Here is a 72,089-nt window from a genome sequence, read left to right on the forward strand (position 1 = left end):
AATACCTTCTGATGAAACAATGTGTCCTAGATATTCAATTTCTGTTTGAAAGAATTCACTCTTTTCTAAATTAGCATACAATTGATTATCTTTTAACAACTTGAAAACTAAAGACAGATGTTCATGATGCTCATTCTCATTTTTACTGAATACCAATATATCATCAAAGAATACTATAACACAATGCTGATATTTCAAAAATATGCGATTCATAATTCGACTAAATGTAGTAGGTGCATTAGTTAAACCAAAAGGCATCACTAGAAATTCATAGTGTCCAAATTGTGTTCTAAATGCAGTTTTGAATATATCAGATTTATCCAATCTCACTTTATGATAACCAAATTTAAGATCTATCTTACTGAATATGGCAGAACCTTGTAGTTTATCCATAAGATTATCTACCCTAGGAATTAGATATCTATTCTTAACAGTAATTTTATTTAGGGCACGATAATCAATGCACATGCGATAAGTATTATTATTCTTCTTTACTAATAAAACAAGTGCACCAAATGGAGAACTACTAGGTCTAATTAATCCTCTGTTAAGCAATTCTTCTATTTGATTTTGAATTTCTTTCTGTTCAATTTGGTTATGCCTATATGGTCCTTTACATGGTGGTTGTGTACCAGGAATTAAATCTATTTTGTGATCTTCAGGACGTGAAGGTAGTAGTCTAGGTGGTAAATCATCAGCAAAACAATCTTTAAATTGAGCAAGAAATTGTGTATGCCTAGGATGCATATGTTTTTCTTTAGCTTGAAGTTCATTCACCCAAATTAAATAAGAATTGCTACTTTTACATAATGCACGTTTAGCTTGGGTATGAGTCAGTAGTGGAAAATTATGAGAAGCGTACATACCATGCAATGTAATTTATTTTCCTTGAAAATAAATTTTAATTGAATGCGTGGAATAATCTATGTCAGGATTATACCAATGATGCCAAGGCATACCTGAGATAATATCACTAGACTACAAAGGTACAACTAGGAAATTTCTACGTTCAGTATATTCACCAATTTTAATTTCTAAATTATGCACTTCTTGTGTCCCATTATATCTCATGCCAAGAATGCTGCTTTAATGAGATAATGTGTAGAAACAATTTGTAATTTCAATTCTTTCACTAACTTTGCAGAAATAAAATCATGTGTGCTACCATCATCATGCAAAATAATATTTTCTTTACTATACACTAAACATTTCATTGTCAAGAAAGAATGTGGAGTTGTCATACCTGGCAAAGTATCCGAAGTAATACCAATGTCATTATCATCTTCTGTAAAGTCATGCATTTCCTCACGTTCTTCATCTTCCATTGCTCCAAGATAATTGATATGGACAGATGGCTTTTTCGATTGACAATTGGCTGCTAGATGTCCAGGTTGATGGCATTTGTAACAAACTATTGGTTTGGCTTTAGATACATTGTTGGTAATGGCAGGAAGTCTAGGAATATTAGGATTTGGCTGTGATGATGGCTTAGGGTTTGGATTGGTATTTGATGGCAAAGAAGGTGGTCGTGTCCAAGACTTACGGAATGAAGATGGAAGAAAACGACATTGATTGAATTTTGAATTGAATTGCTTGGAACCATAGTTACCATTAGCTTGAAATTGTTGTGGACGCTTGTCTCTTCCGCGAATCCTGTCTTCAGTATCATGAGCCAAGGAAATTGCATCTTCGAGGGTTGTTGGCTTGAACATATTGACTTCAGCATAGTAATGTCCAAGTAAGCCAGACATAAACTTGCGTTTGTGAGTCGCTTCAGGTACATCTTCGAGCATGCATAGTTGCAGTAGGGCATTCCAAAAATGTTTAGTGTATTGGGAAATAGGTTCACGATCTCTTTGCTGTAGAAGATCCCATTGCTTTATGGCTTTTTCATGGAATTGAGGAGGAAGGAAATTCTACAAAAACTTCTTTTGAAAAGTCTCCCAGGTAGTGGGACAATCAATGCTCTTGCGAACCACAGTCCACCATAGAGATACTCGATTGACTAAATGGTTAGTAACACATTTAATTTTGTCTTTCTCAGCATATGTCTCTTTATGAAAGTAATCATCAAACTGACTGATAAATGCAAGTATAGTCTTTCCATCTCAAGATCCATTGAAAGTACAAAATTTGAAGTTCCTTTTACTTATCTTTGTTTCTTTGCGGATGGATTGAGCTACAAGCATCGCATCGATGGTACGTCGTATAAGATCTTTGGGTTGCGGTCCATCTTTATCGGTGGTAGATCGTTGCAAATTGGCCAATTGAGCTTGCAAAGCTTGTCGGGCTCTTCGTTCTTCATCAAGCTGCATCATAATTAAATCCAATTTTTGTTCCATCGTTGGTTCGGGTAAATACAAATACAAAAATACAATGTCCAAATACAAATATCTAAATCATGCGTCCATGCGTATACAATAATAATAAATAAATATCAAACGCCTTGATAAATAGGCGCGACAAAATATAGCCACCATGCCTAAGGTATGCGCCCATCAAAATATTGACGATAATTTGAATACACACTATCCTCTAATGCTTTCCACTGCCACCACTGCTATCTCTACACATCAACTGAAGCATTCACAATCATTAGTAAAATAATACAATTAAACCGACAAAAGTGAATACCTAGCAATCTTCAGCTATATAAATAAATTGGTTAGAAATCAATCCTAACCTTAATTTATCACGAGTGCGCACTCTAAACTCATAAACGTTTATTAATTTAAACATGTATTTTGAGGAATGACCCGCTATGGAATTACCCATGTACACACTAAATTAACAAAACGCCCGAAAAGGATAGGCATCCCCATCGACTTCTCGCACAAAGAATCCACTTTGTGTATGAGCCTCGGTAATAAAAGTTTGCGGAATCCACCGTAAAACCTCACGAAATCCACCGTGAAATATGCCTCCTGGCATCAATGACATAGCATTAGGCTAGACAAGACTATCAAGTATTGCATGAGCATCTACCATGTTTATACAACTCCATGAGCATTAAGGAGAGTATTTGCAAGGGTTATGTTGATCTCATAACCTATAGATACAATATCCAAATGTAGTTTCTTACAAGACTCTAATTCTCCTACTTCACAATAGGCTTAGAGAACAATCACCAATGTAATTGAAAGGTGTTTTGACTGTTCGAGATCAAGAACACATTGATTGTAAGTTGAGAGAAGAGGCAATAAGGTCACTTGGTCTAGATCATAACTTACCAATTGCATTTCCTAGACCATGTGAAAACTAGCATTACACTTTCCTTGTTGCTCTTAGCCAACAATGCACACATTCTATGACACAACGTCAAGCTAGATGTCCATCAAATATTGTTTGAGCATCTACTGTGTTTGCACAACTCCCATGAACACTAAGTTGAATATTTGCAAGGGATACATTCATCTCATAACATGTAGATACGATATCAAAGTGTAGTTTCTTACAAGCCTCAATTTCTACTACTTCACAACAAGCTTGTAGAATAGTCATCACAACACAACATTATTCAAGGTCCACTTTTTTTTGCTTGTTGCAATACTTTAGGTGGCTTGACCTTAATTGTGAAGACAAGGTGCGACAATAGAAAAGCTCTCTCTCTCTCTCTCTCTCTCTCTCTCTCTCTCTCTCTCTCTCTCTCTCTTACTCTTAGTTAAGCTTCAAGAATAGAAAGGTTCAGTGTATCGGTGTGTACTTACTATAGTGTGTCTCCTTCTCTTAGTTCATCAACAATGTCCAAAAGACAATAAGCACTCACTATCATGAAAAATGCATAGACTTCCAAGTCAATCTGAAAATAACAATAACTTTTTGAGTGGGGTAGTCTCTATCATTCAAACAATGGCTCTATTATAGGGGACAACTATTTTAGCACCCAGCATGCATTTGAGCAAGGTAGAGAGAGAGAGAGAGAGAGAGAGAGAGAGAGAGAGAGAGAGAGTGTGTGTGTGTGTGTGTGTGCGTGCGTGTTTGCGCGTGTGAGTGCATGCAGCATGCATATGTCTTGCAAGGACAGTGTAGCCTGCAATAGACAAAAGCTTCTTTTGGTATCTCTTAAATATTACTTTTATGGCTAAAAGCAAGGTCTCCTTTTTCCTATATCAAGCTACTACATATCCCATAGAGAATCCACATCTCTTTTCCTGTTGCAAGACATCACGTGCTCAAAAAAAAGATCCACACCTCTTAACTCAAAATGTTGGGCCACTCAACTTAAGAGAATGAACCACTTAACTTGAGTAAACTATGGGTAATATTTTGGAGGCATGCACCATCTTGCCATCGCATCATCGTATAAGCATATGCCCTAAAGGCCAATGCTAACAAATAGAAAATAATAATGATAATTCATGAAATAAAGAAAGAACACCCCATTTTCATAATAATAAAAGAAATGCAATAACAACAATAATTTTTTCTTAAACTAATTATGAAATAGATTGACATTGCTTCCACTAACTCCAAGACAATATTATAAAGTAAGCAAGTAACATGGACATAATTCAGGTTCTTGTTGCTAATATGCATTTTTAGATATAATGTTGCTTTTACTATCTTCATAACAAATAATAGAATGTAAAGTAAATGCATGATCATAGGCCTAGTGGTTGCATAAATCATGTGTATTGATAAATTGAGGAATGCTAATTTAAAAAATGCTTGGAGAGAGAGAGAGAGAGAGAGAGAGAGAGAGAGAGAGAGAGAGAGAGAGAGAGAGAGAGAGAGAGAGAGAGAGAGAGAGAGAGAGAGAGAGAGAGAGAGAGAGAGAGAGAGAGAGAGAGAGCAAATGTGCCTCAATGAATGTAAGTGCACTTCATATAAAAAAAATTTGGTTATATTGTTTGGAAAAATATACAATATAATAGAGGTGGAGTTTGATTTCATTTAAAAAAATCATAAAATCCTTAGGAAAAAAGGGTCATTTTGTCATCTTATAACATGTAAGCAATTTGGTTTTTTAATACCATTTGAACACATCTAATATGGACGGTTTTTCATAGGTGCACCCTCTAGAGGGAGTCTCTCTTGAAAGAAGAAATCACATTCTCTTTTCTCTTTCTAGAAGGTAAATCAACGCAAGATAAGAGTAAAAAAAAGGACACACACATGCACACATGTATGCATGCACATAGTCACTTGCTCACAAACTCAGATTACATGCAAAATGTAAGAAACCACAATATGGCAAAAACTCTTAGTCAATGGGCACTCATTCTAAAATTATGTGATCTGCACCCTAGAATGCACCATTCACTATGCGTTGCATTATAATGATGCTAACAAAACAGTGTGGGGCTAGCTTTTCATTAAGGGCAAACAATGGAGAATATTGCTCGATTTTTGTAATGGATACTCTTCAAATCCTCATATAAATAAAGAATGCTTCAAATCCTCCATATAAATAAAGAAGGCTTCATCATTGCATCCATTCTTCAAATCACCATCTTGCATGTCCTCACTTGTAACCATGGCATTCTCTTGATCGACCGACTTGATAAGTTTGGGAAGTGTTCCTCTCGCACCAAATTTCAAAAACATTGGCGCCCCTCGATCAGATGGCCTTCTTCCACCTCCATCTTGGTTCACCCATGCGACAAACTTAACTAAAAGTTTTACAAATCTTCTGACATTTTAGAGCGATCTACTACTAGTTCGACTACGTTACCACTATTAGAACGAGTTTTTTTAAATGTGGCTTAGCGCCATATGGAACTTTTGTAAGAAGTTTTTTTTTTACAAATTTCTATGTGAGAGGAGACATGTGAAGATGTTGTAATTCACAATGTGGAAATATGTAGTGGGAATTTGTCTAGTATGGGTCTCTCTCGGGCAGGCAGAAAGGTTTTTATATGGCCTGTCCATTTGGGCACTGGAGGCTGGCAGTGAGAGGACCGGGGGGCACTAAAATTGGGCGGGAAATCTGCGTCATTCCTCTTCGTGTCCTGTTACCGCGACATAGCCCGTTGCACAGACCCTTCAATGCTCTCTCCATCCCTCTGCCTCTCTCTGTCTGTTTGTCTGTGGATTCGGCCTTCCGATTAGGGTATTCCCCTTTCGGACGCTCGATTAACCTCCCGTTTAGCTCCTCGCCCGAAGAGAATCGAGCGGTTTTATCATCTGCTTGCGTTTATCGCGTCTTTGTAACTTCTCGCTTGCGATCCATTTGATCAGGTACGTGCTCTCTTCGTGTATGCTCTCCATTTTCTCTTCGCTCGTGTGTAAAGCTTTGCTGCTCGAAGTTGCCTGCATTCTTCTTGCTTGCCCTAGGCTCATGCGCATATTGTAATCCCTTCCTCTTAAAGTTGCTGAATTTAGTGGATTAATGGCGGTGTCAGTGCAGCCATGGGGCGAGGCAAGCAAGCTGCATCCTACGAGGAGGAGGAGACATCTGCGAAGGAGGAAGAGACTAGTGCCGAAGACCAGCAAGAGCAGGAGGAGGAAGATGCTGAGGAGCTAGATGCAATAGAAGCAGCAGATGCCGATGAGGATGAGCAACCCGGTGCCGAGTCTCCTGCTAGTAATGATGACACACAGGATGACAAAGAGGATGAACTTGAGGACATGGAAACAGATGATGAGGTACTATTTCACCAATTGTTGTCGTAGCTGTGCTGCAATTTGGCAACTATCCACAGTTTGGCTATGGTATTGGGCGAGACATCAAAGTGGCAAATTTGATGCAATGCAGGCTCTTCTCAGTCCATCAAAGAAAGCAATAGCAATCAGAGAACGTGAACGCCTTAGGGAGATGAAGAAACGGAAAAAGGAGGAGCTGGAGAAGTTCTACCATCAGCAAAATGCTGCAGTTGATGCAGACATGGTGCTGAATCACTCGTTGCTTTCTTCTATGGGTTGCACCTGCTTTTTTGGCATATGATGATTCTATTTGGTTGCTAAGCAATTGTGATTGTGTTCAACAGAACAGTAAAGCAAAGGGGCGGATGAAGTTCCTTTTACAGCAGACTGAGGTGTTTGCTCACTTTGCCCAAGGTGCACAAGGTGCTTCGGGATCCAAAGGACAGAAAGGCAGGTGGGTGTATGATTATTTAACTGCCAACCCTATCAATGCATCATCATCTTCTTATGTTTATGATGTCAAGGCACCAAAATTTGTGGTTATCACTCAGCTTATTTTTTAAACCCACATTAGTTTTGTGTCATTATGTGCACATTGAAGCCATGTTCACTAGGTGGCATAGGTGCCATGATGGAAATAGCATTATTGAACAAAGAATGATGAGATATTTATTAATAATTTTAACAATATCACTGATTTTTAACACGCATGGGGAGGTGATTGTTCAACATAAAAGGAAAGGCAAGCTTAGCTCACGGTCAAGTCCCTTTATTGAGTGTTAGAAGTTTTTTCCTTTTAGGCTATTTTTTGGGATTATAATGGTTGAGGATACTATGCTTGATCTTCCAAGCTATATTACAAGTACTGGAATTGTTAAGAAAGATTTTCACCCTTCTTAGAAGGATTCTTGATGGTCAAAACGTTAGGCAACTAAGTTTTTTGCATGTGGATTGACCAATGTGAAAGGTTCTAAAAGAGTCTTATAATAGTGGCATCTATATGTGATTCTTAAGCTTGCTTAGTAGGTTGTCAATAAATATGTATGTAATGATTGTGAGTAGCTAACTAATGACTCATGAGGTCTTTTATAGTGTATGACTAGTTTATTGTCTTGGCTCACTACTAGTTGAGAAATTTCTCTCTAAAACTTGACTCAAAGCTTTCAAGCTTTGAAGTAAAAGTTTTTTAGTGAAGCTGGTAGAGGCAAGAGATACTTTTTAATAAAGTTAGAACTATAGAGTTTAAGATGGTATATCGGAGTAGTTGATGATAATCATATTACTTGGTGTGCAAATTAAGACTCTTTTGTGGTTGGCACATTGGGTGAGATGAGAGTAGTAACATCATAAGAGTGGTGGAGAAGAGTCAATAACCAATTGACAAGCTTTTTGGACTGTAGGTTCATGTAGAATGCAAATAATAGTTAGCCTAGGTAGCATTACTTAATCTTATTTATTTATAAATAAATTTTTTTGCTCCATTTTTCACTACTGTATATTTGTATGTTTTCAATGTTATACTCATGGTTCTGATTGGTGGCTTACTATTTAGACTTGGTTTCATTGCACTTTTTATTTTTAGCTCAATGAGTATATAAATTATACAATCTATCTACTATTGTAAGTTGAGATGATGGGATGAACAAACATAGTATATTATTGGTGTTATCTAGGCACTAGAGTCAAGATTAGATTAATAATGTCTTTCATGAGAATAAGAGTATAAGAGTTGAGAAATTGAATAGTACTTGTGTAGGTTTGAGCTATAAGGGCTTTAGATGTTAGGAATAAAATCCCTTGATAGGGCTAGAGTTGCATCGGGAGAGGTAGTTGTGAAATCTTAAATTTTGCAAAAAATTAGGATTTTGGTAGTAAATGCATTATTATTCATATCCAATCTTTTGAGTACTATTGAGAATCTAATAGAGGAGAGAGAATTTATTATCTTTTAAATGATAACTTTGACAGTAACTTTGATGTTGCTAGTAGCTTGAAAAGTAGAGCTCATGAACTCTCCTCTTCTATTGCTGTCTCTCATTGGGGCGAAGATTGAATTCGTTGTCCTTGTCTTGACAAGCACGTGCGATTTGTTGTTGCTCTGTCTCCAAGTTGATTCGACAAGTCGCAAAATGTATACAATAGCAGTTGCCTTGGTTGGAATATGCCTTTCATAGTTGGTTGGAAATTAATAGTTTTCTTGTCCTTGCCCATTAATTGGTCTTTTTAATCCACATTTAGAGTGTTAATCCCTTAAAACTTCAAAGTTATAGCTTTTATTAACCTTAGTATAAGTATTAAATGTTTATTTATCTAGTCTAAATGATACCGCTTAAGACTCATGTAATGAACTAGAGTAAGATGTAACTAGTTTTCCTCCTCGGATAGGGTGGTAAATAACTTGATTAAGCACTATTCACAACAATTAACAAATTCACAAAATTGAAATGTACACTTTATTATATAATCTTGGACATTGGACACCCTGTTGGCCCCAAAATTGGTGTCAAAGAAGTTGATGTACAATGGGATTCTCTCAATCTCTTTTGGTATTTCAACTCCCCTTGTTCAAAATGACAAGCAAATTCAATTAGATTTGCTTCTTGATTTGGGCAATCGATTTGTCTTTATCCACTTTGATAGAGATGGAAAATACCCCAAATTCAATGATTTGTTGGTCTCTCCACTTGAATAGGCTAAAAACAACTTTAGCCTTATTAAATCCAAGTCTTGAAGCTTTCAAATTCTGGTACGTTTTCAAGGTTGTTGTTAAATCCTCAATTTTGTTGTAAATTAGGGTTTACAGCAGAGAAATTTGAAATTTCTCAGTCTCTGGTGATTTGAATGTTGTAATCTTTGGAGCAAGGCTGTAGAAAAGTTGGGAGATAAGAGAGAATGTTAAGGAGCGAGAAAATTCAGACTCTTCTCGTGAAGAATTGAAGAAAATTTGTCATTTACTGTTGTTGCCCTGTCTCAACAGCTTGTAGATGCAAAGAATTGAAGAAAATCAGTCATTTACTGTTGTTGTCTTGTCTTAACAGCTTGTTGATGTTGTTACTTACTGTTGATTGTTGTTACTTACTGTTGATTGGTCTTCTTCTTCTACCCCTGGCTACCTCAGAAGGTCCTCTAATGGTTGCAAATCAGACGAGTAATACCTTTTCCCTCTCTTTTATAGGCTAAATGCACTAAAAATGTCTCTCTTCAGCCTTTAAAGACGTTTTTTGCTTGATGGGTATTTTTGACAAGTGGTAGCCTTTTCAAATGGTTTTCAGCATTATGCAAAATCAAATATTAATTTTCAGTTTTTAAATAGTGAAAATTAATCTAACAATTATTTTGGTGCTTTGAAAAATAATTTGATTGGCCAATAATTAAATTGACTAAAAAATTTTCATTCCCAAGTATCTTTGCGTTATCTTTGATCATTAGATTAGCATTAGGTATTATTAAACGCCACTTTCTTAGTGTCACCAACTAACACTTATGGCCAAATGAATGACTTAGACCAACAATTAGCACTAGATACCACAAGTACTTATGTAGTATAACCTATAACAGCTTTTGTCTTTAACATTCTATGATTTTTTGGAGTCTTGGGCTCGTAAATTTACTCTAATGCCAGTTACACCTCACATGTGCAACATTTACTTAACCATGTGATTAAAAATTAATCCACATATTAAGTGAGGTTTCAAAAATACACGTTCTCATGTCAAAGACTATTACTAAGCATCCACAAACACTTATCTAGCATAACTTATAATAACTTTTATCAATGTTTTCCAATGTCCATGTTATATCTTGTACTATCATTGTGTTAAATTTAACTTGTACTTTATATATACACATTGCATACACAACTTAAATCATGTCAAAAAAATACATGTTCGTAATAATATGCATGTGATGCATGCACTCATATACATGCTTTGAGTGATCTTGTAAGAGTAAAAAATAATTCCTCTCTTAAGTTGATGATAATTGAGCTCATGTCAACGAGACTTAGAAGGAACGGAAATGCATGTCTTGGAAATTGTTCATTCGTAAGCCTAAACTTGTTTGCCTTAGCTCTTAGCACGATGATACTTGTATCAATAGTGAAGGATTTGATACTGGGCATGCAATGGATAAGCATGCATGTTATATCATATACAAGCTAAGTAAATGGAACAAGGTGCAATGTGAAATTTTTATGAATTTAAAAGTGTGCACCGCAAAATTGAGTATTATTAATGGCTTTACTCAATAAGTAGCTCATGTAGGTTTCAAAGAAGACTACATGCTTAATGTTGGTCTAGTGAGCAACTCACTTATGATTAATGATTTGAGCAACTCACGATTTCATTGTTAGAAATTCTTGTGTTTGTGACAGGAACAATGTTGGATTGTATGGGAATTGTTATATCCTCAAACATTCGAATGGGTACTAGTAGCATTGGTCACATTGGTCATGATAGGACTAAGTGCAAATGCACTAAGGGCATTTTGGGGTTAGGCTAGCGGAATTCTATTTATAGGACTCAAGGGCTTATTGTGCAATCGCTACGCTTGGGCTCTTGCCTTGTTGGTTGATGTATTTGTTCATCGGGATGGTGTGGGCTAATGGTATGGGATGCCAATCCTCGGGATGTGGTTGTGATCGAGAGTGCTGTTGCTAGCTTCTAGGCTTGGGGTTGAGCTTGTTTGACTCTATGGTTGGGAGGTAAGTGTTGAGAAACCCTTCACCCGTAGTTTTGCGTTTAGGGTTTCGCGTTTTGCATTTAGGGTTTCACAGTGGATAGTCCTGAAAGGGGACTTGACGCCCAATTTGTGGTTCATGGCTGTCTTTATCATCTTCCTTGTGCTACGGCACCCTTGTTCCCTTGTATCACTCCATGATTCAGCAAAGACCAGTGGTGGGTTCAGCATCCACTTCTCTTTTTCTTTCGTTGCATCAACATCCTAACTGGCCACTGCTTCCTCTTGCGTTTGTTATTTTTCAGTCTGCGTTTAGGGTTGTTGCTGTTGGTTGCTATTCTCTGCTGTTGGCTTCTCAGCCAGATTGTTGGAGGTTGTTCTCTGCAATCTAGCGGCTATTCTCTACAACCCGACAGTTCCACCATATTGATATACCGTGCGTTTTTTTACTAGTTGCAGCCTCTAACTGCCGGCAGCACCCTTCTGCAGCTGGCAGCTCAATTCCAGCCCTTTCATTGCCCTCCTAGCCCTTGAGGCAGACATTATGGTTCATGGTTCGTGATTGACCTCTTCTTTCTTTAGCAAGACACACTGATACCCTTGGCTTCTTTATCAACAGACGACCAATCTATTGGGTGCTCCTATTGTGGCATCATTGAACACACCACTGATGCTGACTTCGACCTTTGCTCCCCATCCCTGGGAGTATATGCGTCTCCCACTCGGCACTTCTTGTGCCACCTCTCCTTTCTGGGCCACAAAGATCGTTTTGCATTGGCTATCGGAGGCTTATGCTCAATGCAATAAGCTGCAACTGATGCGCACTAAATCCTGTCGAGCACACAGAGGCTCTAAGACCTTATGAGGTGATAAGCCCTCATGGAGACCACCCCACTGCGCGGAGGTTTTTCCCACCTACTTCCGGGTAGAGTGGCTTTCGCGGCCCACATCTCTTCCATACCCTTGGCTCATCTTGAGCCTCCTCCTTTCCCACCCTCTTCCACTCAGGTTCGAGAGGCCATTTTTGGGTGCTTTTCAGCTTCTTCTTTTGAGCCCCAAATACCTTTGGCATGACTGGCAGCACTTTCTTCGTTGTCAAATGCTTTGTAGTTTGTGAGCCATGAGTGGTTGGATTCTCTTTCTCTCTCAAACTGGGATTCAAAGGGGGATTCTCTTCACCCTTTGAGGGAGCTTCCAGCTATTCTTGAATCTTCAGCTTCAAAGGGGGACTCCTCAAAAAGGGATCCTATGTGCCATGAAGTTCTTCACACACCACCACCTTTGACTTTCAAGGAGTGGCTCTCCTTTGAGCAGTCATTTTCTCTACTCATACCCAGGATCTACCTAAATCGAGGCCCTTGGGTCTTTAGTAGCGACTTGGTGGATAGGCCTTCGTATTCCTTCCAGCATGGAATCACAGATCTAGTGGCTTCTCTCTTGAGGTTGAGTTTCGGGTTCTATAGCTCATTTAGTCTCCTAACTATCTTCAAAGGTCTCCTTTCAAGTGGTATTCTTAGCTTCCAAGGTGGATCTTCTTTGTTCCTTGGTCAACATGGAGCCTACTTTTGAGATTGAGTACGGGCATATCCTTATGGTTCTCAGCACCACACAAAGTTTGACATTCCTCCTATGCATTGGACGATTTCATCATCTTTGTACTAGGGCACTTGGGCAAGTGAACAATTTTCCCACGAGGGACACTGTTCAAGTGGCACCTGTTGCATGAGCATTCTTCAGCATGTAGCATTTCATCTTCACCTCACTCTTCTCTTGTTTCTCTTTTTGGACTTGAGAGGGGTGTTGAGAAACCCTTTACCTGTAGTTTTGCATTTTGCGTTTAGGGTTTCGTGTTTTGTGTTTAGGGTTTCACAGTGGACAACCCCAAAAAGGAACTGGGCACCCACAGTGTGGTGCCACCCTAGACAATTGACGCCCTTCCTCGGAGACGTAGGTTGCCTCTGTCACTCGTTAAAAATGGTTGATTCATTCAGTCCGTCACCTCCTCTCTCCAGCCTCTCCACTACCCTAGCACCCCTTCAGGAGGACATTGCGATTCGTGGTTCGTGGCTGTCTTCATCATCTTTCTTGTGCTACGGCACCCTTGTTTCCTTGTATCACTCCATGATTTAGATCTTCATCATTCCATTCATTAGAGTTTCTTCTCTTTTCTCCTTTTCTAAGTGTTTATCAAGTTCACTCTGTGTTCCTGCCCGCAAACCCTATTGTCTCATTGGTATGTTATCTTTTGACAGTGAGTCTGATGTCCAATCTCTTTTATTTGTGGATATGGCTTGTGTTGTGTCTTGGGTGCATGTTGGGTCCTTAGGGGACGTTTCAAAAACTATGTAGGATAATTGTCAAGGTAAAGGCTGTGTGAAATTGGGTCCTTTTTAGGGTTGGGTAGATTGAAGTGTACGTACAAATTTTTGAGCACTTTATAGTTGATTGAAGGTCAATATTGAAGTTGATAAGGTCATTGCGCACTCGTGGATCAATTGTGCCATAAGAAATTGTTGATATACAAGTTCTAATAACTAGTTTCCTAGCATACATTGATAATCTAAATGAATGTTAAAAGGAGTGCCAACATTTGGGTTCATCAAGTGTCATATATGGTTTAAGAGCTCTAGTTGTGTTGTGGTTTTTTCTTGCTGAATTTACTAAAATGTTGAATTAAGTGTGTTTTAAAATGTGTTTTCTTGTCCTTTGGGTTTTGAAGGCTAGTTTCAATCCTAGGGAAAATGGTGGATGTGCCTAGGTTTGCTTGTTTGGTTTAGGAATTAGGTTTAGAAGAGATGATGATGAGAGAAAATTTGGAAATTGAGCCATTAGTGAAAAAATGTGGGAATTGAGCCATTAGTTTGTTTCCCAACCTTGCATGATGGGATTTATGATTGTGTGTAGGCAATGGCTAAGTACCCATACCCAAAAGTGTTGCATGTAGTCAACAAATCTAGAACTATCTCATATTTTGGTTTAACTCACATGTGGAGATGCCCTTGATAACTCTAGTTTTTAGTATTGACTAAGAAATTGTTGCACTACTCCTATCTTGGGAGTTTGCATCTCTTTGCATACCATTTGCTCAGAAGTGAGTAAATAATTGCTTAACCCATAGCCAAGATATTGTTCAAAGGCTCAAGTTGGGTTGCTAATCTCTAAAGACCAATAACTTGTAAGTAAGGATCTTGTTGAAACAATGGTCGACATGTTGGTACAATAGTAGCATTGAAACACATTTCATATAACTATACAAAATGTTTCAAAATCTTTTGTTCTTGCAAAACCCGTTTTTATTCATCTTGAAAATCCAAACTTTTTAAATATAAAATTTAAATAGAGTTAGTATTATGGTTCATGAATCTTAATCATGACTAGCCATTAATCTTACTTGGTTAAAATGTGTTTTGTAAGTCCAAAATTGTTAGTTGAAGACTATCACTTTACTTGCCTCTAAAATCTTATATATTTTTTACATTTTGTATACTTGTTTCCAATTTATATGAATTGTTTCCTATGTATGAAACAATTTTGAGACCTTCCATTTTTGAAACTTTGGGCAGCTATGGTTTGTAAAGATAGATTTGTGACATGGATGTAATAGATAAGTAGAGAGTAAAAATACGATCCATGCAGTCCATAGTTGACCTCTTGCTAGAGATGTTTTAACGAGTGCAAGGGAAGCATTAAAACAACCTAGGTTTGTGTTGTGTTTTATACCAACTAGCATTGTATCCCTTGAGAGTTGTATGAAGGCATGTGGGTATACCTTGAGGGATTAAAAGACGTTATGATGAGCATTGACAAATATTACAAATTATTTTGGAGGTATTGTCGATCATTTTAAATTACTGAGATGAGTAACGTATCTCATTAGTTGGATTTACGTGTAGACATCTTGGTTCATTTTGTGCTCCATGTAAGTCATTTGAAAGAATGCCTAGGACAAAGAAAAAAAAGATCGTGATAGGAAGATACCACTCAGATACATTCCACTTGAGTCTCCCCTTGAATTGGTTTTGGTAGACTCTTTATCTTGAGTATTTTGTCTAGGGAAACATTGCTTGGAAGTGGAAGCAAAATGGGAGTGGGTACATCAATTCAAAAGTCGTCTCCTTGACTTCATCCTTGAGAATATTGTTGAAAATGGTAATCATTGATAAGGGGGTTAGTGTTCATCCTTGGAGTTCCACTTGTGATGGTTCATGCTGAAAATGAGGACTTTGAAGATGACAATGGCCAAGGTCAGTTTTATGATCCTTTGGAAGGATTTTCTTTTGAACAAGATGGTCAAATACCTTTTGATCCAGGTGGAAATAAGTAGATGCTTGTGGCATTGGTCCAAGCCTTGGAGCACGTGGCTCATTTGTGTCACATTGAGTGTGATTAGAATAGTTGTGTTGTTTTTTCTGTGTGGGTTGGATCCTAGGAGCATAGTAACATGGGATGGCCATTTTCTAGCGTCCTGTTCCAGTCCCATCCAATCCTTGTACCATTCCAATTCCGTCCCCATGTTAGAGCCCCCTCATGGTGATAAAAAATGGCAAATCTTGTCCTCATCCCCATCTTGGTTCCCATTCCTAGAACCTGTTCCATGTTATTATGCCTAGGAAGCATTTCATTGATCTTATGGCTTTGCCACCCACTTTGAGCCACCTTTGGTGCCTTTCAATCTAAGTTGGTGTAGAAGCTTATTTAAGGTGCTGTCTGCAGGTAGGGATAGGATAATACCAATTCCTTAGGACGTCAAAAGTTGTTGAAGCTTTGACCTATGAATTAAAGATAGCACAAAAATCTTTTTGGTGATAGTGGTGGGAGCAAATGATTTTGCCTGGCTGAAGACAAATTTCTTGATGAAGAAGAGAGCTGTAGATGGCTGTCTTTTTAGTGAGGCAGCTGATCCAGCTTTTCCCAACACTTTTTGTGCATAGTCTTTCCTTAAAGCAGTGCTCACATGACCTGCAATTTAAAGGGAGTGCCTGTTAGAGTTTTGGTATTGAGGGGTTCTGCACCTTTTGGATGAATGGCTGTAAAAAACAACATAATACAAATGCTTCATCCTATCTGCATCCAAATGGCTTTGTTTTTCCAGTGAATTCTAACTGATCATAACAAGATGTAAGCTGTCAACTTTGAAGGAGGCTTGAGTCAACTCGTATAATTGGATATTTTGCTTCACTCTGCATGTGACAGCCTTCTAGAATCAGCAAAAGACTAACAGGACCTTTTAGCAATGACATGTCTAGATCTCTTTCTCATCCTATGTAGAGCTATCCTTTGCTAAAGGTGATAGACATTGCTAGCCCATAAGCATCTTGCTGTAACACCACTGTCATTGCTAAACCCTAGGCCACCCACATTCCAGGTTCAGCCTTATGACTAGTTCTGAGAAATTTTTGGAGTTGATCAGCCTATTGTAAGTGACCTAGAAAAAGCATGTAGGGCACTGCACAGATAAATGCCAATAGTTTAATACATGATCTTTTGAGTCATTGTCTAACATGTTTTACTCTGACCAGGTGAGCTGCCACTTTTTAGTCAGTATAGGTAAGATTTCTTGAAGGTTAACATGTGTATTATAGAAGTATTGTAAGTGTTTCAATCTCCCAACAGTGCTTGTTACAAAACTATAGATAAAGTTATAGAGTCGATTGCTGAGTCTTGCTTGCAGAATGTTCTGCCTTTGGTCCAAGATAGTTTTGAAATAAAAGGAGCTTCTACCTGCTAAGGAATACTTTTGGTAAAGAAGCTAGTGTAAACCCAGTAGTGTATGCATGCCACAAAGCAGTTCCCTGCGATTTCATTTAACTCCTTTTTTGACATACAATATTTGAATGAAATTGAAAATATGGTTCATGCAATGGTTTAGGAGGAGGAGAAAGAGCTGTTGTGAAAATATGTTTATGGTTTTCTTCTTTTAATCCAGGGGAAGGCACAGCTCAAAGCTGACAGAAGAGGAAGAAGATGAGGAGTATTTGAAAGAAGAAGAAGATGCGCTTGGCAGCAACACAGGAGGAGGCGGGACAAGACTTTTGGTGCAGCCATCGTGTATGTATCAATTCTTGATCAGTATTTTGACATCAATTTCATACAGTTCTAGTTAGCAGTTTAAGTCCTTATCAACTTAATAATGGTGGCACTCCTTACTGTATCTGCTGCTATTCTTGTAGATGAATATGGGACTTATATTGATTTCGTTGGAGCTAACTTTCACTATGGGGCATGAAGTTGTCTTTTCTACAATCTAGTGACCTGGTTCTTGTGGATTGAAATTGGTATTCCAAGTTTGGAATATCTTGCCTAATTGATGAAAGTAGCTTCTGATGCACTTTAATTATGGAGTTGGGATGCCCTTCCCTATTGACAAACATAGTTTTCTCTGTGCTAATCTTCATTGTGTTGCATCAAGTTAGTATTGTGCACAATCATATCTTTCATGTTCGTTGTTGATCTCATTCTAGTGAGTTTTTATTGTACTTGGTTTGGATGCCCTTGCCTAATAGACAGGCACAGTTCATATTCCTTAGTAATCTCATTCTTGTGAATTTGAATTGGATTCAGTTTGGATGCCTTTGCCTTATAGACAAGCATAGTTTCTGATGCACCTTAACAACTCATAAAAGTGCAAAAGCTGTACATTATTGCAATAGTCTGAGAGAATTGACAAAGAGCACTGTATTACTTTGGTTAGTGACCAGTGAGACCTTGATGAGATTGGTTTGCCTTGTCACATACAAGGATCATGAGTGATTTTTTGCCAGCCAAAGTTTGAGCAGGAAATGAATCATCACGAGAAAGCATTTGAATGCTTCTTCTCTTCTACATGTCATGCCTAGTTCTCAAACCACTTGAATAATGCAATCTGCTTTTGTTGCTTGAGAAGATTTTAGAAGTTCAGCACCTGCTAGTCACATGCCAAATGCAAATGTTCTACAATATACTGAAATGTCAAGGGCTAGGCCATGTAGACTGGTCTGACCAGGCAGGTTCAGCAATGCATTATCGGTAGTTCTAGGGATAGGTTAAAAGTTTGAAGAGCAACCTATCCAGGTAATAACTTCCTTATCAGCTCACTTATCAGTTTGTTGGTGAAGCTAGGGCCCAACATTAACTGCTTGTGATCTGGCCTCAATACGAGCCCATGTTGTAGTCTTTTCAAGAGTGTAGCAGGCTAGTCAAGACCACTCTTATAACTTCCAAACTCGTATTTCGTACTTGTCAGCATTGGCATGGGGGAAAAAGACTCAAGGGTTATTGGTCTCACTAGAATGAGAAATGAACTTAATGATTTAATTAAACTTCATGAAGATTTTTAATTAAAATGAACTTTAATTTTAATACCCTTAGCTCTTGGCATCTTAACCAGTGCATAGGCAGTGAAGGATTTGATATTGGGCATGTAGTGGACAAGAGCGTAGGCTAGTTGTACAAGAGCAAGGCAAAAAGTACAAGGTGCAACGTAAAACATTCATTAAATTAAAAGTTTGCACCTTAGAATTGAGTTACATTGAAAGTTTTACTTGGTGAGCAACTTCTCAAGTCACTTGAGTTATTAAGCAAGCCTTGAGTTAAAGTTTCATTCAGTGAGCAACTCACTTATGATTAATGATCAATTCATTAATAAAATTTTAATAAAAAATGTGATTTGATTAATGAGTACTTGGTTATTCATTCGGAAACTTGATGTTGGTTATTTGGGGCTCTCTTTCTCTCATATTTTTGGAGCAGCCCAAGTTTGGAGAGGTGTAGCAACAAAAGAAAACGTATGATAGTTGATATTTTGCACTAACTTTCAAGAGGAGTGCTTTGTATTCATCTTGAGGTGTTTGTGAAAAGAAGGCAAGATTGAAGCTTAGCACAGAAACTCAGTAGACAGTGTGAGAGTGAAGCACGACACCCAATGCAATAGATTGAAAGAGTGTGAGTTGAAAGTACAAGGTATAATCCTTAAATCTTAGGGTTGTAGGGGATGTTCACACTCGAACACGGTAAGTGCTCGTAAGTGTGTGTCATAATAAGCACATACGAAATAATACCATAAGTTTGGGGGAAAAAACCTCTCCTATCAAGAGTAAAAAGTGCCCCAATGTCCTACTAATCATTGACACTCCTATGTGAGCGTAGGCATAAGTGAGGCGTGAGTGAAATACCCAACAAATCCCCCTGGAGTGAAGAGTGATCAAGAGTACTAGGATCATCCGCCACCAAAGGAGATCAAATTCAAAGCATTGCGAAATGCTTCAAATTTTTCACGAGGAAGAGCTTTGGTGAAGATGTTTGTCACATTACTGGTGGTAGGTACGCTTAAGAGCTTGCCAATGTGACATGCGTGGTTGATGCATATATTTGCTCAGGGTTGAAACTGCAAACTGTATGTCTGGCTTAGTGTTGCATAAGTAAATAAGACATCCAACTGCTGGAGCATATGTGTGTATGTCAAACAAATCACTATCATCATGTAATGACAGCTTCATTCCAGGCTCCATTGGTGTACAGATTGGCTTGCAATCCTGCAAGCCAAACTTCTCAAGAAGTTGGCCAATGTATCTTGACTGTGATAACCCAATATCTCTAGCATCATGTATGAATTGAATGCCCAAGTAATAATGCAAAGACCCCAAGTTTAACATGTCAAAAGTTTGCTGCAAATTAATGCTGAAATCTGATTAGCATGTGTCCGTGTAAGCAAGAGATCATCAACCTAAATACAAATGATGAGCATGGATCCCCCCTCTTTGCATATGTAAAGGATAGACTCAGATGAGCTGTTTATGAACCCTTGGCTAAGCAAGAAAGCATCTATCTTTGCATACCAAGCTCTTGGAGCTTGTTTCAAACCATATAAAGCTTTTTTTAGCTTGCAAACTGAGTGTTCCAAGCCCTCAATTGCGAAACCAATGGGTTATTGTACATATACTTCCTCATGAAGTTTCCCATTTAAAAATGCAGTTTCAATATCCAACTGATGCACAGTCCATCCATAATGAGTAGCCAAAGCAACTATAGACCGGATGGTCGTCATGCGAGAAGTAGGAGCAGATGTCTCCTCATAGTCAATGCCTTTCTTCTTTGTATAGTCTTTAGCTACAAGCCTTGCCTTGTGATTGACAATGGATCCATTTGCATTCCGTTTTAGCTTATAGACCCATTTTGTTTCAATGGCTTTCTTCTCAAATGGCAAAGACACCAAATCCCATGTTTGATTCTTAGTGATAGAATCGAATTCAGCTTGCATTGCTACCAGCCAATGCACACTCTATTGTGCATCCTCAAAACATTCAAGCTCCTCATTATCAAGGGTACTTGCTGCCATAACAAACTCCATGGTATGTGCAGTATCATGCATACGAGCTTGCCTTCTAGTACGACCAGCCATGGGTGCATCTAGATGACTATCTTTCATAGTCTGTAAATACCATCTAGGCATTTGTCTTGCCTCATGACTGTGCTTAAGCTCTTGGTGAATTTCAGTTTCAGCACTTTGCTGAATATTCAGATCAGCCAATGGCTGATTTTCTACATTTTCCAAAGGAGCAATTGATTGAACATTGAGTTAACTTGTTGAAGCCCTTCAAATACATCACAGGCAGCCTGATATGTGTCTAAACCAGCTAGGGACAATTCTGATTTTTCATCAAATAGTATATCCCTATTAACAAACACCTTTTTAGAAACAGGATCATAGAGTTTGTAGCCTTTGCTCTCAGTGCTATATCCCACAAAAATGCATTTAACAGTCTTGTTATTCAACTTTTTTCTGAGTACCTTTGGAATGTGTGCATATGCAAGGCACCCAAAGGTACAAAAGTGTCCAACAGAAGGTTTTCGGTTGTTCCAAGCCTTAAAAGGTGTAATTTTCTTCAAAGCTTTGGTGGAGCATTTGTTCAAAACATGGCAAGCATACATGACGGCTTCCATCCAAAAACTGAGGCAAGATCTTTGCCTTCAACATACATTTGGCCATCTCCATGAGTGATCGATTCTTCCTCTCTGCAAACCCATTTTGTTTTGGAGTATAAGTAGTAGTGTAGTGATGGACAATGCCCTTTTGCTTCAAAAAAGAATTCAGCATAGAGGACATGTATTTTCCCCCTCCGTTCGAATGGAGAGTTTTAATTTTACAACCAGACTGGTTTTCAACAAGTGCAATAAAAGCCAAAAATGCATCATACACTTTTGACTTTTTGACCAAAGAGTAGACTCAACAAAATCAAGTAAAGTCATCAATAAAAGTCACAAAATAGTAACATCCTCCCAATGACTTTGTCTGCATAGGCCCACATACATCTGAATGCACCTGCAATTTGGCTGTTGCTCTAAAAGCAACATCACGGAGAAACAAAAAACGATGCATTTTTTCCAAAATACATCCTTCGCATAAGTGCTTAAGAGGTCTCTTCAGTAGAGGTAATTCATCTAGCATCTGCGTACGTTGCAAGAGCATCCATATGCTCCATCCTAGCATGCCATAACTCTGCCTGTATCATAGTAGGGGTAAGAGTAGATGCCAAGTACACTGACTGATCAACTGAAAAAGCATCCAACTCATATAACCCATGACATAAAGTGCCTGTCAAGACCAAAGTCATGTGTTCTTTGTCTCTCACCATGCATTTGTCATCATCAAAGGTGACCTGCAATCCACAACGTGCCAAAGAAGAAATAGAGAGCAAATTCTTCTTTATGCTTGGCACAAATAAAGCATCCTGTAGGGGGAGAATAGAGCCATCAATGGCTGTGAGCACAATCTCCCTAATACCTCTAACACGATATGATGCATTGTTGGTACACTGTACAAACTTGCCAATTGGAGCTGCACCAACAGAAGTAAATAAATCTTTGTGAGATGTAATATGCCTCGAAGCAACACTGTCAAAACCAAGTGTCTGCATCCTCAGTAGAGCTAAATGCTCGATCAGTCCAAGAAGTGTCATAGTTGCATGTGTAAAAGCAATAGTCTCTGTTTGCAATAAAGGACGTGAACTCAGTAGCAGTGAAAGGAGCATCAGAAACAGACATTCATGACTCCTCCTTTTCCTTGGCAATGCGCTATTTGCACTCAGTAACGTAGTGGCCTCTGGCTTCTTGCAATAATGGTATTTGCCCTTTTTGGCTTGCGTGTTGCCTTGTTTTTTATTTGCCTGTGATGTGCCAGAAGTCCCAGAACTCTGTGGAGCATTCTTCACTTGACTGCCTTTGCCTTCTGTCTAGCCATAAAAGCTTGCTCAGAGGCTATAGCATTCACATCACTATTTCTTTTTGTTTGCTTCTCCTCTAGAAGCAAACTCACTAGCTGAAGAAAAGTGATTGGTTGTGCGGCAATCCTCATGGTGAGGTTTAAGGCCGCATGAAAAGCCAAGTACGAAGGAGGTAATGAGTTCAAAGTGGTAGATATCATCTGTGCATCCGAATAGTACTCATTAACATTCATGAGTTGCTCACACAAGTCCTGAATTTTATTCAAGTGATCCTGAATAGAATCACCTTCATCCATTTCAAAGTGGTAGATATCATCTGTGCATCCGAATAGTACTCATTAACATTCATGAGTTGCTCACACAAGTCCTGAATTTTATTCAAGTGATCCTGAATAGAATCACCTTCATCCATTTTCAATGTCTCTAGCTCTTTCTTTAAGAAAGAGATACGAGTCTCATTCTTGCTTGCAAACATTTGCTCCAAAGTTAGCCAAGCTTCTTGTGAAGAAGCTACTGAACGAATGTGCAATTAGCAACAAAGCTTGAGCATCTCGTGTATCCCATGCTTTTTGAGCTGCTGTTCTTTGGGGAATTAGCTGAAGTGGAGCAGGCTAAGGTGCCCTTTGTGCACGTTCTCTTGGAGGAGGAGTAACTGGAGCCACAACTCTAGGTCTAGCTTCTTCTCCATTGACATAATCCCAAAGATTTTTGGCCACAAGTACATTCTTCATCATGAAGAACCAAAGTGAATAGTCATTTTCATCCAATCTGTCCTCCTTGGTATATAGGTAAAGACATCTCCTTGATTTGCCACGATTATCAATGACAAGAAAAAGGCAAAAGAGCAATGTTGAAGCAGGACCACATTGGAAATCTGAAAATTTTCAGAAATTGCAGGAAATAACTTTTTGCAATTAGTATACAGAGGTGCACTCTGTTAAAATTGTCTTTAATGCACGCAATTCAAGGTGCAATCAATGTTCAGACATTGTATCAGCAAAATCCCCAAAATTTCTTGCCCCAGATTTGTTCAAAACAGTCTATCAATGACTGTAATTGCAATACATATGCTAATGTTCTCAAAAAACATAAAAGCCCCAAAATTTTTGATGAATGCGATCAAAAAATTTGCATTCAATGTGTCCCAGACACATCTTGTATGCTATGCTTGTTGCGTAGGAACCCCCTCTTTCGGAAATTTGTTTTGGAATAAAATGATAATTAAAAAAATAACCTATGTGATGGCAGGTTGTTGTTGATGACAAGTGGGTGTAAGGGGGTGACGTGATTGACGTGAGGACAGTGGGGTTGGATGTCGTAGGTGAGCTGATGGGCGTTAGAGCTGTGGACGTAGGGTCGAAACAGCGCAGGGCAAGGGCATTGTCGACAAGCAAACAAGAAGCGTCAAGAGGGTACAGACAGGTACAGGGGGTGCTGTAGGCTAAGCTGGCGACTGTTGACGGGCTTAGCGACTGCAGGCAGGCGTCGTTGGCTACTATTGATGGGCAGAGCTATCGACTATGGACAAGTGTAGTGATTGACGTACGTTTGACGAGTGGCGGGGCAAACTGAACTGGCGTGGCAGATGGCAAATGGGCGGCTTAGGGGCTTTGTTTGCCACAGACACAGGCAGTTGAAGACTGGTGGGGCACTGGTCAAGTTGCTGTAGGTTGTGCTGAATTGATGGGGGGGGCCAACGGCGACAGGGTGCAGAGTTGGACTAAGCCAGAAGCTCCCAAAGACTGAGTGGCGGTGAGCCGAACAGAGCTGAGCTGAGCAAAGCCAATGTTGCTCTGATACCAAATGTGAGAAGAAGGTAGGATCGAAGATCAGCACATAAACTTAGTAGATAGTGTGAGAGTGAAGCACAACACCCAATGCAATAGATTGAAAGAGTGAGCTGTAAGTACAAGGTATAACCCTTAAACCTTAGGGTTGTAGGGGGTGTTCACATCTGAACATGGTAAGTGCCTGTAAGTGTGTGTCATAAGCACATACGAAATAATACCATAAGTATGGGGGAAAAAACCTCTCCTACCGAGAGTAAAAAGTGTCCCAGTGTCCTATTGATCACCGACATTCCTATGTGAGCGTAGGTGTAAGTGAGGCGTGAGTGAAATACCCAACAATGTTGAACAATTGGGAGTCAATGTTTTTTTCTCCTTTCTCTCTCTTAAGGTTGTGTGAGCTTTGTTTTACAACAAATTAGTGAGGAATCATCAACAAAAAGAGTGTTGATCTGTGACAGCCACAATGATCACACAGGTGGGTCACAAGTGGTTTGTGTAAAGGCTAATCTTTGATATTAAAGAAATATCGTAATAGGTGCTCGGCTTGAGTGCCAATCTGGTGTCATTTATTGTGCAAGAGTGCTCTAGCTCTTAGGTCCTTTGTGTCATTTATTTTCTTTGTTGAATTGAATAGTGTATATGTTGTAAGTTTATGTCATTGCCCTATAGATAAGATCTATAGGCTGCTTTTAATTGGCTTGGAGTACATGCATTTGAGAGGATGATTGGCCTTGACTACAATACATAGTCACATGAAATGGAAATGGATTTGGAAGTGGAAAATATGGACCTTGTTGCAATGGCAATGGATTTATATTGGAAATTGGAAATGCTTATGCCTGGGGAATTGCTAGGAAATATTCAACCTATGAATCTTTATCATAATTTCATGCATCATTATTTCTACAAAAGAAATCTTACAATAAAACTTCCACTTTTGTAGAATGCACTCAAATCAACATTGCTTGAGGGCAAAGGAAGCAAGATTCAATTAAGAGATCAATAAGACTCAAAAGTAGTTTTCTAAATCATGATGTGGAAAGAGAAGTTTCTAATGTATGGAGCCAACTAAAATAAAAGCATGCAAAAGTCAAATGTATTGCTCCCAAGTAAAAGGTTGAGAAGTGGAGAAATATCATTGATAGAGGGTCGTATTTTGTAATTGAGATGTTCTATGGATAATTTGAAAGTAGAACGTACATCATCATGGAAGGCCACCTATCCTTTTGTACTTGCATCTTGAGAGAGCTGATATAATGACTCAAATATGATAGAAATAACAAAAAAACACTGATCGATTACTTGCATCATTCTTGAGAAGGCTTTCTTCTTCATCCAAGCCCACCTCATCTCTACAACCTCCCTAGCATCTTCTCCATGGTTTTAGCCTAAACCTTAAGAAAAAAGTCACCTCTTATAGGATACATCTCTATAACAAGAAACACCATTTTGTTATAATTTCTTATCCATTTTCTATCTATTCTTCCATTGTCCTTGTTTTTGGTGCTCAAGCGTTTGGAAATGTTGTTCTCCCATTTCCAAGCTTAGAAACAACCGATGCTTGGGCTTTGTGATTAGGTATAATCTGATCAGACACTCCTAGATGGTTGGTTTTAGTGATTGGCTTCAAGTATAGTATGATTAGGTATTGGCCGTATCACAAGATATGAAGAGATATGAGTTGAGCCATGAGATGGCTGTAATATTCAAAAGAAATTTCAGGATTTTCACAGTGCATTCATGCATATCATCCATATGAGACATGCTTGACACTTTTGTTTGTGTGCGGTTTTTGAGTTGTGGACATTGCTTGAACCTTTCCATACAAGTGCAAGATTAGGTTTTGGTGACAAGTAGGGGAAGAAATTTAAGTGGAATGATGCGTATAAGTTGCGTTGTGATTGATTTGGTTTGCTTGCATTTTTGCAGAGCATCCGCTCACTGATGCATTTGTTGTTGTTTTTCAACAAAATCAAATTTCTCCGTGATATTCAGCCAATTCTTGAAAAGCACATCTTGGGATAGCTTAATGCCAAAAAGTATGACTTTAAAATTAGCACCTCATGTTAGCAGCCTTATTTATCTCTGTCTTTCTCTATGTTCACTCTTGCTTGTGAAATGCTATCATTGTCAGCTATTTATAGCTCATATTTCTACTCCTCTAGATGTTGCATTCAGCCTCTTCCCCTTGACATTTGTCTGTTGCAGTCATCTCCAGCCACCATTGTTTCTCTCTCCTCTCTATCCAGCCAGAAGTCTCCACCTCTTGCTCTGTGGAGTTCAGTGTCCTTACTGACATGCCGAGGAACACTTGCAAGGGCTGTTGTATTAGCATTCTTTCTTGTTTGTTTCAGTTAGATTTGAGTTTTGTTTCCTTTATTATCTTCCACATTTTCTTCTTTTTGTGTTCTTTTCATCGCTTCTATACTGTGCACTCAAACTCAACTTCTTAGGCCCAAGTGTCTACAGGTACCCAAGCTTCATTTGTTTATGAAGGGGCTTTGCTTTTCTAGTTTCAGCCATTTTGGGCTGATTGTTCATGATAGATGTCATCTAGAGACTAGGGGTTGTGCAGAATCTCAGATGTTGAATTGAACATTCTTAGTCATCTAGACTTGTATTTGATTCTATTCAAGGATATGAAACTTTGAGTTGGGATTTTGTTCAAGGCAATGTTAGCTAGAGGAGTATCATCTTCATTAGCTTGTTATTATCTGTTTTTTTCATCGTTGTTGAGGGTTTTGTTAAAGAGTTGCTCAACATTTTAGTTAGAATCTTGAGAGGAAGCCATTCTCTCTTGTCCATTCAGGGATGCATCTTTCCCATCTTAATGCTTATCCATTTTCCATTTCTTTTCCTTTTAGTGTTGAGTAGCGAACAAGTTTGATTAGAAGTTATGAGAGGAGATAATCTTCTTCACAATCCCCAGCAAAGGTATCAGGCTCCACTGAGTGGTCTCAAATTTATCTTCACTGCTTTTGGGAATGTGGTGAATCAATTCCTTAGGCAGCCTTTTTGGCATGTCTCTTCATCTTGATGCCATAATCCTTTGGAGGGCTGTAAGGGTACACATGTATGCATGTATGAGATGTGTGGTAAATGTATATGCGTGCACCATACATAACATTTGTATGCAGTAAGTTAGATGCATGGACACTCTAATCTCTACATCAGAGTGCTATTGTAACTTCCAGCTCTTAAAGCTCAGTCTTTACTGCATATTTTTCAATGTTATTTGAAGTGTTAACTGATTTAAGAGCAAGCAGCATTTTGTAATCTATAAATAGATTCGAAGCTAATTCTGTGTCAATTAATTCAGCAGATTATTCTTTTTATATCCATAGTTTTCAACCACCATATCTACCATTGCACAGCCCAGTTTTTGGTTGGTTTGTAATATTTGATAGAGGAGTTCTTGTTCTTCCATTGAAGTAGTTGATGCAAGTAGCTATAGGATATATCAGTAGCTTCTTATTCTTTCAGGCATTCAAGGAAAGATGCGGGACTATCAACTTGCAGGATTGAACTGGATGATTAAGCTTTATGAGAATGGCATAAATGGCATTCTTGCTGATGAAATGGTACAGTCTTGTTGTTTAGATGGTGTTCCTAGTTTCTACTTGTTCTTTTCAGCACAGGCTAAAATCTGGACTGAATATGGTAGGGGCTTGGCAAGACATTGCAAACCATCTCATTACTTGGCTACCTTAGAGAATTTCGTGGCATCACTGGACCACACATGGTGGTGACTCCAAAGTCCACACTAAGCAATTGGATGAATGAAATTCGCAGATTCTGCCCCGTCTTAAGGGCTGTTAAATTTCATGGAAACCAACAAGAACGGGTATGTTTCTTTTGAGGAAGTTGAGCTTCTCTAGAGGACTGTTTTCTGCATCAATCTGGTGTTCTTGTGCAAGTCCTGAATATTGATTCCGGGATAAAACTTCTTTGTGTGGTGTTGTACTTGGGAGCAAACACTTTACCCGTGTCTGATATGTACATGTCTTATTCTTCCAAATTGAAGTTGCTCTCCAACAGGTTTTGAAGACCTAGATCTCATTTTTGAAGTTAAAGCACCCTCAGCCCCATGTATGGAACACTATCTCTCCTTCCTCGCTCCATTCTTTCCCTCTCCTCTTTCTTTCTTTGAATGCAATGCACCTGTTATAGACTGGCTGGGGTGGTTGCCACAGTCCACAGGCTACGTATGTTTACTAATTAGCTCCATTATATATAGGAACTCTACATTAATAATTAGCCTAACAGTGAAGAAATTTACACTTGCTTTAGAACTGTGTTTCAAATGCATTATCATATGTGGCTCCTGCAATGTGCAGAGTTAGTCTTTGTTATATTTTGTTTAAAGATATCTGAAGCTTAATGTAGTATTATGTGACCCAGTTCTAATGGCATAGACTAACCCTGGGGCCCAGTATACCCCAAACAAATGTGTAGCAAAGATTGCTACAAACATTGTTAGGAAAAATCAAGCAATAACATTGTCATAGATTATTGGTCCAGATTACACACTTACTGCTTTTTGTAAAAAGTCTCTTGGTGTAGTGACTATTAAATTTTTGGGCATGCCTACATTGCTGCTCTGTATGGTGAGAATGCTTGTCAAGAGGGAAATTGTGAAAGTAATAAAATGCCATTCTATTCTCTTTTCATTGTGTCTCCTTTTAGTTTATTGCCACGCCTTGCAACTTTTTGGCCTTTTCTCAACCGTGGGGGTATACACCAAACAAATGTGTAGCAAAGATTGCTACAAACATTGTTAGGAAAAATCAAGCAATAACATTGTCATAGATTATTGGTCCAGATTACAGACTGACTGCTTTTTGTAAAAAGTCTCTTGGTGTAGTGACTATGAAATTTTTGGGCATTTCTACATTGCTGCTCTGTATGGTGAGAATGCTTGTGAAGAGGGAAATCGTGAAAGTAATAAAATGCCATTCTATTCTCTTTTCATTGTGTCTCCTTTTAGTTTATTGCCATGCCTTTGCAACTTTTTGGCCTTTTCTTTTGTACTATGGAAAATATTTTAGATAGGGTTTAGTAAATGAAAGAGAAAGCTACATAAGAAACTTGGTCAATAGTCAGTTCAGGTAAGTAATATAGTGTGCCATTTTTTATGCTATGCTGTCTGCAAGATCTTTGTGACTGTTATATTTCATCTCATGCCAATGCAGAATTATCAAAAAGAGAACCTTTTAGTACCTGGAAAGTTTGATGTATGCGTTACAAGTTATGAAATGGCAATTAAGGAGAAGACTGCTTTGAAGAGATTCAGCTGGCGCTATATCATAATAGACGAGGCACATCGTATAAAAAATGAAAATTCTTTACTTTCTAAAACCATGCGGCTATTTTCCACAAATTATCGCATGCTCATCACTGGAACCCCACTACAGGTTTTCTTTTGACAATCCAACATCTCTTTTTGTCTCTATGGTCTGTCTCCCTCTTATTGCAGCACTTTTTCTAAATTTTCACATGATTTTTCAGAACAATCTGCATGAATTGTGGGCGCTCCTGAATTTTTTGCTCCCAGAAATATTTAGCTCTGCAGAAACTTTTGACGAATGGTTTCAAATATCAGGTGAAAACGATCAACAAGAAGTTGTACAACAGCTACATAAGGTGAGGCTATAACTAGCTGCACGTCACCTAAAAGAACCAGAAATTAGTTATGCTGTTTACCTTTTTTAAACTCCTTTTCAGGTCCTGCGCCCTTTTCTCCTCCGAAGGCTAAAGTCTGATGTTGAAAGGGGTTTGCCTCCCAAGAAAGAAACCATCCTGAAAGTGGGAATGTCCCAAATGCAAAAACAATACTATAGGGCATTGCTTCAGAAAGATTTGGATGCAATCAATACTGGTGGTGAGAGGAAAAGGCTACTGAACATAGCTATGCAGCTACGCAAGTGTTGTAACCATCCCTACCTTTTTCAAGGTGCTGAACCGGGTCCTCCTTATACAACAGGGGAACATCTGATCCAAAATGCAGGTCTTATACAGTGTCTCTTGGTCTACATTGCCAACTTTCAGATGATGCTCTTCAAAACTAAGTATGTTTGTTTGATTGCAGGCAAGATGGTTCTCCTTGACAAACTCTTGCCAAAGTTAAAAGAACGTGATTCACGTGTACTTATTTTCTCGCAGGTACTTAGTTCTTGGCCCTCCTATATCACGTACAGTTCACTCTACTTCTGACTTTTGTTTGGGGTTATTAATTCATGTTTGGTTTGGAACTAGATGACACGACTGCTGGATATTCTGGAAGATTATTGTGTTTTCAGAGACTATCAGTACTGTCGTATTGATGGAGACACAAGTGGGGAAGACCGGGAAAGTGCTATTGATTCTTTCAATCAACCAGGCAGTGACAAGTTCATTTTCTTACTATCTACAAGGGCTGGAGGGTTGGGAATTAATCTGGCAACGGCTGATATTGTCATTCTTTATGACAGTGATTGGTGAGTTCACCAATCATACATGTTATAAGTACATAGCTTCAAATTGTAGATGTCTCATTTGGTCATAGGAAACTCATATGTTCAATAGAAAACCATAAACCCTGAGAGTTGGTCCGTTCAGGAATCCACAGGTTGATTTACAAGCTCAGGACCGAGCTCACCGTATTGGACAGAAGAAAGAGGTTCAAGTATTTCGGTTTTGTACTGAGGTATATCTTAAGGTCAAAGGGCTGGGCTCATCTCTCAATTAAGTTTGATATACATGTCTAATGAAGAGATTGGTTGACAGCTAACTATTGAAGAAAAAGTGATTGAACGTGCTTACAAGAAACTTGCATTAGATGCACTTGTAATCCAGCAAGGCCGACTTGCTGAACAGAAAGGTAAGCTTTCTTTTTCCAGTGAATTTCAAGATATGCAGACTGATGTTTACATGCCTGTAATGTGGAGGGGAGGGACTTTGGAGGGAACATCGGGGAAGCTGTTTATGCTAGAAACAAATTTCACTTGAGAGTATTTGGGAGTGTACATGTGAAATTTGTGCATGTTCAAAGGGAGTGACTCATGTTTCATTTCTGTATAGACCCTTGGGTTTCTGAAACTTACTGAGGTGTTGCTCAACTTTCAGCTGTGAACAAAGATGAGCTGTTGCAAATGGTCCGGTTTGGAGCTGAAATGGTCTTCAGCTCTAAAGACAGCACTATAACTGATGAGGATATTGACCGGATCATTGCCAAGGGGGAGGAAGCAACAGCTGAGTTGGATGCTAAGATGAAAAGGTTCACAGAAGATGCTATAAAATTTAAAATGGATGACAGTGAGTACTCTAGCACTATTGTTATCAGGGTTGACATTTGGGGCATTTTCTTTTACTGTCAACTCCTGTTAATACTTGTAACATTGTTGCAGCTGCTGGGCTCTATGATTTTGATGACGATGAAAAGGTGAACATGTGACAAAGCCTTTTATTCTCCTTTCACTTGAGAATTAGAGGCCAATTTAAATCTGGACTGATGTGAAGTATTTCAGGATGATGGAAAGCTTGATTTGAAGAAAGTCATTGCTGAAAATTGGATCGAGCCGCCTAAGCGCGAACGCAAAAGAAAGTAAGTTCTTTTTGTGGAAAAGGCTATATGTTTAATAGAGTGTGAAACTCAAGCTGAACAGCATTTTTAGAGCCAGAAGAGCACAGGGAGGTAATAATTTGTTTTAACACTGCTGATTTGTTAAGCCTGTGTCTACTGGTCCATCTAGATGAGCTTGACTGTCATGCTTAGAAGTTTTCAGGTAAATATCTAGTTTTATTTTCCTGTAGTATGTGATGTTTTCTGGATGTTACATTGGTAGCATAGCAAGTAATATTGGTAGCATTGCAGGTAATACCTTTACATTTTATGTATTAATTGCCTAAATAAAATAATGCTAAATGCAAAGAAATGAAATCCAGTCAACTGCAGATTGCTTCCTTTACCTCTCTGTCATCATCTTGCGAGTCTGTCTTAGCATTTGTGGTTTTTTCAATTTTGGCTTATATGATTATTGATTCTATTCCAAGCATTCTTGTTTGTCACTTTACAACTCTGTAAGTTCTAGATTCTTATGAAGATTGTAAAATTTAAGTCGAATTCTGGCTTTTTGATGCATTCCACAATGTATTTTTCATCATGGTGTTTGAAGTTCAGCCCTTCCTTTTTTGGGGGCTTAAAATTGAAATTGATGTCATACATTTGTTTCTAATTTTTGCTGATTAATTGAGCCAGCTACTCAGATTCGGATTATTTCAAGCAAGCTTTGCGACAAGGTGGACCTGCTAAACCAAGAGAGCCCCGTATTCCCAGAATGCCACAGCTGTATGCCTTTTAGACCTTTTAAATTCTTTGCCCATGATACATGTACTTCAAAAATTAAAAGTATTTTGCACTATTATTCTGATGATTATTTTATTGTATTGTAGGCATGACTTTCAGTTTTTCAACACTCAGAGGCTGACTGAATTATATGAGAAGGAAGTCCGCTTTCGCTTGGTAAGGCTTTTCTAGTGGCTGCTCTATGTTGGAAGTTCCCTTATCGATGAGTTGCAGGATTTTAAATCTCCATTCCTCTGTTTTTTAGTCTGTTTGAGAGCTGTGCAACAGAGCTTTATGAAACAACAGCATTAAGTAAGTGCATTGTTCATCTCTACACAGCAGTAGAGGTGAATTACTCAAAGGAAAGTAATGAGATACCTTATGAGGGCTCTACTCACGAGGCGACACTTAAGATAGCAGGATTACAGGGACGATTGTACTAAACCTAGGGAACTTGAGGTTTCATGACACAATCACCATTGACTACTGTAGTGCATGTCCTATGAAGAAAGTAGTAATGTATTGAAGAAAGCATCTGGTATAACAAAAACAAATGGTAGTCACAGTTCCTAACTTTAGCCACCAGGTCCTGAATGGTGCTGGAATGATCAACACTGCGACTCAAGATGCTTAGTGTTGCACTCCAGGATGCTCATTGCTATGCTTCCTATCCAACAGTCCTGAGAGCAATGTGTCAATAGCCCAATTGTAAACACTGACTTCCACACTAATGCCCATACTCACACTTGGGTGTTTCGTTCTTGTATCCAGCTGTTGTGCCCAATCATTTTCGCACATTGCTGTGTTTTTTGTGAAGCCCATTTTGAGTTTGATATGCTGATTGTACTCCAGGATGTGAAATGCTGGGCTTCCTGTCTGAGCAGCCTTGAATTTCATGCCCTACTGTATGATTTCCTGTCCCCAGGGTATCTAGAACAAGGTACTGTGTCAGCAACACACTTTGAATTCTGAGACTTTCACTTGTATCTGGTATATTTGTAATCACAGAGGCAGATGGAAGAGACTGCAGGTGATTTTGAGTGCCTGAGGAGGCAGTGAGAGGCCTATCTGCACATTTGGATTCTAACACTTCGTTTCATTTTGGAAATCCTCATATGATTTGGCATTATAGACCATCAGACTGCCTATTCCATGAGTCCTCATTCTTGACATTCTCGCTTGGGTATGCAGCCTGCAGATGTTGATCCACGGCTTATTTTCATTTCATATAATTAGATCTTGTACGCAGTTTGTTACTTTAGTGTTGTTTATTGCTGAGGGTTTTCTAAATAGGAAATCATTGTCACAAGACTAAAACAGGCCATGTTGAGTGTCTTGTAGCCTGCTCAATGTCCTTTGACAATGAGTTGGGCTGCAGCGCTGGCTTACTTTAGCAACTCTTGTATTCTATACTCATGCAGACAAGGCTTGGTAGGTTCTAGATAAGCATGCGCAATGAGGGCTGACTTAAAGCTGCCTCTTCTACAATTGAGTGGTAGATGCTCAATATCCTCTAGAGATGGGTTGGGTTGCAGTCTTTTTGTAGAGGGAAACTCTGAGATTTTATGTTGCAGACCATGTTGGCTTGGAGTGGTTTTCTAGACTTGGGAGGGGCTTTCTAGATTCAAGCTGACAAGGTTGCTAGGTTCTAGATAAGGTGCCACTTCTAGAACGAAGTGGTAGATGCTCAATATCGTCTAAAAATGGGTTAGGTTGCAGTCCTTTTGTAGAGGAAAACTCTGACATTTTGTGTTGCAGATTGTTGGACTTGGAGTTCCACACTGCCCAGGCATTCCTTACAGAGGGTTCATATTTTCAAGAAGTGTTGGCTTTTAGATCCTAACATGATGGGGATATTGCATGATGAGACTTGGTGAGGTGGTGCATAGGGGGAGGAAAACCCTCTACATAGTGCAGTTAGACCTAGGAGAATGGCTTGAGTACTGGAAAATGGGTATGCCATGTGAATCCAATGAAAGAAATGAGTTTAGGCCAAAGACCCAATTGCAGAGAAGCATCTGGATGGTGAGTGTAGATATTAGTCATGCAGTTGTATAGTCATGAAATAAAGAGGGCATGAAACTATTGTCCTGCTTCAACTTTAACAAAACTAGTATAAATGTGCTGTTGGCACTAGCTTTACAATTTTTTTTCTGATGGTCTTTCTCTAGCCATTTTGAAGCCAAGTTGATTACTAGCCCTTGGTAGCTACTTATAGGATGCTACATTGAACTTGGAGCATATAATGGTCTACTTATCTTCAATCTTATTCTCCTTCATGTATATTGAATACATTCATGTGCTTTTCAATGTGGCAGTCACAAAAGAACCAGGCAAAAGATGCGTTTGGTGAAGGGGATGATGTGGAAGGTACACCTTTGTAATTATGATTAGCTTCAGTAGTTTAAAACAATATTTCTCATAACACTTTCCTGCATGGTTAGATGCTGGAGAAGCATTCACACCTGAAGAGCAGGAAGAAAAGGAGCGGCTCTTAGAAGAGGCGAGTTGTCCTTTCTGTCCTTTTTTGCAACTCATTAAGTATGCAAGTAATTTTTACATTCATATCACTTTCAGGGATTTGCAACTTGGACGAGGCGAGATTTCAACACCTTTGTAAGAGCTTGTGAGAAGTATGGTAGGAATGACATACGAAGCATTGCTAGTGAAATGGAAGGAAAGACTGAAGAAGAGGTTGAACGCTATGCCAAAGTTTTCAAGGAACGGTATAAGGAGCTGAATGGTGAGTTTGAAGTCTGTAAGTTTAATGTTAAGGAAGTGTGCTTTACTTGAATCATTCAATCGTGCCTGCTAACAGATTTTTTGCAGCCTCTCCAACATATTGAACTTTAGCTCTGTTGTTTGACTGCTCTTTGTACAGATTATGATAGAATCATAAAAAACATTGAACGTGGTGAAGCTAGAATCTCACGGAAGGATGAAATTATGAAAGCCATTGGGAAGAAGCTTGATCGGTACAAGAATCCATGGCTAGACTTGAAGGTTCAGTACGGGCAAAACAAGGGGAAGCTCTATAATGAAGAATGTGATAGATTTATGGTATGCTGGCTTTAATGAGTTTCTCCTATTTTGTTATTCATTCCAAAGCAACTACGTTTATGGGTTTTTGGTTGTTTTCTGTGAGTTGTGATGATTGAGTAATTTAGTATGGTTGTATTTCTTCTTGGCCTTGGATTTGGTTTTTTGATCTGGATGCGTGATTGGTTTCATTTGGCTTTCATGTGCTATGATCCTTCAATCTGGATCTGTATCTCCTTTCTGCTTTTTCAAAATAGTTATGGCTGGGTACAACTGTTGTTCGTGTGCACATGCGTGTGCATGCATGAGGGACACAGACATTCCATATATATGTGTACACACGTCTGGTCTTTCCTTTTGCCACTAGATTTTTTTAATGCATCAAGTCTTTATTATGCATTAAAACTGGCAAGACTACTTGGTTCATTTGTTGTTTCACATGGGCAAGTGTCTATTTATTGGCAGTGTGGTTATTGTCAGCAAGTGGTGCTAAACTTTTTCCAGGGATCATGCAAAATGAGATTGCTGTTAGTTTCAAGTGTGCAGTGTAAAATTGGAACTTCAATTCTTTGGCCTGCAGATCTGCATGATAAACAAGCTTGGTTATGGTAACTGGGATGAGCTGAAGGCAGCTTTCCGCATGTCTCCTCAGTTCCGATTTGACTGGTTTGTTAAGTCCAGAACAGCAGCAGAACTCGCTAGGCGCTGTGATACACTTATCAGGCTTATTGAGAAAGAGATGCAAGAGCTGGATGAGAGGGAGCGGCAAGCACGCAAGGATCAGAAAAGCCTGAACAAAGTACTCAGTTTTCCTCATCTTGTTTCCTTTTGGTTTACCTAGGGATGGTATTAAGCTTACTGCTGTCGCAAACTAGTAAAGTTTTGAAAGTCTCTCGCATAGATGCTTTTATTATCACTAGCCTCTTTTGCAGAGTATGCTCACTTGTAGTTAGACTTAGAACATGAATAATGTCTGAACATGTAATTATTGATAATAATCTGTAATACTGCTGACTGAAGTCAAAGAAAGGGTTCTGGTTTTCAAGACAGTTTCACTCCTGGCTGATCCAATATGTTCAAAACGCAGGGCAGAAAAAGGAAACTTATCGAGTGAGAATTGGGTCAAACACTCTGATGTGATGAAAATTCATGATAGTTTCCTATCTGTACATGAGGCAGTTAACTAAACTGATCGCCACATTGACTGCTACTGCTGAGGCCAGTCTTCCCACAACTGCAGGTGAAGGCAGCGTGCACATGGCACATGGCAACAGGGTATTTTTTGTGTTTCTGTAGGACAATCCTCCAGGAACATTCCAAAATATCACAGCGCTTTATCATCATAAAGCTTGTAACTGTAAAGTCAAATCATTTTAGTAAACGATTAGCAGGGCTGCTAATTGAATTAGTGCAAGATTGCACGAGCAATGCAGAACTGTACCACACGAATGAAGTCTAATGCCATTATATTATATCTATTATTAAGAGGACTGCCCTCATGCCGTTTGGTGTCTAGTTGTTTTTGTTATAGAACTCAGACAATTATTCTTATTTAGACTTTGTACTACTGATTTAGGGGGATTCTTGTGTCTAGTTTGTGTGTCTTGCTAGAGGGCAACTAGTTTGCATGATTTTGGTGCAGGAGTGATATTCTTTTGTGATGTGTATAAGAAGCTGCCATTGCAAAGAGCATAGCGAGAGCATAACGAGCTGCCATTGCAAAGAGCACCTTCTCAGGGAGATTCTGCTATTTCCCAGTGTTCTCATAGGCTGTAGAGTAGGCGCGCTGTTCTTAAAAAGAACAGTATTTCCCCAATTTAAGACAATTTGTGACCTGATGTTTGGGCTTTCAAAGCGTGAAGGTTTTTCAGGGTGCTTCAGGCAAATGACTGTAAAGCATATTTCTGCAACTAAGCAGGGCAAATGTTTTACTAGCTTAAGTTGTCATGCAAGTTCCGGCTTTAGGTTGGCATTTTGTAACTACTTTGACCAGTTTGCCTAGGTTTTAATCGATTTGTTTTCATTATATGATGATGATGGGTGTTTGTGTGAGATATTAAATGTGAAAGGATTCTATACTAAATCGAATGTCAGGTCTTACATAGAGACTTGTATTGAGTGTCGGTGCCAAAACCCTTGACTAACAACTCAACAGTGTTCCATATTAACGTCCATCTTGGTGACCTAAACTCACTTTTATACTTTGTACCAAGTGTCTTCACAGCTGCACCGTGAGAATGGAAACCCCGTCTGGGGTAGCACACACTACCACTTGAGCCTAGCAGGTCTTGGCGTGATGGGTGAGATATTGATCATCAGATTGTTACAATCCTTGTGGCAGATTTTTAGCATTTTTTTATATACAAGGACATGTTTGTACATGTTCATACTGAACTGCAAGCATCTGTAGCACATATCATATGGGCAATTATCCACTTTGCATTTCACTCAAACTTGAATCTGATATTTGAGGAATGAGTGGTTGCTTTCTTAGTGACATCATGGTGAGGGTGAAGATGCAAGGCGGTTGGCCTGCATTTCAATAATAACTGGTGAGCACATGCTTGCATTATTCTTTTGCATGGGTGTTGTATTTTGGGATGGTTTGTACCAAACTTCACTACATGCTTTGTCAGATGGGAGAGGATCGAGGTGCAGCTGAAGTGCAGTAGACAGTGTGAGAGTGAGAGACAGAGTTGAGCATGACACCCAATGCAATAGTACTGAATAGAGTGTAAGCTGAAAGTACAAATGATAACCCTTATACCTTAGGGTTATAAGGGGCTGTTCACACCCGAACACAGTAAGTGCCTGTAAGTGTGCACCACAAGCACATATAAAATAGTACACATAATCTGGGGGAAAAAACCTCTCCTACCGAGAGTAAAAAGTGCCCCAGTGTCCTAGTGATCACCCGCACACTCCCATATGAGCGTAGGCGTAAGTAAGGCGTGTGAGATACCCAACAAACCCCCCTGGAGTGAAGAGTGATCAAGTGTACAAGGATCATCCGCCACCAAAGGGCGTCAAATTCAAAGCATCGCGAAATGCTTCAAATTTGTCTCGTGGAAGAGCTTTGGTGAAGATGTCTGCCACATTGCTGGTGGTAGGACAGTAGACAAGGCTGATATCACCTGCATGTAGCCTCTCTCTGACAAAGTGGTAGTGAATCTCTATGTGTTTCGTGCGAGCATGAAACACAGGGTTCCGTGCCACTGCAATGGCACTCTGACTGTCAGTATATAAAGGAGTAGGCTCCGTAACAGATACATCCAAATCAGCAAGTAAGCGTCTAAGCCATACGCACTCAACTGCAGTAGTGAAGGTTGCCTTGTACTCAGCTTCACATGACGACGTGGCAACAGTGGATTGTTTCTTGCTAAGCCAAGAAATGCATGACGAGCCAAGAAAGAAACAATTGCCACTAGTAGAGTGACGAGTATCAAAATCACCAGCCCAATCAGAGTCACTGTAAGCATGTAACTGCAGTGGTCCCCCCTTGGCATAAAGCAATCCAAGAGCTCTAGTACCCTGCAAGTAACGAAACACACGCTTCACAGCTTGCCAATGCGACATATGAGGCTGATGCATGTACCTGCTCAAAACTGAAACGGCAAACTGTATGTCTGGCCGAGTGTGGCATAGATAGATGAGACATCCCACTGCTGGAGCATAAGTATGGATATCAAACAAATCACTGTCATCATGTAATGACAGTTTGAGCCCAGGTTCCATGGGTGTACAAACTGGCTTGCAATCCTGTAAGCCAAACTTCTCAAGAAGTTGCCCAATGTACCTTGACTGACATAATCCAATGCCTCTAGCATCATGTACAAACTGGATGCCCAAGTAATAGTGCAAAATACCCAAGTCAGACATGTCAAAAGTTTGCTGTAAATTATTTTTGAATGCTGAAATCTGATCAGCACGTGTTCCAGTGAGCAAAAGGTCGTCTACATATAGACACAAAATCAGCATGGATCCCCCCTCTTTATGTACATAAAGGGTAGACTCAGATGGGCTGTTTACAAACCCCTGACTAAGCAAGAAAGCATCTATCTTTGCGTACCAAGCTCGTGGAGCTTGTTTCAAACCATATAGAGCTTTTTTCAGCTTGCATACTAAATTTTCTGAGCTTTCAACTGCAAAACCAATGGGCTGCTGTACATACACTTCTTCCTGAAGTTCCCCATGTAAGAATGCAGTCTTTATATCCAGCTGATGCACTTTCCAACCAAAATGTGCAGCCAAGGCAATCATAGACCGAATGGTCGTCATACGGGAGGTAGGAGCAAAGGTCTCCTCATAGTCAATGCCCTTTTTCTGTGCGTAGCCTTTAGCTACCAGCCGTGCCTTGTACTTATCTATGGATCCATCTGCATTCCTTTTTAATTTGTAGACCCATTTCGTACCAATGGCACGCTTGCCAACTGGCAAAGACACCAAATCCCAAGTATGATTCTTATGAATAGAATCCAATTCAGCTTGCATGGCTGCCATCCAATGCACACTATGTCGTGCATCCTCAAAACATTCAGGCTCCTCATTATCATGAGTACATGCTGCCATAACAAACTCCATGGAATGTGCTGAATCATGCAGTTGAGTTTGCCTTCGAGTACGACCAGCCAAGGGTGTTTCCAAATGACTATCTCTCATAGTCTGCGTGTACCATCTAGGCACCTGTCTTGCTTCCTGACTGTGTACAAGTTCCTGCTGAATTTCAGTTTCAGCAATGTGCTAATTTATGTATGTTCCATAGGAGCAGCTGGCTGAACATTAGGTTCATTTGCTGAAGTACCAGCTGAATCACCAAATGTGATGGGCAGCAGCCCTTCAAAGACATCACGGGCAGCCTGATATGTATCAAAACCAGCCAAGGATAATTCTGATTTTTCATCAAATACAACATCCCTGCTGACAAAAACCTTCTTGGTCACGGGATCATAGAGTCTGTAGCCTTTGCTTTCGCTGCTATATCCCATAAAGATGCATTTTACAGCCTTGTTGTCTAACTTCTTTCGAAGTACCTGTGGAATATGGGCATATGCAAGACACCCAAAAGTACGGAAGTGGCCAACAGAAGGTTTGCGGCTGTGCCAAGCCTCAAAAGGTGTGACGGTTTTCAAGGCCTTGGTAGGGCATCTGTTCAAAATGTGGCAAGCGCACATGACGGCTTCCATCCAAAAACTATGAGGCAAACTCTTTGCCTTCAGCATACATCTGGCCATCTCCATGAGTGACCGATTTTTCCTCTCTGCTACCCCATTCTGCTGTGGAGTATATGCAGTAGTGTACTGATGGATAATGCCCTTCTGCTGCAAATAAGAATTCAGCATAGAGGACATGTATTCCCCCCCTCGGTCCGAACGGAGAGTCTTAATCTTGCAACCAGACTGAGTTTCCACAAGTGCACTGAAAGCCAAAAATGCATCATACACTTCTGACTTCTTTTTCAAGCAGTAGACCCAGCACAAACGTGTAAAGTCATCAATAAATGTTACAAAATAGTAACAACCACCCAATGACTGTGTCTGCATGGGCCCACAAACATCCGAATGCACAAGCTGCAATCTGGCTGTTGCTCTAAAAGCAACATCACGGGGAAAAGAGAAACGATGCATTTTCCCCAAAATGCAACCCTCGCATAAATGCTCAGGAGGTCTCTCCAAGAGAGGTAATCCATCCAACATCTGAGTACGCTGTAATAGCATCAAGCTGCCATAGTTTACATGCCCCAAACGAGCATGCCATAACTCTGCCTCTAACATAGCAGGAGTAAGAGTGGATGTCAAATATGCAGACTGATTTACCGAAAGAGCATCCAACTCATATAACCCATGACACAGAGAACCTGTCAAGACCAATGTCATGTGTTCCTTGTCACGGACCATGCAACGGTCATCATCAAAGGTGACCTGCAAACCACAACGTGCCATAGAAGAAATGGAAAGCAGATTCTTCTTAATGCCAGGCACATACAAAGCATCCTGTAGGCGGAGAATAGAGCCATCAATGGCTGTAAGCTGAATCTCCCCAATACCACGAACAGGGTATGATGCATTATTAGCACACTGAACAGACTTCCCAACGGGAGGTGCACCAAGAGAAGCAAACAAATCTCTACGAGATGTGATATGCCGTGAAGCACCACTGTCAAAGAACCAAGTGTCAGCATCCTCTGTAGAGCTAAATGCTCTATCAGCCCAAGAGACATCATAATTGCAAGTGTAAAAACAATAGTCCCTGTCTGCAACAAAGGACGCGGACTCACTAGCAGTGGAAGGAGCTGCAGAAACAGACATCCCTGACTCCTTCTTCTCTTTGGCGATGCGCTTCCTGCACTCAGTGATGTAGTGGCCAGGCTTCTTGCAGTAATGGCATTTTCCTTTCTTGGCTTGCGTGCCCCCCTGTTTCTGACTTGTCTGTGAAGTGTTACTACTACCAGAACTCTACGAAGCATTTTTCCCTTGGCTGTTTTTACCTTTCTGCCTTGACATAAAAGCCTGCTCAGAGGCTATACCATCCACACCACTGTTCCGTCTAGTTTGTTCCTCCTCTAGAAGCAAACTGACAAGCTGAATGAAAGTGATGGGCTCTTTCGAAATCCTCATAGTGAGGTTCAAGGCAGTATGAAAAGCCAAGTAAGAGGGAGCCAGTGAATTCAATGTCGTAGAAATCAGCTGCGCATCTGAGTAGTACTCATCCACATTCATGAGTTGCTCCCGCAAGTCCTGAATTTTGTTGAGATGATCCTGCATAGAATCACCCTCATTCATCTTTAGAGTCTCTAGCTCTTTCTTCAAGAAAGAGATGCGAGTCTCATTCTTTCCTGCAAACATCTGCTCCAATATCAACCAAGCTTCTTGTGAAGAAGCTGCTGAACGAATATGAGGAATGATAGAACGCTGAACTGCCAATGCAATCAGCGACATAGCCTGTGCATCCCGTGTATCCCAAGTTTTCTGAGCTGCAGTTCTTGGGGGAAGTGGCTGAGCGGGCTGAGGTGGAGGGGGCTGAGGTTGCCCTCTTGCACGTCCTCCTGGAGGAGGAGTAGCGGGAGCCACAACTCCCGGTCGTGCTTCCTCTCCACTGACATAATCCCACAAATTTTTTGCCACTAATACATTCTTCATCATAAAAGACCAAAGGGAATAATTGTTCCCATCCAATCGGTCTTGCTTGGACACATAGGTGAATACATCTCCTCCCTGATTTGCCATTATTTCCCAAAAGGCAATAGAGCAATGTCAATGCAGTACGGGCTGGAAATCTGCAAATTTCCAGAAATTGCAGCAAACACAAGTCTGCAATTAATGTGCAAAGGGTACTCTGTCACAAAAACTGTCACTGATGCACGCTTCCCAAGGTGCAATTAGTGCTCAGCAGCACTAAAACATCAAAAGCCCCAAAATTTTCTGCCCAAAATTTCTGTCACAAATGTCTGTTACAAAAGCCCCAAAATGTGCATTCAATGTGTCACAGACAGACACAGCACGTTTCCCAATGCTGAAAATTGAACCTGCTGTTCAGCACGTTTCCCAATGCTGAACCTGAACCTGTTGCACGAACTCCTGTGTAACAGAAAAGTGCAGAATGTTACCTCTGCGTGTTGACGACGGGCACGATTCCCGAGGTAATTACTGCTGGGTACAATCGGGCTGACGCACAGGTACAGGCGTGCAGGATGGCGCGTCAGGACACAGGCGGCACGTCAGGGCACCAGTGGCGGGACAGGGCGTCAGATGGCGGGCAGACGGGAGCAGCTCGTCTGGCGGGACAGGGCGTCAGATGGCGAAGTGGGCAGGACGTTGACTGGCGGGCCAACGTAGAAGGCAGCGACGTGGACAGCGCAGGCGACGGGCTGCTGACGTGGAGTTCTAAAAACGGCGACAGGCGGGCTGTTGTCAAACTTGCGGGCTGACGAGGACTGCACTGTTGGACAGCGCGCTGGCATACGTCAGCGCCTGCAGCTGAATGTCAGACGTGGACCTGGTGCTGCTCGCGAGCTGCTGACGGACGACTACGACTGTTGACGGGCAGGACTGAGCTGCAAGTGACGTGGCTGCTGACGAAGGTATAGGCTGAACGTGCTGTACCAGATAGGTACTGACGAGCTGTCAGTGCTGACGCAAGTCCTCGGGAACCGAACAGAGCTGCTGACCAGCTCTGATACCAAATGTCAGATGGGAGAGGATCGAGGTGCAGCTGAAGTGCAGTAGACAGTGTGAGAGTGAGAGACAGAGTTGAGCACGACACCCAATGCAATAGTACTGAATAGAGTGTAAGCTGAAAGTACAAATGATAACCCTTATACCTTAGGGTTATAAGGGGCTGTTCACACCCGAACACAGTAAGTGCCTGTAAGTGTGCACCACAAGCACATATAAAATAGTACACATAATCTGGGGGAAAAAACCTCTCCTACCGAGAGTAAAAAGTGCCCCAGTGTCCTAGTGATCACCCGCACACTCCCATATGAGCGTAGGCGTAAGTAAGGCGTGTGAGATACCCAACATGCTTTGAGTGTAAAAAATTCACTAATGTTGGAAGGGCTAATTATGTACAATCTTACCATATCCACTTTGCAATGTGTTGTATCCATGCTATCCATCCATGCTTAATAGAATGTTTTAAGGCTATTTATGTGATCCATGCTATATGTTGCTAGTATAGCACGTCATTAAGGTACTCTGTACATATTGCTATAAGGCTAGAAGTGCTCTTCTAGATAGAGTAGTAGCATGTGTTCCTCCTTCGAAGGCATTATGGTATACAAGATGAGCATGTGAATATAACATGATAACAAATGGTACTGACCATGCGTGATAGATTTTAATGAAAAGGACTTATGCCATTCTCTTATGATGCTGCCTTGAATGAAATGTTTGAATAGACTAGAACCAACGGATAACAAACTTCGGGGTTGCACTTGGTAATTAAGTTAATGAAGCATGCAAGTTCGAAGGAAGGGTTTAAAGTATCTCACATGGGCACAAATGTATTGAGAATAAGGGTTTTATACCATGCTTGTAGAAATTGATAGCATTTTAATTCCAAAAGTTTAGAACTTTATAGATTGATAACATCTTTTTTAAGTTTTGAGAATTCAAAAGTACACAATCTTTAGACAACACACCTCGAACATGCAACTTGACAATATGAATGTTATTGAGTGAATAAAAACTGCCATCATTAGTAGCAACTTGGTCGTGCATAAAAGCTTATAAAATCACTAAAGATTTGCATTTTCCTCTCATAGTTGTGTAAGAAGAATGGTTGATGTTATACTGCTAAATAACAGAATTAAAAGTTAATGAAATCTAAGCTACTTTAGGTCATTTTCTAGCTTTTAGCTCAACTTGTGGCTCTATTATAAAAATTAGTGTTGCCTGCTTTGTAAGAGATTCAAGATGGAACTATGAAGATACATTGTGGACATATATTGTCACCTAAGAATGGTTATACTTTGACAACATAAAAAAATGTATTGTTAAATTAATAAAATCTAAGCTACTCCTTTTGGTCATTTCTAGCTTTTAGCCCAATTTGTGGCTCTATTATAGGAAATAGTGTTTCAAACTTTGCAAAAGATTCAAGGTGGAACCATGAAAATACATTGTGGACGTGTAGAGAGTTGCCATCGGATATACATAATGTTGTAGTTTTCACGCAAGCAAGTTAGTATGTCTGAGGTGATTGGGCTATGTGAGTGGGTTTAACATCAATGTGGCATAAAAGTGAAACTATTTGTGGTGCGTGCGCTTGTGCTATATACACATTGATTTTTTTGCATTGATTTTATGGCTTCAAAATGGTCTTTAATGGATTGAGATATTAACTTTGTTGCTTGTGAAGGAAGCTTGGACATTAAGAAAATAAGGACTCAAAAGTGCACCAATAATTAATCAGGGGATTAGTTTCAATGAAAATTTAATGAGTTGGCATGCTTTAGGTGGTTGGGTTGTGTGGATAGGTTCAACATCATGCATGTTATAAAAGTGCAAGTATATGTGGTATGAGAGTCTTTGAAAGGGGGCATGAATGTTATAGCAAATATAGACACAAAAAGGACCCATCATTAGTTAAGAGTGGTTAGTGCTAATGATAAAGGGACCAATAAGAAGGTTGGGTGCACATTATTGGGTACCACCTTTTCATTGCTCTTTTTCACCTTGTAATTGATTTAGGATGGAAAATTCAAAACGCATTGTCTACATATAGAAGGTTACCATGAAAAAAATCGTTCAACGAAGTTAGTGTGCTCAATGTGACTGGGTTGTGTAGATGGGTTTAATGTGAATTCTATGTACGATGCTTTCATGTTTAGTGCTTGATACCATCCAATCGTAGCATAGTTAAAACTAAACTTGGACTTCGAACTAGTACAAAAAAGTAAAAGTGAACTAGCATACTAGCATTCAAGAGGGTCAAGTATTGCATTTAGATTTTACTTTGTGACTTGAACTTAGCGTAACAATCTTGTCTTTTGATTTGCATCTCCAAGGAACTATGTTTAAATCTTATACGAAACTTATGTTTTAAATACAATTGAGTTGAAGTTTTAATTAACAACTTGTCAAAGAATCAAAACATAACAGATCACTAACGTAAAGAACACACTGGCCTTGAGATTAGTCACCAAGACCAAAAAGTGTTTCACCTAACTCATAGGACTCCTTGAAAATGACTTAGCTGTAGAGCTAGAGGACTGCTCAAGGACTCTTTAAAGTGGATTAATTCTCAAGTGCTTAACCTATAGATGTGGATAGTGGGAACTAGATTTTGACCTTATCTCTTGATCAAAGCTACACATTGAAGGAAGAGGGTTTGACTTAGAAGGCCTTAGAAAGGTTTTAATGAGTCAATTGAATACTAATTGAGCTTAGACTACAATCCAATTCATAGCAACACTGCTAGCTAGTACTTTTTGAGGACACAAAGCTCTCTCCATGCTCCTCATATGTCATTTGTTATTAGGTTAGATTTTAAAATAAAACAATTTATTTGCATGTGACACGTACAATGAGAGAGAGAGAGAGAGAGAGAGAGAGAGAGAGAGAGAGAGAGAGAGAGAGAGAGAGAGAGAGAGAGAGAGAGAGAGAGAGAGAGAGAGAGAGAGAGAGAGAGAGAGAGAGAGAGAGAGAGAGAGAGAGAGAGAGAGAGAGAGAGAGAGAGAGTGTGTGTGTGTGTGTGTGTGTTTGTGTGTAAAATAGTGTAGACAAATATACTCACAAATATACTCACAAATGGGTGTGCTCAAGGAAGTGTCACCTATAGGGCTAGATATTCCTAGTAGGTCACCATTTGAATCTCCTCGGGAGTGGGTGCTTGACCATAGTCTTTTGTTTGTTTAAGAAACATAAGCCAAGTGAACCATTTAGTTATTTGTATTCACAACTTAACTTTTTAATAACTTGGTTTGTGCTATTTATACTTAGAAGCATAGTAATAGAGCCACATTCACCCATATGACCCAGAGATGTACAACCTGCTCATACTCTAGCTTATGTTGCCTCCTATTTTTAATTTACAAAAAAATACATAAGTTAAGTAGATATAAACAATTCAACTCAGAGATAGAAATAAAACACTAAACTCAAATTAACTCATAAAATACATCATAACTACACCTGCCATCATGTGAAGGTTGTACTTGTCTCATCTCCCATTAAAAGAAACCCAATACTCCTCAAGAAATCTTGGGGGGCATTTTCTTTTGAAGAACCAATCCATATATTCTATTTAACTTGAATTCTACATGAGCGTTGAGGTTTTTCAAAATTTACTTTTCAATTTCACAAGCTTTATTACTTGAATAAAATTGAATGCTTTTTTGTATGTGAGTGATGAATACTTTTGTCTACAAAGAACTTGAAGAAATACATAGTTGAGACTTTTTATACTCATCCTTAACAAATGAATTTATCTTTACATTTTCTATTTTTATGTGGCTAACAGGTGCAATATGGACTTTATAGGATGTTAATCATGAGTAGTCTATTTTTATGTGGCTAATAGGTGCAATATGGACTTTATAGGATATTGACCATGCCTACTCATGAATCATGGTATTTAAATCAATATATCAAACAGCTTGTCAATCCTCAGGTATGGAATTCCAAGAGAGTGTAATGACTATTCTTAAGTATCTCTCAAATCCTCACTTCACTCTAGCTCAACAAGGTTGGTCACAAGGAATGCCATTGAGGATCTCTTATCGCTTTTTATGATTCTTCCCAACTTGTTTATGAATCTCAGGATGATATGAAATAGGGTTGGATGAATAGGGGAACGAAAGCTAGTCCATCTCTACATTTTTGAAGGGGAAAGAACAAACAACACTATGAGTATTAATGGAGAAACGATGGCCTTACATCATTAGGTCTGCAATCCTTACTCAAGTTTTACCCCATTGTATGGATGATATTTTTAGAATTGATATGCCATTATAGGATATCCTACCTTGCCACCATTCTATAGAGCATTAGAAATACTAGAAAGACCTCCCATGTTTGCACTGTGTCACTTTGTAAAGTTCATGAATAGAAACATATTGTGTTTAGATGTCAATTCCTTTTTGTTATGCTAAAACCTTACTATTTTTTGTTCTTAATGAGGGTGCGAGAGGGAAGGATTTAAACCCAAAGAGTCTAAATTTCTAAAGTATTAACTTATGTATCATAATGAGAATCCCCAAGCCTTGAGAATGGGTAAAACTATAGGGAACTTCAAGAGAAGAAGTTCCTCATAAAGAAAATCCAGCCTCCAAACTTTAATGAAGAGGAACCAATGTTGATCAAGATGAAAAAGCTTCAATGGAGGCCATGTATGATTACTTTAATGCTACAAAAACCACTACCTTTCAACTACGAGTGAAGGCAAGCTTTGGTGGAAGTAATAATGCCAAGATAATGGGATAACAGAAGTCTCATGGATATGGGAGAAAATCAAGGAAGTAGTACAAGGGCAATTCTTAACCCATTCTTTGAATCCATCAAGATGAGCAAGCATCACAACCTTCACTGTTTGGACCACACCTTGGAGAAGGCTATAACTCAAAGTTTGTTAGTCTCTGAAAGCATGCATCACCAATGACAACATTCCAACATATTGCAAGGCTTCATCAATGCTTAAATCCCCCTCTTCACACACCTCTAAAGGTAATTAGGCCTAGAAATCTTGAAGGTAACATTATTGGGGCCAAAGCCTTGGCTTGAGAAATCACCTTGATAGTCTAGAGAAGTCACATCATGCACAACAATTATGGAAGAAAATTTCCAAACCATGGTAGCCGAGGGAATAATGCAAAGATAAATGAGCAAGCCTTTGCAAATATTGGAGAGATAAGAGGAATAGGTAGTGAGTAATGCTTCAAGTGCAAAAAGGTTGGACACCTAAGGGTGGTTTGCTTAAACAATCCACGAAGTCTAAACCTAAATCGACCAGCCATGAGAAGTAAAGGAAATGGGAACAACATAAGAGGCCAAGAAAGAGGAAGAGCATCTACAAGTCAGGTAAATTCCATGATAGGATAGCCAATTGAAGAACAATATACATTGGGAGAAGAAGTTATGTGAGGAACCATTCATGCAACTATAAAGAATAAGGGAACCACCTGCCAATGTTTCGTCATTCAAATACCAACAACTTACTTGGTAAGTCTTTTAGAATCTTGAGCGTCTTGGTCGTGGAATTACTTTTTCTTTTCTAGTAGCTGCAAACAACATAAACAAGCAACATCTAGACATCGAGATTGCAATGAAAATGGTTGTAAGTAGAATTGGTTATAGCGGGAAATAAATCACCTCTAAAATGATAGGAGAATTCCAATTTGAGTTAGAACGGGAGAAAAAAAAAAGTTGACTTTCAAATTCTACCAAGTTGTTACTACTAATACTAGGCATGGATTGTTGGCTTAAGGAAAACAAGGACCAAATTTTATGTGCCAAAGAGGAATTTATCTTCCAAGATTTAGAAGACAACACTTTAAGGATGCAAAGAAAAGCTAGAAAGAAAAGGGCCTACTAGCCAAACCTAACTAACTCCAAAAAGGATCAAGGAAATCAATGTATCTAGTCACGTTGAATAAAGTCAAAAATTGCAAGGTGAAACACCTTCATGGACCAATAACTTTGATTATATAAATTATATAAAGAGTTGAGGAACTTGCCTCCTAACAAGAAACTCAATCATGAGATATAATTGATATGTGTAATGGAACTATATGTAAAAGACCTTAAAAAGTATGTGTGCCTAAACCTAGCAAACTCGAGAAGTAGTTAAGGCCATTGATCAACCAAGAGCTCATTCACCAAGCAATTGACCTTGGGGAGAACTTGTCCCTTTTCCAAAAACAACAAATGGATCCCTCAAACTCTGAATCAACTTTAGAGAATTGCACCTACTGCCTATCAAGAACAAGTACCCTATACCCAAAATAGAAAAACTTTCAAGTCAACTATATGGAGCCAAAGTCTTCTCCAAGACATGGGATTAGGGTGCTACAAAATTGAGATCAAGGACAAAGATATTCAAAATATAACCAATACTTGCTATGGTCCCTACAAGTTCTTGGTCATACCATTTGGATGGACCAATGTCTAAATGACATTCAATTGGCTAATCCAAGATACTTTTCACCCATACTTTAGATGATTTCATGCTAGTATTCTTTGATGATATATTCGTGTATTTCAAATTCGAAAAGAGCATAAGGTTTAGTTGTAAATTGTAGTCCAATCTCTTCACCAATATCAACACTACACTAAGAAGAGCAAGTGCATATTTTTCACAACCCAAATCAAATATTTAAATATCTCTAAACTCTTTCCATGAACTAAGAAATTATACTTTAAAATCAAAAGCAGTAAAAATATTGAGCTCAACTGTTTTGGAACCTCAACAATATCCAAATCAACTTCTTCCACCTCATTGTCAATGACTCGTGGGAGGACGGCCTCATAGTGTTTTTAGACTTCTCTTGGGCATTTTAAAACCAATTTTTGTGTGGCTTCAACTTCTTTAGTATATTTGTGTAGCTTCATCATGTTGAGTAGTAGGTTCTATAACCTCCTCAAGATGCTCCTCAATAACATTCTCCATAACTTGCTCTAGTAAGTCTTTAGGGTAACCTATGACTTGTAGGAGACAATCTTCATGTACATGGACTTCATGTAAAGTTTTTGTACTATAATTATGCACAATCTTGTCAATGCCTATTTTGAAACTCAAAGTACAGTTGGTTAGCATGCAAAAGGAGTTCCCTTCATCATCTTTCACTTCAAGTGTGAAATAGTCTTCCCTCTCTCCATATTTGAACACTCAAATACTCTTGCAATGTACTCTTTTTGAGATAACTAAAGAAGTTTTTTGTGTGTGTCTCCATAAATCTCATGCCAAGAATATGGCATGCATTACCCAGATCCCTTATATCAAAGGTTTCGTGCAACCTTTTCTTGAGTGCATCATCCACATCCAAGACATATTTCCTCACAATAAGCATATCATTCATGTAGAGGATCAAAATCATAAGACTACCATCCATAGCATTCTTCATGTAGAGATAATAATATGTATTACTTAGTATATATTCTTGAGACCTCATGAAAGTATCAAACTTATGGTACAACTCGCTTGGACCATGCACAATCCGTATAAACTTTTTGTAAAGTTTACATGCCGTCTATTTCTTATCTTACACAACAAACCCTCTAAATTTTGCATATAGATATTATCATACACGTTGCTTTGCAAGACATCTATCTTTACATCCATCTAGATAAGTTCAAGGTCTTTCGTAACAACAAGTGCAATTATGTGAAGAGTGGTCATCATAACTATTAGTGAGAAGATCTCATCAAAGTCTATCTCCTTCTCTTGCTTAAAGCTACTAATCTTACCTTATACTTAGGTAATGTAAACAGTGGTGAAATTTTTAGCTTATAAATCCATTTTTATGGCAATCCATGCTTGCCTTAAGGCACTAGAATGAACTCTCAAATTGCATTCTTAATCAAAGACTCCATCTACAAATGGTTAGCCTTTTTTCACTTATGACTATCATCCATGGGTGTAGCAATCTTATAATGTGAAGGTTTTTGGTACCATGGTAGAATCTAGATGGAGTATATCATTATGGAGATTTAGAAACTCTCATAGACCTTCTCAATACCTACTCAACCTGAGCATTTTGCCATCCCACCTATCTATCTTAATGAAGGTGAGGCCATACACTTGGCTATAGCACTCCCACCGCAACATGCACTTACTATCCTAACCCTTGCATCATGTGGAATGGGTCATGCATGTCGCTCAAGAAGTTGCTATCCATCTTGCTAAAATCTCAATGGACTTCACGAGTTTCTTATGCATAATTTTCTTCATTACATATTACATCATGGATGCCTAATATCTTTTAGCCTTTGAATCCCATAAACAATATCCTCTCTCTTTTGAATCTCCATACCAATAAAAATTCATTTCAATGACTTAAGATCAATCTTGCTCTTGTGTCCTTGGAAATGTGCATATAGGAATTGTAAGCAAAACACATAACTACTCTCATAAGAGGGTTTCTTTCTAGACCATAGCCCTTGAGAAATGTTTCCATCCAATGGCTCGCTAGGTGATCTACTAATCAAATGAACATAGCATGCTCCAAATCCTTTCTTGTATGGTCCTATTCATAACCTCTATAACTCCATTTTGAGTTGGTTTCAATTCCCTCTTGATACCTCACATTTTACAAAAGTTCTTAAATACATGAGAGTATACTCCCCACCGTTCTTAGTATATAAGAGTTTGGGCCTCTTGCTCGACAAATTCTTTGCATATGCCAATAACTTTTGAAATATATCAATGGTATCACTTCTTTTGCAAATAAGATAGATCCATACCTTTTACATCACATCATCAATAAAGGTGACAAAGTATGATTGTCGTTGCTCTCGTGAGCACACCGCCAAGACGCACATACTGCTTTTTGTTTCAAAGCATTTCAAGCAGAGAGTTATGGCTTCCTCTCACATAGCTGTGCACACTCTTCCACACACAAATGTAGTTAGCTTACCTTTGAATCCAATTGAGTGCCTCCTCCCACGAATCCATTGGTAGCTCCATAATGCAAGATGTGCTCTCAAACAAGCTCCATCTCCAAGCTTTGAGCTTCAACCTCCATAGCCATGTGCACAAGAAAGGAGAAGAGAAAAAGAAGAAGATGAAGAGAGGAGAAGAAGAGATTCTCCACTGTCCCTCACTCTCACACACACACATTCTCCCTCTCTCCCTGTCTCATGCACAAGAAGGAAGCAAGAGCAAGAAGCAACAAGAGAACAAGTTTGGCCACACTCAAGAATAAGCTTCTTCATTCCCTTTTTGACTTTTATACATGCCCTATCTCCTCCTTGGGCGACCATCCCATTTTTGGCCCACCGGCCTTTGTCCATTTCTCCACTCTTTTTCCTTGCTCCTTTCTATTAGCATTGGCCTTATCTCACACCTCTCATTCTTTATAACTTGCATGGGAGAGAGCCTGATGCTCATTTACAAAATGAATTACAATGCACCTGGTGCTATCCTTTCTAAAATATTAAGGTGTGCTTATTCTTGTGTGCTTCCTTCTACATTTTAGAATTTTCCATGCACTTGTCTTTAGATTTTTCTGTGTGTCTTTGTTCTCCGTCTTCCTCTTGCCTTGGGACTTCCACTTTTGATTTTTTGAATTTTTTCATCTTGGTCTTCTAAGGGTTAACATTACCCCCCTCTGAGTTGAGTGCTAGTCCTATGCCACTTGATGGTACATGCTGAAAATGTTGAGGATTCGTGGTGCACTTGGAGAGATAGGTCATGTGCGAGTTTTGAAGGTTGCCAATGTTGGAGATAGATGGTTGGTTGAAGAGGGCCTCCATAGTTGTTGGCGTGCGGCATCATTGTACAATGTACCAGAAGATAAAAAGGGAGTGTACTTCCTAGTGGATTGTGCCTACCTTACTATGCAGTGCACTGTGCAAGTGATCGTAGAACTAGGAGATAGGTCAACGAGCCTAAGGTGTTGCCCCACACTTGAGAATCTAGTTTGTGTAAAGGAAGGTGATGCGAGTGACTTAGGGAGATATGTCTATGAAAATGTCATGCTCTTGATGTGCCCTAAGTTGTGAAGTGGGGGAGGTCTAGGGTGGTCCCTAGGTGCAATGATTGTGACACTCATAGAGTACAGATGGAGATATTTCATATTTGTGTTCCTTTTCTTTTCCACTTATTTCTGTTCTTTTTTTTTTTTTGATTACAAAGGGAGCACAGTAAATGGCATCCCATTCATGAGCAAGGGCCAAGCTACATGGAGGCTTAAGGGATTTTCTTAGGAAGGCTCTACTTTGCATATAGCTCTTCAAGTCAAATCTTATATTGAGGGGTGTAGATGACAAAAATAGGTGGTTGCAATCAGTGAACCTACTGTCACTCATATCCTCTAATAGGCTCATACAAAATGCTAGTAAGAGGGTGGCTCTCATCATGAGGCAACAGCAGGCCATTGCTGCACATCTATATATTCTTGCATTGATACCAAAAAAGAGGGGCGGTAACCACTCTTCCTCTGCAATGTTTTAGTAGTATTTGCAAAAGGCAAAGATAATTACATGTGGTAATGTGAATGAGATCTAGACATAAGGAGAATTCTCTAAGAAAGCTTGCTATTGATGACGGAGGTCCCCTTCTATGATGGTTAGTCATTCTTTAGGAGATGCGGCATTCACATTGTAGATCATAGGGAAGTCATACCTACCATGCACCTCCCAGTTGAAATCCACTCCAATCCTTCGTGGTTAAGGCATGTAGATAAGATCATCTCTCTTGTGTAGGAAGGTGATACAGAAAGCCATCCGGGCCTCTAAGTTAGAGACCTAAGTATTTCTATGCCACTTAGGTTGAGCCTCATACCCTTCCAATTTTCGGGGCACCTCCACCACATTGTCTTCCCAATAATCCGTAGGCTCTTGTTGCCACCTCATGGGGTGTCATTGTTTCCTCCAGCCATTTCCTTCCCAGCCTGGCCAAAAGCTTTATTATGTCCTCCACCACCCTTGGAGATAATATCCTATCCAATGTTTGAGGGAAGGTTTTTCCCCTGACTACTATCCTTTCACTTAAGGTTCCTTTGCTGCTGTGTGGTGTGGTCGGCTTCTTTCTCCTTAGCAACTTGGTCTCTATTGGATTCTTTCTCCTCTTGCTCTTATGTTGAGAATGAAATGGGAGGGCTCACTGGAGTGGGGGATCGATTCTCCTCTTGGATTGGTGATGGTTCAGGGCTTTCCTCTACTTCTTTTTCTCCTCTTGGATTGGGGATGGTTCAGGGATCAATTCTCCTCTTGTATTGGTGATTGTCCAGGGCTTTCCTCTACTTCTTTTTCTCTTTTCATCTTCCTCGGGGCTTCCTAGTGGATTATAGTTGTTAGGACCCCTCCAAACCCTACAATTGATGCCTTGGAAGTTGGTTTTACCCTTTCTAACTTCGTTGTGGTGGGGCCAAGACTCTCCCCCTACTGCTGCCCTTGGCATTGTTGCTAGCACCTTTGCCAATGCCTAGATTGTTTTTTGGATGTAGGTATTCCAACTGACCTCATCCAATGTGTTTGTTGCAAGGCTCTCAAGAAATGGCACTCCTATTCTGGTCATGAGGGCATTATACCTTTGACTTGAGAAGTGGGTGTGGACCATCTTCACTTGTAGTTAGACGGTGGGATCGGTAATATCAGGCAAGCTGATTTCATCATTTGCATAGACTTTCTTCTTGTCCATTCTCAACATCCCGTAGATATCTCTCTTGGGCCTTTTCTCTGGCTTGTCCAGTAGTCCCAAGGCCTTCTCCACAATTTTTAGGCTAAGTTCTACTTTCATCCTTCTAGTGGCATCTCCTTGTTCGATTGTTATCGTGCCACTGTTCTTCTCGGCATCAAAGGTCCTCAAGAAATCACTGCATTTGTTGTGGTCAATATCCTGTCCCACCTTCTCCAAGTACTTGGCAAGGTTGCATTGTTCTATTATCCGCCTATTATAGCCTCTTCAGATGTCACCAACCCCCCAGGTTGTGGATGCTGTCGTTGTCAAGAATCGCGTGTGGTGGGGGGACTTTCTTGAGCCGTTGCGCACCAATTGTATACACAGGAGGAAATGCACTCAAGAACACAAGATGAGAGATGGAGGCCAAAATATTTTCTTGCTAGTTTCTTCTTCTTCTTTCACAACAATACAATGTATACAAAGTATAGATAATATAAAACATAAAGGAAAGTGACCTACTAAGACAAACAGTGCATAATTGACTACACTAGTTGACTGGCACTATATCTATGCGAGCTATAGGTAGGTGTAACAAACTAAATATAATAAGTGATAAGTTAGAGGCCATGTGAGTATCATAATGACCACCAACATGCTAAGTGTGGACATGCGCATCTAGCCAGGCGGTCCATTATCAATGTCCGCACATGTTGAGCTTGCCATCTCAACACTCGCCCTCAAGCTCAACTCTATCTTTGCAACTCCAAGTAAGCTTCGGAACTTTTGAAGCTTCTTTGCACCCAATTTCTTTGTGAAAATGTCAGTTTTTTGATCTTGTGTGTGCTGACATATACCAAGCCAATGTCTTCTGCCAAGTACCTTCTCTCTCACAAAGTGGTAGTGCACCTCAATGTGTTTTGTCCTAGCATGGAACATTGGGTTTCTAGCTAGCTGTATACTGCTCATGTTGTCACAATGAATGACAAATGGGCCATCTCCCTGCACATCCAAATCACCTAATAACTTTTGTAGCCATACCACCACACATGCTGTCATAATAGCACCTCTATACTCAGCCTTTGTATTTGATAAAGCAATTGTAGGTTGCTTTTGCTACTCCATGTAACTATTGCACTACCAAGGGAAAACATAAATCCACTGGTAGATCTTCTGTCTAACATGCTACCAGCTGAATCTGCATCTATGTATCCAAACACCTGTACATCCTTGCCTGCCTCATAAAAAAGGCCATAATGTAAAGTGGACTTCACATACCTCAATATGCATCTAACTGCATCCAAATGAGGCTTTCTAGGCATTTGCATAAATTGACTGACAAGGCCAAAAACATAGCTCAAGTCTGGCCTTGTGATAGTCATGTAAATGAGACTTCCTACTATCCTCTTGAACATAGTAGGGTCTTCTATCTCATCCCCAATGTCAGCACTCAACTTCACATTTTGCTCCAATGGTACTAAAAGATGCTTACATGCTATCATACCATACTTGGATAAGATATCTAAGCCATACTACCTTTGGGATAGCCATATACCATTGTCACATCTCATCACCTCAATACTAAGAAAGTATCTTAGCTTCACCAAATCCTTCATCTCAAACGTCTTCTTCAAGAAGTCCTTAACTTCAGCAATCCCATTGTCATTGTCACCTGTAGTAATCAAATCTTCCACATAGATGACTATGATGATCAAACCTGCATCTCCCCTTTTCACATAAAGTGAGTGATCAACCTCAGAAGTATAAAAGCTAATATTGACAAGATACTCTTTGATCTTGTCAGACTAGCAGGCTCTAGGTGCTTGCTTCAGCCCATAGAGTGCCTTCTTTAACTTGCACACATATGTGGGATACTCTAAATCCTCATAACTTGATGGCTACTCCATTTACACCTCTTCTTGCAATTCACCATGCAAGAAGGCATTCTTAACATCCATTTGCTACAAAATCCAACCTTTGACTATTGCCAAGGCAATCACACATCTAACAGTTGCCATCCTAGCAACTAGACTGAATGTCTCTTTATAATCTATGCCATATGTTTGAGCATAGCCTTTTGCAACCAACCTAGCCTTATACTTGCTAACTAAACCATCTACATTATGTTTTTTGTAAACCCACTTACATCTAATAACTTTCTTGCCCTTAGGTAAGGGTACCAAATCCCAAGTCTTATTGGCTTCTAATGCAGTCATCTCCTCATCCATTGTTGCATCCCAACTAGCATGGCCAACAACATCCTCAAAACAAGTGGGATCAACATCCTCAACTAACTTCACCATATAAGCATAATGGTGAGTTGTATAACCTTAAAAACCAAATCTTTTAACATGGTATTTGACCCTACTAGACCAGTGTACTGCTTGATCACTTAGTGGAGCCTTTATATTACTATGTACTCTCTGTACACCTAGTGTCTTGGCTGAAGGAATACCAAGCTCATCATCCAAACTCTCTGAATCACTAGAATCTCCATTAAATACCAAATGACTAGTAGATGCATCATTACCATCCAACACTTTCTTTTTTTCTTTGTCTTTGCATGCAACAATTGTAGATCCACCAGAAGATGTGGGGCTATGCCTTAGTCTCCCAGACCAAGGGCTCACTATAGGTGTAGTACCAGATGATATTTCTGGTCCACTAAGACTCCACGATTCTTACTTTTCTTTCTGCACATAGCTATCATAATCATTATCATCATCTAATACATCATTAGTAGGTGCATACCAACTACTCATCTCATAAAAAATAATATCCATGCTCACTTTGAACTCACATGTGCGATAGGGTTATAACAACGATACCCTTTTTTCTCTAAAGAGTAATCAATAAAAATACATTTTCTAGCCTTTGGATCAAAGCTTCTTTTCACAGCTCATCTGGCACATGAACATATGCAAGACAACCAAATACTTTCAAGTGTGATGCATTGAGCTTCTTTCTTGTAAAGCATTCTTCGGTGGGGTCATCCCATGAACTGCAGCTATGGGAGTCGTGTTCATAATATAGATAATAGTATGAACAAATTTAGACAAAAAATGTTTTGGCATATTCTTTTTAGCCATCAATGCTCATGCAACTTTTGCAATATGCCTATTTTTTCTTTCTGCAACCCTATTTTGCTATGGGATATACCTGTAAGTTAATTGCCTCTTTATCCCATGAGACCTCAAGAAGCCACTAAACTCATTAGAGAGATACTCTCCCCCTTCATCTAATCTCAAGCACTTAACTTTCAAGCCTGATTTTGTTTCAACAGCTGCCTTGAAAGATTTGAAGTGCTCAAATAGATCACTCTTTTCCTTCATGAAATATACCCATAGCTTCCTTAAATAGTCATCAATAAATGTGACACAGTATTTGCTGTCACCAAGAGATACATTCTATGTAGGCCCCCAAACACCTGTATGCACAACATCAAGTATATTTATTCTAACTTCTTTGTTATGCGAAAAGGGTTGTCTTGCCTGCTTATCAAACTAACATGCTTCACACACCTTATGAAATTCTGCAACTCTAAAAGAAGGTAACCCTGTAACCAATCCTTTGGATTGCATTAATTTCAGCCTTTGCACATTTGCATATCCAATCCATACCCAAAATGTTTAATGTTTTGAAGTACTATAGCCAAGACATCTCTTATGTACATGTAGTGGAAATATTTAATTGAATATGAATCGTAACCACCAAACCATGTAGGTTCCTTGATTGATACCACTAAAGAGAAAATTGTAATGGAAGGCACCACCAAGGAGGTCCATGTCATTGGCATGGATAGAAGGATACAACAAGTTCTTCTAGATCTTACGGTGGAGAATGTTACCTTACACACTACTATAGAGAGATGCATGACAACAACGAGAAGCGGTAAGGTAGGTAAACAAGCATGACTTGTGGGTTTTTTTTCCACAATACAATGTCAATAAGAGTGGTATGTATTTTTGTAGAGGGGGATATAAATTTTTATTATCAAACTATAATGTCGTCGGCCAGCCATAGGCACTAGTGAACTAATGTGCCTCAAGAATACTATCTATAGTGACATTTTGAAGGACAAATATGTTGCTAGTTGTGAATTTATCGTGCAGAGGGCCATACTGAAAGCCATGTGGAAGTCCCCTTGCAAGACATCATCTCCCACGAAGCTACAATGGTGCAAGATATGCCAACCACACACACAAGTAAACAAACGTGTATCAAGAATATTATATATAGTAACATTCAATAAGAAGAACATGTTACTAATCAAGGAGTCAATGTGCAAAGGTCTACACTAAAAGCCCCATGGAAGACCCCTCGCAAGTCATAGGCTCACATGCCACTATGATGAAGGTGGAGTGTGTACTATTCTGTGAGACCCATTTGAGACAAGAAATACATTATAAAATGATTAGCCAAGTGAGGCATTCTCTTGATTGGTAGAGGCATTGGAGGGGGTCAACCAACACAAGATGATTAAGGTTGATGAAGAAACCACAAACAAAGCATGTGATATCATGGTGGTTGGTCTCCTTGAAGATAGTGTCATGCATGGATTGGGAGATGGAATTCCATCATATAACTCCCATACTAGAGTAGAGCCAGTCAACTTCATGCATCTTCTTGATTGCATTCTCAAGGATACACACATGTTACTTTTCCTTACTACAACACACTCCATGGTAGAGCTCATGTAGCAAGTTGTGGAGGATGGACACCAACAGATGGGGTGGGGACAAAATTGTTGGGTCTTACACGTGGCACATGTTGCTCATTACAAGATGCCTGTTTGTGTCATTGGAGGTAGATAGGTGAGAGTTTTGAAGTTATAATATGGTCATACTGGATATTGTTTAGGTATCACACTTGTTGGCTTTGTTTAATGATTGGAATTACTAAAATTAGTATTTCAAGCTTTAAATGCAAGTATATGCGATATATATTCTAGTATACATGCAGATATCGCTTATAATGGAATCATCCCTTTGGATTTCATAAAAGATGACATTACTGTGAATGAGTAGATGCAAGATATATCGGGATTCCCACTCAGAGGTGAGTATGAGATCCAATGTTGTTAAACTACTATTGAGATGTTTGGTAGACATTTAGTAGATTCCTAATCCATTATATGAATACCACATACTATGTAGGTGGCATGCAACGTGATAGGGCTTTTTGGAGCTCGTTCTTACAAACATACACAAAAGAAGGGGACACCATTTTAGATTGCAATGCGGGATGTGGTGACCTTGTACCAGTAGTGCTTAATTGCATTGCTTAATTGCAATAGAAAAATTTCATGTCTGTATTTTTTTGCCAAAGATGGAAGATATCTAAGAGCAAAGGCAACATGTTTACATAAAATTGTATAGTATTTGATTGTAATCTAGTGCTCTTTTTTGTCATACCAATACATGGTGGTTACCCTTCCATGTTCGCATGTACAACTACCTCCCATAATCCAAAAATTAATTGTATTTGATGTGAACGGGGTACTTTTACGTAGGTAGTTAAAGAAGAAGGGATCATTACTAGTGAAGCCATTGGAAGTGGGTAGGTATTGGGTGATTTTGTAGCCAAGGCTTTCAAGGTTTTTGAAGGAAATATCTACATTGTTTGACATTGCCATTTGGAGCTCCATGAAGGAAGACAACTGAAGTTAGCTACTCTAGTTTGTTAGAAGTGAATGTGTGAAGTCATCAAAGCAACATTTGTATTTCAATATGGACAAGGTAAGTGTAGAGAAACTTTCACAACCACTTCTTTTGGAAGGAGTTACATAAAGTCCCTTTTCTTGAAATGTTTTGATGACATTGATTGACTGCACTTCATCCCAACAACAATACTATTTGTGGATGATAGCATGGAGAAGATGCAAATGAACCCACCCAACATCTTTATATGCCCATCTCTCTTGCTCAAGATCATGAAGCATTGGGTCATCAAGCCACATACCATCATCCTGAAGATCGTAAAGCAGTCAGGTCATCTACACACATGCAGATCATGGGGGAGTTGTGCAAGTGAGCTCGCTCAAGATCTTGTCCTTTGCTTATGCTTGCCACCTACATTGAGCCAAAGGGGAGCAACAACTCCCCATCATCTGTGTGCACACGGAGGATGGGGGGTTGCCAACCCCCTTTTCTTTTGCACATTATGATGATATAAGCATTTTATGTGAGACAAACGATGTATAGGCCATGATATGAGAGAGAGAGGGAGAGTGTATGTGTATGTGTGTGCACGTGTGAGTAGATATGCTTTGCTACAAAGGATAGATTCCATTGTAAAACAATGAGGTTCAAGTGTTTGCAAAACTTGTGGGCTAGCAAATATGTTGGGGGTAGCTAGTAGTATGTTTTGCTATCATCACAATGTAGTGATGAGAGAGGCTAATCCTTTTTTCTCATTTAGAATAGAATGGAATTCACCAGAGTGAGAAGTTTTGGATTGGCTTACATTCTTATGCTTCTTATATTTTCTAACTCAAAGTTTTAGTGGTAAGACCTCTCTCTCTCTCCCTCTCTCTCTCTCTCTCTCTCTCTCTCTCTCTCTCTCTCTCAAGGGTCTAATTTTTGACTTGAACAACAATATAGATTTGTTACATTGGATTTTGGTGATTTCAATGCATCCAATAGTGTGTTTTATAAGACTATTGTGTATCATGGAGATTGTATACTTGTGAAATGGGGTCGCAACTCTTCAAATAAGTCTTTATTTTGGTACATGTCATCTTAGGTACATCTCCATTGTTGCACCAACTATAAGTGGCATAGCTACCCTACTACATGTCATGACAACTCTTTTGTTGGACCATTTCCAAAAAGAACATGCTTTTAGGTACATCTCCATTGTTGCACCAACTATAAGTGGTACATGTTCTTTTATGTATGGATTTTGTGCTAATGGGAATTTTTTCATCCCCCATTCTCACTTTTTGTACTGCGAAATTACAACCTTACGAACCAATTTTTGGTGTCACTTCTTTTATGTAATTGTGAGTACATGCATCTTATAAATTGTAAATCCTTTGTAATATTTTTGTATCCTATTCCATAAGTGGTATGAATGTCTCTGTGTTCTTTTTAAGTACATCTCCATTATTGCACCAAGTATAAGTGGCATAGCTCCCCTACTCCATGGCATGCCAACTCTTTTATTGGACTATGTCCAATTAAAAGGATTCCAAATGAACATTAGTAACTCACATTAAGAACAACTCCCATTCAGAACATTTCCATAGATACATATTACCATAATCTTGATCATGCATGGTTTGTTCATAAGGTAAAGCAATGCTGAAGGGGAGCTACGGAGCTCTACCCCGAGACCTACAGACCGCTCGGCCATGGCTACCTCTCACATAGCCTACGCACAATGCCTACCTTACGGGTGTAGTGAGCTTACCTTGATGCTAGATTGAGTTCCTTTCTCTCTCTTGCACTCTGGTAGCTCCACGATCCTTGCGGCAAGCACAAGCAACCTCAAGCCCTCTCCGTCAAGCTCTATCCTCCATAGCCGCACGAGAGAAGAGAAGAGAAGAGAAGAGAAGAGAAGAGAAGAAGAGAAGATGAAGAGAGAAGATGGGGAGCTTCTTCTCCACGATCCCTCACTCTCACACACTCACTCCCTCACTCCCTCACACTCCCTCAATCCCTCACTCAAGCACAAGCAAGAAGGCAAGAAACAAGAGAAGAAGAAGAAGAAGCTTTGGCCACACACAAGAATGAGCTTCTCATTCACTTTTCAACTTTATACACAAAACCCTAAATCCCTTTTGGGCGGTCATCCCCTTATCCCCTTTTTTACATGGCCGACCGTGGCCTAGCCCTTTTTCCCATTGTCCTTCTATCTTCCTAGCTTCCTTTCCATCGCTCGTCTACATTTACAAATTTTGCGAGTGAGAGCTCGGTGCTCTTTAAATTAAATCATGATGTGCTTGTGCTCTTTTACAAAAGTATTGACTTGCACTTTTTCTTGCTCGCCTTTTTCCTCCATTTCACTTTGCCTTGGCCTTTGTCTTCTGCTTTAGCTTTTCCAAAAATTTCCACCTTGTTCGTCTGATGGTTAACATTACCCCCCTCCTAGACGAGTGCCAGTCCCATGGTGCTATGGTGGGGAGTAGTGGGGTAGTTGGGATTGGTGCTAAGTGGAACTGATGGGTAGATGACCACAGTCAAAAGGTGCTCTTGTGAATGAGAGGTGATGGAGTTTGATTAACGATGCCGGGAGAGATTCCGACGTGCTTTAGACTTCATGAAGATGCTCGGCATTTCTCACACAGTTGTAGCTATCATTCTGCGACAGCTAATAATCATGGGGATCTCTAATCATTCAGAGAATATGAGGTTCCAAAATCTATGCCAATGGTGGGTCCATCACTGAGTTTTCCTTCTGCTTGATTTGGTTTAGTCATGGTAGCCATCAACAGGCAGATGGTCGGCTACATCAAGCATGTTGGTCCATCCAACCATCGGAGTATGCAAGAGCTCCTGAAGCTGCTGTAGTGGTGTCATGTCCGACTCATGGAACAATTCCTGGTCATTAGTGGATGCCATGGATGGTCTTCTTTAGCTGGGGAGCCATTCACTGAGTCATGATCATAGCCTGCAAGAGAAAGTTGTGCACTCCCTAAGGGGCATGTTTGTCTCACGGTGTGATGTAAGTGCATGTGTAGTGGAACTGGGAGATGGGTCTAACCTTGGGTAAGCCCTTGGTAATGTCCCACACTTGAGGACCCAGTTCATGTGTTGTTGGAGGTGTAGTGCAAAACTTAGGGTGACAGGTCTGGAAGTCCTGCCCTTGATGTGTCCTAAGCATGAAGTGGGGGAGGGGGGGAGGCTAGGTGTAAACCCTAGGTGTAGTGAGTGAAGTGAGCCCTCGTGTTTTTTTATTTTCTCTTTTTCTTTTTCTTCTCATTTCTTCCTTTTTTTTTCTTGTCTTTTTCTTTTATTTTTTTTGAAGAATTGCATACAAGGAAGATGTTCTGGCTAATGCCTATCACCTTTAGTTGGATTGCGAGGCGGTCGCAAGCATTGGGATATGAATGCGTGACTTTGTAGATATTCTTTAATATCAGCCCGGGCTTTCAAAGGTGTGGATGACAAGAAAGGATGATTGCACCTCATGAAGCGGGTATCACTCATATCCTCTAAGATTTCTAGGCAAAAGGAGGGAAGCAGGGTTGCCCTCATCATTAATTTAGTCATGGATCTACTATCTATCCCTAGGTTGATGTCAAAAAAGAGTGGAGGGAGGTGGGATTTCTCGGTTGTGGGGCTTTGCATTAGTAGGAACTTGATAAGCCTAAGATAATTACAGGTAGTTAAGAAGGCTGGATTTGGGCAAGAAGAAAAATCCGTGAGGAAGCGGTTGGTAGATGGGAGGAGATCCTCTAACCTAAATACTAGGCATTCCTTGGGGCTCCGGGTATTACCATTATATATCTTAGGAAAGTCAAAATCCCCATGAATATTTCGATCATAGTCAACTCCATGCCTAAGGGGGTAGGGCATGTAGATGGGGTCGTTGCGTTCTTCAGGGAGAGAGCTATAGAAGGCGGTCCAAGCATCAAAATTGGTATTCCAAATCCTTCTCCGCCACTTTGGTTGTACCTTGTAGCCTTGGGGACGGTTTTGGGAAACCTGTTTACCTTGTCTTGCCAGTAGTCTTTAGGCTCTTGCCTCCATCTGGTTATTATGAGGCTTCTTTCCTCTATCCACCTGTTTGCAAGATCATTAGCCAGATCCTTGATCTTGGCTAGAATACCTAGAGGCAAAGCACGGTCCAGGGAGCATGGATAAGCAAATGAAAGTTCAAATGGCCTCGTTTGGAACTCCCGCTCATGCCATATGACCAATTCCTAAGGCTAATCAATAGGATGGGGATCCCCCGTAATGGCACAGGCTCTTCAGGGAATTGTCTCGGCAGTGATCATGCTCTGCGTTGGGCTTCCTCTGCTAGTTCTTGTCTTCTTCTTTTGGCTGCCATAATGCGCTCGAGCATATGGGCATCTTTGGACTCTTCGGGCGGGAGGTCTGATAGAGGCGGACTGGGCATTCTTTGTTGCTCTTCTTCAGCATCTTACTCAAAGTCCGAACCCTCTTCGACATTCTGCTTGACAACCGATGGAACCGCTTGTGGTGGTGGCGGTGGCTGCTCTTGCTCTTCAAATCCAAGTTCCTTAAGCTCAATAGTGGAGAGGCCGGCATGATGTAGGTAGTGAAATTGCTGCTCTTTTGTGATTCCTGTGCCTGTTGGAAGCTCCTATTTTTGAAGGCTATACTTTAGTGGTTGGGTGGTCAGTTCTAGCTTCCTTCTTACCTTCTTCACTGAATCATTGCTCTCCGCCTAGGTGATATGTAGTACTGTGATGAGGAAGGCTTGCCTTTGTGCATTGGTGCATACATCAGCAGCTTCTGCCCTGGACTCCACAAGCACTCTCTCGCACTCAGCCCCACCACCAAGCGTTCTGTTAAATGCCTAACTCTTTCAAAATTATTCTTTTTCCACTCACTGGCTCTCTCGTCCATCTTCTTTCTTTCCTCCTCCAACTCACTTGCCAAGGTTGTCATGACCTGCTGCTACTGCTCATTCGTTAAGAACCAGAGTTGGTTCCTTTCCCTAGATTTTCGAGCCAACTATTCTTCAGCAATTTCTTTTGTGTGATTTGCAATGTTGAATCTTTTTTCTACCTTAGCAAATAGCTCTGACTTTTCTTGCACAAGCTGCTCGTGACTTTGGATCTCTACAAGGTGCAATCTTCTTTGGGTGAAGGCCATGGCCATGAGGGCCTCTATGTCTCCCTTGGTAATCTCCAATGCATCTTGCAGTTGTTGTGCCTCATTCTACATCCTTTGTGCTTCTGCTGCGGGAACTCCCGGCCTTTCCTGCTCTAGGAACTTTATTTCCCTCTCCAACCCGTCTTGTTCTTTAGGTTCATACCATAGTCAGAAAGCTATGGCATCTTCTTGTCGCTCACTTGGCTCGCCCTCCTGATGAGCTTCTATCTGTCCATACCTTTCTAGTTTGGCAGTTCTCTGTTCCAAGTCAGTATACTTATGCACTAGTAGCTTCAAGCTTCGCTGCTCTGCCACCACGTTTTTCTCTTCATCTTCCAGCCTTTGTCTTAGGCGGCTCTCATTGTCATGGGCTTCCTTGGTCTTTGCTTCCAGCTGATCTTGTAGCGCTTTCACTTTCCTTCTTCGGTCGATTCCTTGCTTTGAAACTTCTAGCCTTAAGGTTGCCAAAGTTTCCTTTTCTTTCTCTAACTCCACCAGGGCTATCTTCTTTTTTTCTTTTGCATTGTCCAATTGTGCTAGAAGTTCAGCCACATAAACGTCGTATTCGGCACCACATGGCATGGGAGTAGGGGATGTATTGGTTAATGCCTCTAGCTTCTATCATTTTGGATCTTACCTAAACTCGGCATCTACGACAGTGGGCCTTTTTGCTTTGGCTTCTGGTACAATTTCAACCACTTTAGTGACAAGTAGCTGCATCATGCTCATCAATTGGGTTGTGTCTAGAGAGGGCGTGGGTTGTGGGGTGGTTGTGGTTGTGGTGTCGGTTGGTACTCGCACAAAGGAGGAAGGCAGGGGGTGTAGTAGGGACTTGCCCTTGCCCACAACTACTGGGGCCATTTCCACACTGCCACTTGCTTCAGCTTCATGGCGGGGACTCAAAGGAGCGATCTGTCCTGCCCCATGGGTTTCTTTGACAGATCTATGAGTGGCCTCTGCCAACTCAGCCAGCTCTTTCATTCTTTGTTCTTTGGCTTCCTCCTCTGCCCTTCTTTCTTTTCTTCTTTTGCCCTCTTTGATTCTTCTCTAATTCTTTTGAGTTCTTCCTCTTCTTTTTTCCTTCACTCCTCCTCCACCCTTCTTGACTCTCTTTGAGCCCTCTTCATCTCGGCTCGCTCTTCTTTGCTCAATCTTTCTTTCTTCTTCTTCTGCCTCTTGTCACTCTTCTTTTGCTCCCGTGGTTTAGCCGCTTGAGTGGGTGGTACCTCCGGCTTTCCTTTGTCACTTATTGTCTTGTCACTCAAGCCTTCTTCCTCTCGGTGAGGCGAGCTTTGGTGCATAGCTTGCTCTTCATCTACACCAGCATCCTTGATAACCTCATCGATGATTGCCATCAGGACACTGCCATATCTGATTGTGGAGGCTTTCGAGGCAGGCTTTTTTCTTGCGGACCGTGCAGTAGAAGTAGGAGACTCCCCACCAGCTGTGCTATGGCTGGAGCCAGGAGCGCGGCTGAACTCCTGATAGTTTTATGCACAAAACCATTTCAATCCACCTCCTCTGGAACTCCTGTAGCGATGCTCTCTAGTAATGGCACCCCGATTCTATTCATTAAAGCGTTGTATCTCTGTCCTAAGAAAAGGGCGTGGACCATTTTAGCTTGCATCTTTGTTGCAGGGTCTGGAATATCAGCCAAACTGATTCCATCCACTGTGTGCACACCCTCTTTTTTGGCTCCCATCATGGTGTATACATCTCTTCTTGGGTGCCTCTCCTTCTTGGACACAAGCTCGAGGGCTTTCTCGACGATGGCTGCATTAAGGGGCACTTGCACCCTTCTTTCTTGGTCACCAGTCCTTACTGTGACCGTGCCACAGCTCCTACCTTCATCAAAGCTCCTTAAAAAGTTAGAGCACATGCTGTAATCTATAGCCTGTTTGACCTTTTCCACATACTTTTGGAGGTCACATTTATCCACCAACTCCTTCACTGCTGGCTCTTCCAGGATGGCATCGTCTAAATTCATGGTATATTTGAACGTGAATTGGCTAAATCCACGTGTCTCAACACTGATCCCATACATTGTCAGCTCCTTTTCAGTGAATGGAAGTTTACCCCCCTTTTCTTGTCCTGCCATGGTAGGTGCCTGTCATTACACCATGCCAATATTACCGTTATGAATTGACTCATCACTAACAAAACCCCAAGAAAGAATGCGTGTGACAATTTTTCGTGCTGCTTTAGAGGTATGAAACTTAGAAATAATTCAAAAGCAACATCTATTTCCTCCTTGTATTCTTTTCTATTTAAATTCGGTTGCTCATTTTCATCCATCACTACACCTTGCTACATCACTTGGCTCTCACTTTCCTCCCCCCCCTTCCTTAAGTCTTAAAGGAATCCTTCCTAGGATTAGCAAGGGAAGAAGGAGGGCTCGCATGGACTTTGTGGGGCGAGTTACTTGGCCAATAGTCAAGTATAGAGGTTAGGGTTATATTCAAGCTAGGCATGACGATCAAGTTCACATGGTCGTATGGAAGCTTGGGTGATATAGGTCAAGACATCATGAAAGATGTCCCCAAAGTTGAGGCGGCTAGCAACATGTAGTTCCTCTTTCGTAAGGAATTGGTCAATGTAAGGGTGGGCTAACACATGGTCATCTAAATGTATGTTGCGTGTAATGGCCAAAAACCTAAACGAAAGAGGTGCCACATAAGTAGGGTCGTGTTCAATTATTTTGATTGCCCTTCTTTGTTCGACATTGGTCATGATGTGGTAGCCTTTTTTCTCCCATTGGAGTCACAAGGCATACCACAGTTGTAAGAACGAAGAATCAGAGCTGGCAAGCTACGCGAGCTCCTCCAATTCTTGTGCAGGTGCAGAGCAAACAGGCTTGCGGTATGAGGTAATTAGTCTTCTAAGAATGGCTTGCTCCTTTGAGATTTCTCCATTAGCAATTAATTCGGCGGCAATTTTGGGAAATTTGATGGTCATAAGTTCGTAGTCTTCCCAAGTGCATGGCAATGCGCGAACATCAGAAGCAAGGGGTTCATCGAGAAGCCCTAGATCAAGCCTTTCATAGCTCCTAGCGAATGTGGTGAAGGTGTTATCTAACTCCTTGATGCATGTCACTACGTCATCTCCCAAGGTCTTAGTAATATCCTTGGCCACTGAAAGGAAAGATTGTCTTTTATACGAAGGCCTAAGACCTGCTGGTGGTGATGGTGCAATTGGGCTGGACAGTGATGACTCCATTGATGGTGTCACAGATGGGACTTTGCACTCAGAAGCACTTTGAGATGCTGCAGGGGGCTCCAGTGGCATAGGAGGTGTCCTGCATTCTATCTGAGCCGGCATGGGGGTGCTCAACTCCTTTGACTTGGATAATTTTGGGGCATCTAGCTTTGGACGATAAATGTATTGGGATTCATTAATCACAACCGGTGCTGGTCTAGCTTGCTTTGCAGCTTGGGCTCCATATGTGCAAGCCTCTCTAGTTGGAGTGAGGTTGCTTAGAGTTGAAGGCAGGTGCCACTGATTCTTCATCTTGATCTGTCAGTTCGGTAATAGTGGCCACGTAGACATTGACAGGGGCTTCAAGCATAGGTGGCTCATGCAACGGATGGAAAGGAGGATAGTACTTTTTCATGCAACTGCCATTGAAAAATCCTATTCCTTCACCTTCGAGCGTCTCCAATTCAACATTGCATGTTCTACTAATTGTACATACTCGAAAAGGTCCTAGCCCTCGAAATTTCATTTTCTGTTTGTAACCCTTCACAGAGTATAGTAGAACGAGGTCCCACTGATCAAAGTTGCGTTGTTTGACATGCTTGTCAAACCACATCTTTCTTCGTGCCTTCTCACAAATTAGAGCATGGGTGGCTAAGAGTCAAGTCTCCGTGAGACGCTCTAACTCCACTAAGCGGTTGGTCCAAGCCTCTCTTCCCTCCCAATGCTCTTGGGCTGCTATCCTTAAGCTAGGGATAAAGAACTCTAAGGGTAGAATGGCCTCCGTTCCATAAGTCAGCCTAAAGGTCATCTGTCCTATAGCCGTCTTATAAGCTGTATGATAGGCCCACAAGGCCGCCATTAATTTGTTATCCCAGTCACTTCGTGATGTGGATACCACCTTCGTAAGCACGTTGACTAGGATTTTATTCATGGATTCTGCTTGGCCATTTGCTTGAGAGTAGTAGGGCGAGTAGGGCGAGGACCTTCTATGAATGATCAGGAAGGTCGAAAGCAGGTGGGATATCACTTCATTAATGAAGTGCGTGCCCTGATCACTTACTAGTTTGATTGGACAACCAAAACATGAAAGGACCTGCTCCCACAAGAACTTTGCAGTGGTTCTAGCGTCGTTCTTCCTAGTGGCTCTTGCCTCTGCCCACTTCGCCAGAATGATGTAGCGTGCCTAGGAGTATTGTGCCACAGGATTGATAGGTCCAATGAAGTCAATGCCCCATTTTTCGAAGGGCTGTCGTGCTATTACGGGGGTCAACTCCATCTTATCCTTGCGCACAGGCACCTTAGTCCTCTGGCACTCATCGCAGTGTTTTACAAATTTAACAGCATCACAGAGTAGGGTGGGCCATCATAGTTAGGATTGTAGCACCTTACGGGCTGTTGTATCCCCACTAAAGTGTCCTCCGTCTATTCCACCATGCGCTTCTCTCAATACATCGTGCATCTCGTGCTCACACACACATCTACGCAACAAATTGTCTTATCCTAGCCTATAAAGTTGGCCGACGATCAGTTGGTATGGCTGGATCTTTAAGATAAGTCTCCTTAGCCTGGCTTTCTCAATAGGTCTCTCGAGTAGACTGTTCTCTAGTACTTAAACTACATCATCGGCCCAATATGCCGTCAGATCGGCTCTAAACAAGTCTCTTTCACTAGACACACCAAAGAGATGAGTGTCTAGTAGGTCGTTAGGTATGCCTTGTCCAGTAGCTTCTCCTGTGGGTATGCGGGACATGTGATCAGCCATGTAGTGCTGCTTTCCCTTACGTACAACCATAGAGAAATCAAATTCCAATAAGAGAAGTAACCATCTAGCTATGCGACCTGTAGCGCATGGCTTATTCACGAGATAAATCAAGGCTTGATGGTCAATGAAAAAGACGAAGGGGGCGGCCAACAGATAATGCCTAAATTTCTTTACAACAAACACCATGGCTAAACCCTCCCTTTCTGTAGTGGAATAGTTCATCTCTGTTTCAAAGAGCTGCCTGCTGGCAAAGCTCACAGGGTAATCTAGGTTATGCTCACCAGGCTGGCATAGAAAAGCTCCAATAGCAAACTTAGAGGCATCTATGTATACATGAAACGTTATGCTCCAGTCTGGGGCTCGTAAGATTGGTGTAGTGGTGAGAGCCTTCTTTAACTCTTCATATGCACGTTGGCATTCCTCAGTCCACTCAAATACGATCATCAGCTTGTACAATGGTCTAGCAATTAGTGCGTAATTCAGTACAAAGCGTCGATAGTATCCCGTATGACCCTCTTTCCTGTCACTAGCATTGTAGCTTCCTCAGTCTTAAGGGTAATCTTTGCATCTATTCTCTTTCTCCTTCTTCCTGGCTTTTCTTTCCCGATGAGGTTGCATCCAGGTTACTTGGCCTAGGCAATGAGATGCCTGTCTTTTTTGTTTGTGCTCGTGTCATGACACGTAGTGGGATGGGCGTATCCTCACTATCAAAGGTCTCCACACCGAACGTTGCCAAGGGTACTGAGGGCACGTTGGCAGAACTAGTTGATGGCTTCCATCTAGGACAGTCAGGAAATAGGTGTGTGATTCCACACATGGTGCATCGAAGGTCAGCTTTGTCCTTGTTTGCCTATTCCCTTTTCGGGGAGCATGATGAAATATGACCTGGATGAGTGCAAGTCCAACATGAGATTGGATATTGGCTTGGTCCTCCAAAGCCTCTACCTCTTCCTCTAC

The 72,089-nt window shown here is 40.3% G+C and overlaps 1 protein-coding gene across 1 annotated transcript; it reads left to right on the top strand.

Annotated features, from left to right (window-relative positions):
- Window positions 1-5,875: 5,875 nt before the first annotated feature.
- On the top strand, window positions 5,876-37,099 carry LOC148016332 (putative chromatin-remodeling complex ATPase chain). Its single transcript, XM_087663618.1, has 25 exons — window positions 5,876-6,180; window positions 6,350-6,588; window positions 6,698-6,829; window positions 6,930-7,039; window positions 17,189-17,310; window positions 27,734-27,831; window positions 27,915-28,094; window positions 29,443-29,664; window positions 29,759-29,893; window positions 29,975-30,257; window positions 30,339-30,412; window positions 30,506-30,726; window positions 30,848-30,935; window positions 31,016-31,109; window positions 31,355-31,543; window positions 31,636-31,670; window positions 31,756-31,832; window positions 32,487-32,576; window positions 32,681-32,750; window positions 34,892-34,943; window positions 35,018-35,076; window positions 35,151-35,316; window positions 35,455-35,633; window positions 36,193-36,411; window positions 36,700-37,099. Exons 2-25 carry the CDS (start codon window positions 6,352-6,354, stop codon window positions 36,724-36,726), a joined length of 3,159 nt encoding a protein of 1,052 aa, XP_087519744.1. The 5' UTR covers window positions 5,876-6,180; window positions 6,350-6,351; the 3' UTR covers window positions 36,727-37,099.
- The last annotated feature ends 34,990 nt before the right edge of the window (window positions 37,100-72,089 follow it).

The sequence above is a fragment of the Lygodium microphyllum genome, chromosome 23, assembly GCF_053477565.2.
Source record: "Lygodium microphyllum isolate KBCC chromosome 23, Lygodium_microphyllum_v1.1.10, whole genome shotgun sequence".
Lineage (NCBI taxonomy): Eukaryota > Viridiplantae > Streptophyta > Polypodiopsida > Schizaeales > Lygodiaceae > Lygodium > Lygodium microphyllum.

Bases quoted from the DNA above. Each gene is read 5' to 3' on its own strand.
- LOC148016332 (XM_087663618.1), top strand. From the start codon at position 6,352: ATGGGGCGAGGCAAGCAAGCTGCATCCTACGAGGAGGAGGAGACATCT. The intron at 28,095-29,442 runs GTATGTTTCTTT...ATGCCAATGCAG, and splicing joins ATGGAAACCAACAAGAACGG to AATTATCAAAAAGAGAACCT. The intron at 32,751-34,891 runs GTAAGGCTTTTC...TCAATGTGGCAG, and splicing joins AGGAAGTCCGCTTTCGCTTG to TCACAAAAGAACCAGGCAAA.